General features: G+C 35.4%; 1 protein-coding gene across 6 annotated transcripts; it reads right to left on the bottom strand.

Annotated features, from left to right (window-relative positions):
* Nucleotides 1-17290: 17290 nt before the first annotated feature.
* Nucleotides 17291-63525, bottom strand: Zmat1 (zinc finger matrin-type 1). 6 transcript variants are annotated; one of them, XM_071606367.1, is made up of 8 exons: nucleotides 63246-63394; nucleotides 40353-40400; nucleotides 38888-38994; nucleotides 35026-35127; nucleotides 34640-34814; nucleotides 32311-32379; nucleotides 20903-21002; nucleotides 17291-19789 (listed from the first exon to the last, which is right to left on the bottom strand). In XM_071606367.1, exons 1-8 carry the CDS (start codon nucleotides 63307-63309, stop codon nucleotides 18469-18471), a joined length of 1986 nt encoding a protein of 661 aa, XP_071462468.1. In that variant the 5' UTR covers nucleotides 63310-63394; the 3' UTR covers nucleotides 17291-18468. The 6 variants fall into 6 exon arrangements, with proteins under 6 accessions (XP_071462468.1, XP_071462466.1, XP_071462467.1 ...); XM_071606365.1 differs by lacking the exon at nucleotides 40353-40400 and having other exon boundaries at nucleotides 63246-63525; XM_071606366.1 differs by lacking the exon at nucleotides 40353-40400 and having other exon boundaries at nucleotides 32311-32376; nucleotides 63246-63525.
* Between the last annotated feature and the right edge of the window lie 8564 nt (nucleotides 63526-72089).

Here is a 72089-nt window from a genome sequence, read left to right as displayed (position 1 = left end):
AAACCAGGGCCCAATCTCAGTCATAGGTATGGCTTCAGATTGAAAGAAGAGTAAAATAAATATGATGGAATAAAAATAAAAACATCTAAGGGATCCTTTAAAAGGATTTATTTTTAATATCTTTGTTCACTGCAAGGTCCAAGTCATCCTCTGGGACAAGATATTTTTGAAGAAAGTGAAGGGAAAGAGTTGAGAGATCAGCAGAGACAGAATCCCTGAATATCATCCCTGAGCACCTGAGTTCTGCCCACTTGACCTTCCTGAAAGCCTAGAAACCTATTTCTTTTTACATTTGTGTTTCCTATACTACATTTTGATAAGAGTGAAGAATTTTACAGTCCTTCTATAGTCCAGTCATTGTACTGAGGTAACTGTGCTGAGGAGTACAATAACCTCCTTTGGAATGAAAATGTAAAAATTCTGACTACATAATTCCAATGATAAATCTTTGCTATAGATACATGCTTTCAAGTTTACCAGGATATATGTATCAGAATAAACAGGTGGCACTGCATATAAGGGGGAGAAAGTAGTAAAAAGGCAAATGTATATCTGCTTGTGGCCTACTAGAATTCATTGTTTAACAAAAAGCCCTTAGAAGGAACAAGGTAGCTTAATATAGACTGAGGAGAAAACTATGCTGGATAATAAATAAACATGAAGTTTAAAACAGTATGTATGGTAGGAAAATGTTTATTTGTATAGTATATTTAAATGTTTTAGTATAAAATTTTAAAAAATTTAAAAAGGGAAACTTTTGTATAAAACAACAGATTTTAAATAATTTCCTGCTATTTCCAATTATTAATGCCCATGCTTCTCTGAGCCCATCCCATTCTTGTGCACACTGAGCACTCATTTCTGAGACCACTTGAGGTTCATCTCAGACTAGGTGGAGAAAGTCTGTACCATTTTCTGCAACTCCTTGGAGAGGGAAGACATGGAGCTGGATCAGGTTCCCTCAACTGTAAAACATGCTTATGAAATTTGGAGATTTTTTCATCTTGGAAAAATTATTATACTATAAAATATAGATATTCTTCCATTTAACTATTTTATTTTCCCATTTAACTATTTTAAATGTACAGAGCCATAGAACCATTTCTGAAAATTTATTTGTAAGAAATATTTCCAGGTTTTTTCTGTTACAAGGACTATATAGTTGTGTGAGATTTTCTAAACACTCTTTGGGACAGAGAGAGAGGTGAGAGAATCAACAAACCTAACAGGAGAGTAGCTAAAATATTGGGTCATGATTTTGAACCAGCACATTGGAATAGCCCTGTTGAATAATACTAGTTTCCTTCCTAACACACATTCATATTATTCTTCTGTTCTCTCAATCTATGCCAGTCGAACTGGCCTCTGTGAGGCTTCTTGAATATGTCAGTCACCAGACAAACTGTGCCTCTGACTCTTTGTTTATGCTATTCACTCTATTTAGATTACTATTTCTTTTGACATTTTCTAGGCTCTCTCCCCTATCTCCATGAGATATTTGCTTAATTGTTTTGTTTTTATGATTTGAATCTTTAATGTCCTCAAAAAGTTCATATGTTAGGCAATTTTCAGTAGTAAAATGATTAGATTATGAGAGCTATAGCTTCATCAGTGGATTAATCAATTTTATGGATTAATAATTTGAATGGATTGTGAGTGATAACCATAGGCAGGTAGGACATGGCTAGAGGAAGTAGGCACTGGGGGTTTGGCTTGGATTATATCTTGTCTCTGACTCACTTCTCTCCTTCTCACTAGCTTCCCAGCTGGCATGAACCATGGCAGCTTTCCTCTTCCATGCCCTTTCACTACAATGTTCTACCTTGACTCAGGTCAGAGCAATAGAGTCAGTTGTCCATGGACAAGAGACCTCTGAAACCATGAGCCCAAATAAACTTTTCCTCCTCTAAGTTTTTTGTCAGGTATTTTGGTCACAGAGATGAAACACAAATGCCAACTTATCGATTAGGACTTCCCTATTCGTAACTGAACCCTGAGACACACTCTATCCTCCTTCTTTATTTTTACCTAGCATCTAACATTCTATAATTTACTAGATAATGTACTTGTTTATATTCTCTCTCTCTGCATCATGAAAACAGGGATTCTTGTCTGTTTTGTTATTTGCTGTGTCCTCAATGCCAACAATGGTATCTGCCACATGGAAGGTGCTCAAGAAATAGCTGTTGAATGAATGAATTAATACCTTCATGTGTAAGACATGACTGTAAGTAGATGTCATGTTTTCATTTCTAAGGACTCTCAGGAACTTTGGAGACCTGTTATGTGCCAGTCATTGTGTTTGCGGCCTAACAGATATTACCTTATGTCTGATTCTGATAAAAAGTTTTCCTTTCATAACTTCTTGCTGCTCTGGATAATTTAGCAAAAAATTTCTCAGCAAACATATACCAATGTGAGATCCCATTGTGCTGAATATTTGCTCCCTTTTAAGTGGAGTTACAACTCCAGAATATACATGGATAGGGACATGATTTTTCAGTCCCCTCCTAGGAACTCAGTAGTGATGTGGATGGAACCACAGTTATCACTAAATGAAACATCTCACACAAGTGATCTTCAGGAATAAAGAGCAAGCAGTATATTTGTGAGAGTTGTCTAATGAAAAGGTTGAGAAAGTGCTGGTGCTGCTGTTGCTTTTTTATTTTGATTAGCTTATTTTTGGCAATTATGATATCACAGCATATCTCTTAAAAATAAAATAATAAGCATTACTCAATAAACTATAGAATGTGGAAATGTCTATAGGTGAGTTTTCAACATGTACACATTATATTTAAAATGTCTTAAATGTGGGAAATTATAGCCCAAACTAATAATTTAGATTATATTAATTGAATTTATTTAAACTGAAAGGGAAAACAATCTAACAGCTACTAAAACCAGTAGTATTAAGTGAACTTCCAGACTTCCGAATATACAAGGAGATTTCAAAGAATCTCATTCCCTTCCTGCATCTATTTTTTCCCAACTTTTACTTCTAAGGTTTTTGTCTATCTATTACTGATCTTGATTATTGTGCTTTGCTCCAGGCTACTGGAGCTAATCTCTTTACCTATAAATGTTCTATTAGTTTGCCAGGGCTTCCATTAAAAGTGCTATAGGACAGGTTCCTGTAATTCCAATAACTCAGGAGATGGAGGCAGGAGGATTGGAAGTTTGAGGCCAGCCTCAGCAATTTAGCAAGATAAAAAATAAAAAGGGGGCCTGGGGTTTTGGCTCAGTGGTAGAGCACTTGCCTAGCATGTGTGAGGCACTGGGTTTGATCCTCAGCATGGCATAAAAAGTAAACAAATAAAATAAAGGTACTGTGTCCATTTACAACTAAAAATATTTTAATAGAATAAAATAAATAAAAAGGGCTGGTAATGCAGCTCAGTGGTAGAATACCCCTGCATTTAATCCCCAGTATCACCAAGAAAAAAAAATTGAGTTACAGAAAAGGGTGTATAAATAACAAAGATTTATTTTGGCATGCTTGGATTCTCTTGAAGCCTCTCTTCTTGCAAATAGATGACTGCCTTCTTTCTGTTTTCTCACATGTTCTTTCCTATGTGTGTACACATGTACATATAATGTTTCTTTGTGTCCTAATTTCTTCTTACAAGGACAACAGTCATATTTGTCTAGGAGCCATTTTAACATCTTCATTTTAACTCAATCACCTCTATAAAGACTTTATTTCCAAATGCAGTCCCATTCTGAGGAACTGGGCATTCAAACTTCAACACATGAATATGGAGGAGAAACATTTTAACTCATAATATTCTGCTTTTTGGACCTGCAAAATTCATGTACTTCTTTTAATTTTTTTGTTAAATGAACAGAATGCCTTTATTTGTTTATTTTTATGTGGTGCTGAGAATTGAACCCAGTGCCTTGCACATGCTAGGCAAGTGCTCTGCCATTGAGCTACAGCCCCAACCCTTATGTACTACTTACATGCAAAATGCATTCATCCTCATCTCAATATCCCCAAAGTCTTAACTTATTTTAGCATCAACTCTAAGTCATAAAGCTAAGTATCTAAAAGAGTGAAAGAGACTTGGGGTATTGAGATAGGTGGGTTCTCAGGGAGAAAGGAAAAGATGTCCTTACTAGATGGAGACCGAGATCTATGAGTATGACCAGCCATGCTCATCTATTTAGTTAGGTGAATAAAACCTCCAACATATGCTTATACCATATCAAATTTAAAAACCTATACAATGTGACCACAACTGATTTATGGCTAGAATGCTTAACCAAGGAGAAACATTCTGAACCCTAAATATCAAATGATTTACATGGGATTTGATTTTCACAAAAGGTTGCCTGGGAACCTGCACATTTCTTCCCAGGAAAATCATATATGTAGTCATAAAGCTCAACTCTGGCTGTGTCACTTGTCTTCTCTGAGAGAAGAGGGGCATCTGCACCCTGCTTTGGGGATGTGTATAGTGTTGCTATGCTGTCCTTTAATAAATATTTGCTTTTGCCTTACTGAAATTCCTTTCAGCAGCATAAGTCAAAAATATACCCAGTCCAAGTTGAAGTCCCGCTTCCCCCTCAGAGGGACTTCCTCAGACCTTCTTTCAAATGACAGGGTTATCATTTATCCTAAGGCAAAATTCCTTTCCAACTCTGAACATGTGGAGCCAGACAAGTTGTTTGTTTCCAAAATACAATGGTGGGACTAACATAAGATTGATATTTCCATTCCAAACTAGAAAAATTGGAAAGAAAGGGACCACAGTTTCCAAACAAGTCTAAAACATAGCAAGGCAAGTTCCATTAAAGTTTAATTCTCAAGACAATCCTCTTTGGCTTGATACTCTGTCTTCTGGGCTCACAGTAGTGGTAGCCTCACTTTTTTTGTCTCACTGTGGTAGCAGCCTTGCATCCAGACCCTAGGCATGTTAGCCTGGCCTACCTCTGCTTTCTGAAACCAAGAACAGCCATTCCTACCTTCATGGCCATTTCTTACCTTTTCTTGAAAGATATCAACAGCAAGATAGTTCTACTATCCCATCCTGTAGAGTCTTAAAAGTCTGATAGTTTTCCTTCATCTTGCTACATGTCATTTCAATAGAAGTTGAAAGTATTTCTGCTGGTATAACCCCATCTCTATTCCTGGATTTTGTTCAGATGACTGATCAGACACATGAGTCACACCTTTAATCTCTTTATGGTGTAATTGCCCAGCCACACACTTGGGGCTTTCTCCAGAACATGTTTGTCACTTTTTATAATATAAATAGACTGGAAATCTTCAAGTTCTGGTCTATTTTTGCTTAATAATTCTTTCTCAAGTTTCTCTCTCTCCTTTCACTATAAAGCAACAGAGAAACCAGGCTGCATCTTCAGCAATGTTACCTAGAAATATCTTTTGCTAATATCCAAATTTGAAACGTAAATGTTCTAATTTCTATAAAACACTAGAGCTCAATTTGGTCAAGTTCTTTGTCACTTTACAACAAGGGTTGCCTTTTCTCCAGTTTCCTATTATATTTTCCTCTTTCCTAAGCACTCCCAAAATTTACCTTTAAATACCAGCAAATCACATACAAAAAACATTAAAAAGATAGTGCATCATGATCAAGTGGGGTTAATCCCAGGGATGCAAGGTAGGTTCAACATACAGAAATCACTAAATGTAATTTATATCATCAATAGACTTAAAAGACAATAATCCCATGATTATCTCAATAGATGCAGAAAAAGAATTTGATAAAACACAGCATCAATTCATATTCAAAACATGAGAAAAACTAGGGAGAGTAGGAACATACTTCAATATTGTAAAAGCTTTATATATTAAACCCAAGGCCAACATCATTCTAAATGGAGAAAAATTGAAAGGATTCCATCTAAAAATTGGAACAAGACAAGAGATGCCCTCTTTTACCACTTCAAATAGAAGAATAGAATTAGAAGAAAAAAATAAAGGGATATGAATAGGAAAAGAAGAACTCAAATTTTTCCCTACTTGCCAATCACATGACTCTATATTTAGAAGACTCAAAAACCTCCACTGGAAAACTTCTAGAACTCACAAATTAATTCAGTAAAGTAGCAGGACATAAAATTAGCACCCATAAATCAATTCTGTTCCTATTCATCAGTGATAAATCAACTGAAAGAGAAATTAGGAAAACTGTCTCATTGACTATAGCCTCAAAAAATATTTGGGAATCAATCTAACAAAAGAGGTGAAATATCTCTACAATGAAAACTACAGAACTCTGAAGAAAGAAATTGAAGAAGACCTTAGAAAATGGAAAGATCACCCGTGTTCTTAGATAGGCAGAATTAATATTGTTAAAATGGCCATACTACCAAAAGCACTCTACAGATTTAATGCAATGTCTATTAAAATTCCAATGATATTCTTCATAAGAAATAGAAAAGGCAGTCATGACATTCATTTTGAAAAATAGGGCCCCAGAATATCCAAAGCAATCCTAAGCAATAAAATGAAGCAGGAGGCATCACAATACCAGACTTTATACTATAGAGTTACAGTAACAACAACAACAAAAAAAAAAACCCGTGATAGTATTGGCACCAAAACAGACATGAAAACCAATGGTATAGAACAGAAGGAACAGAGACAAGCCCACATAAATACAGTTATCTCATACTAGACAACGGTGCCATAAACATACATTGGAGAAAAGATAGCCTCTTCAATAAATGGTGCTGTGGAAACTGGAAATCCATATATAACAAAATGAAATTAGACCCCTATCTCTCACCCTGCACAAAACTCAACTCAAAGTGGGTCAAGGACCTAGGCATTAGACCAGAGAACCTGTGTCTACTAGAAGAAAAAATAGGACCAACTCTCCATTAGGTCAGCTTACGAACCTCATTCCTCAACCAGACTCTTAAAGCTCAAGAAATAAAATCAAGAATCAAGAAATAAAATCAAGAATTGGGATAGTAACAAACTTAATAACTTATTCACAGCACAGGAAACTATCAAGAATGTGAAGAGAGAACATACAGATGGAAGAAAATCTTTGCCTCCTATACCTCAGATAGAGCATTAATCTCCAGGATATATAAAGAACTCATAAAAGTTAACACACACACACAAAAAAAAACAACAAATAACTCAATCAATGAATGAGGAAAGGAACTGAACAGACACTTCACAGAAGAAGAAATACAATTGGTCAACAAATATATGAAAAAATGTTCAACAACACTAGCAATTAGAGAAATGCAAATTAAAACTACACTGATTTCATCTGACTCCAGTCAGAATGGCAATTATCAAAAATACAGGTAACTTTAAATGTTGTTGAGGGTATGGGGAAAAGAGTACACTCCTATATTTCTATTGAGACTGCAACCACTCTGGAAAGCAGTATGGAACTTTCTCAGAAAACATGGAATGGAAGCACCATTTGACCCAGTTATCCCACTCTTGGCATATACCCCACAGTCTTAAAATCAGCATACTATAGTGATACAGCCACATCGATATTTAAAGCAGCTCAATTCATAAGAGCTAAGCTATGGAACTGACCTAGTTGTCCTTCAGCAGATGAATGGATAAAGAAAATGTGGTACATATACACAAATGAATGTTACTAAGTGATAAAAAAAGAATGAAATTATGGCATTTACTAGTAAATGTATGAAAATGCAGACTACCATGCTAAGTGAAATAAGTCAATCCAAAAAAAAGGCTAAATATTCTCTCTGATATGCAGATGCTTACTCATAAAAAGGGGGTGGGGAGGGGAAGTTCACTGGATTGTACAGGGCTGAGTTTGGGGAAGGGCAGGAGCTGGGAATGGGAAAGACAGTGGAATGAATCAGACATAACTTTTCTATGCTCATATATGAATACATGACTAGAGGAACTCCACTTCATGTACAACCACAAAAATGGGAAGTTATAGTCCATGTATATATATTTCAAAGTTTTTCTACCATGTATAACTAAAAAGAATAAAAAATTTTAAAATCACCAAATTTACCTTTAATATTCATATTTATACCAACAGTCTCTCTTTAAGGTAATCTAGACTTTTTCTAACATGCACTGCAAAATCTTTCCAGTTCCTCATTACCCAGTTCCAAAATCATTTCCTTGTTTTTAAGCATTTTATAGTAGCACTGTACTTTCTGATACCAAAATTCATGTTAGTCTGGGTTCTCCAGAGGAAGAGAATTAACAGTATATAGATGAATGAATGAATAGACAGACAGTTACTAAGGAATTAGCCTATGAGATTATAGGAGGCTTCTTAGTAGGACTAAAGGCTACAGACATAGAGAAGAGTTGCCCTTCAAGTGTAAAGACAACTTGTTAACAGAATCCCTTCTTGCCCTGGGAGGTCAGTCTTTGTTCCAGTGAGTCCTTCAACTGATTGGATGAAGCCCACTCATATTATGTAGAGTGATATGCTTCAATTTAAATGTTAACACCCCCCCCCAAAAAAAAAAAAACCAAACCTTTTATAGAAACATCCAGAATAATATTTGATCAAATATCTGGAAACTTTAGCTTAGCTAAGTTGACACATAATATTAATCACCACAAACACTTTTGGCCAATATTACCTGGGAAGTTGCCTCAGCTGTGGGAAATCTCTAAGAAAATAGAAACAAAGGGAAGCCCTGAGATAATCCTTCACAGAGTTGCCAGAGGAGTTGAAACACACAACTATATTTATTTGAGAGAAAGGTCTGTACTGTTCACTCTGGCTCTTCACCACCTGCACTAGGAATCTTCATGGCTGCTGATGATCTGGGGAATGATGATGGTAAAAGAGTTATTTAAAAATGCCATAAAACTTTCTTCCAACAGCACTGCATTTTCTTTCTTCATTGAAACTTAAATTTTGACTACATTCAAGAGTTCTGTGAGTCTGACAGATTTTTGTTAGCTTATTACTTGCTTTTATAGAGAGACAGGGTCCTGAAACTCACCACTTGACTTCTTAGTGACACCACTGCCCTAAATTAAACAATTTTTGTAGATCCCTAAATGTATCGTGAGTCCTGGGTACTGTGCCTACTGTACTTAATGGATTGACTCACCATGGACCAACTTCAGGAGTTAGAAAAATGGGGATTGCATTCTCAGCCCAGCCTCCACCTCTATGATCTTAAGCCATACACCTAACTATTCTGAGACTCACTTTCCTTTTTTTCACTTGGTTCTCAGAATTAAGATTTCAAAGAGATACATTGTGAAAGTGCCTAACCCAATACAGGTTTTCAAAAATCTAGTTCCAACTCCCTCCCCTTACGTTCAAATGTTTTTTGAATATTCTATTTCCTCTCTTTTAGGAAATCATTTGCTGCTTTTCCCACAAGGGAAATTGGTAGCTGGGAATAACTGAATAAATTATTCCTTGAAAAATGTTTGGTGGCTCACAAAGGATACTCATTAATTCACAGGATTTAAATCTCAATGGAATGGAAAGTCACATTTCTTCTAGGAGAAGTACACTTTGAAAAGAAGGACTAGTCTTTTCAAATGCTTTTAATGAAGGAGGAGCTCTAGTAGATGCCTCATCTAGATAAAACCTTTTTCATCAAAGGATATGATGTTTAACAAGTTAGACCACTTAGAGATGAATATGTATATATTAACTATCTGTAGGTAGGAAATTGTGAGATTTGAGAAAAAGAAATTTTGCTTGGCTCCTCTGTGAACCAGGGATAATGAAGGTGACATGTGAAAACAAATTACAAAATTGAACTTAACCAGTAAGCCAATATAATTATTAATATACAGATCAACCATTATATAACCTTAGCTATTAGTAAAAATAAATGCTATGCACAAAGCATTAGCCCCAAAACTGTATTAACACAAGAAATTTGTCTTATGTTTATTCTCTCAGCCTTTTAGAGAGTAGACTCCTATCAAATTATTTTCAGCACAAATAATGAAAACATAAAATTTTAAATTCTCTGGTCCAATGCTACATATAATTTTGGAGAAATTTGTGTATTTGTTTATATCAGGTTTTGTTAAACAAAACTTCAAGGCACCTTAAAAAGAAAGGCTTGATAAAACTGTAGATAAAGAAAAATAAGGTAGAAAGAACTAAGACTGAAGTGGAGTGACAAATGAGGGTGAATTTGGTATCAAACAACACAAATAATGCTCCACACACACTCCCATGCAATCTACCTGAATAATCTTCCAGCCTTTGAACACTCCATTATTCAGTAACCCTTGGGATAACCTATTTTATATTTGGCTGTTATTACTGGAAAGGGATTTTTCTTAGGGTTACCATCATGTAATTTAGCAACTGAATTTTGGTCAATTTAGTCATGTTTCCCTCAATACTACTCTACTTAGCATTCTAATTAAATTACATTTATTGAGAGTTCAATATGTCAGAAAATGTATTGGCATATTATATTATTTAGTCCTTAAATAACCTTACTAAGTGAAATTTTTTACAAAGTCTTCCTGTCACAAATCAGAAAAAGGTTTAAGGTAGCTAAATGACTTGCTTTCAGTGACCATAAAACAAATGAGTGTGAGTGATTATTTGAACCCAGTCTTCTGAATCTGAATCCATTGCCTGAACCATTTACATGTTAGGATCCTGTTTTCTCTCCCCCTTTTGGCACTATGAGTTGTGTTGGTACATGGTAGTTTACTTCTAGTTACTGAATAAGATATGTTACATAGAAGTGAATTCAAGGAACATTTCAGTATCACCTACTGATTTTATTTGATGTAAGATGCAGAAATATATACGGCCAGGATTTTATCTTTTTCTGGGATGGAAATAAACTGCCCCACCCAACCTCTTCAGGGATCTATGAGCTCTGCAAAAGAGAAACATTATGTGGAGAATATACAGTCAAATGAATGCTTACTTTCTTAGTTACTTTATACAGCATTTCAGGATACAGAAGAGCTTGATGACTCTCACTTCTGCCTATACCTATTTCTATATTTTTAGATACACTATTTATGAAAATCACCTAAGTACTGCACACTCCCTTCTTCTCCATCTCTTTGGGGTTACCTTGCACCTATGCTTTCTTTTTTCTAACAAATATCTTTTACATTTGTGTCTAGCTGGTGAGGTGAGATTGATGTACAGCTAATATTTTGAAAAGAAGTACACAATTAGATTTCCTGTCTATACTTCTATCTTCCATGTGCCAATTAAAGATAAATAAAAAAAATTTTGAAAGATTTTATGAAATCTTCCTCCAGAACCTTGTCATAATATACTTAAGAAATATATGAACTACTCATTAAAAACAGGGAGGAAAAAAATGCACCAAACATCTGGTGAGGTTGTACCCATATGGTATATTCTAGAATAACAGGTATGTGGGGAATCCTTTTTGACTTTTCCATAATATGACTGATCCTTGCTATTCCCAAACATCTTTTTACTAAGTGCTTATCTTAAATTGAGGTACAGGGTGAAGCTTTACTGATCCCAAGTGTTATAGGTCAATTATTACATTGTTTTTAATCCTCTTTGGTCTCAAATGGCCTAAGAAACTTAACATTTGTAATGAAAAATTATTTGGTTTTATTCCAATCTGAAGCCTCTTTCCATTAATCTCAGCATGATCTCAGTTTGACTTTCTTTGTATCAGTGTTTCTGATATTAGCCCATCTAAATAGGGCTTTGCTTTCCCACTTTCCTCTCAGTTCAAATATTCATCAGGAGTCTATGACCTAGTCTAGCATTTCAGTTTTGTCAAAGAATCCTACAGTTTTTCTCCCTCTGTGTCTCACTCCCAGTTCTCTCTGATACTACCCTATTACCTAATATCACACTTAGATTACTGTGCAGATCCTATGTTGTGTCTCCTTCCCTGCCTAGCCTCCAGCTTCACACTAAATGTGTTTTATGAGCACATTAGACTCATAAAAGACCATCAGAGATAATCCAGTCCAACTTTTTATTTTTTGTTTAGAAATATTTCATGATTCCTGTTATATTCTATTTGTGCTATTATGACAGAATGTCTGAGACTTGACTGGGTAATTTATAAAAAACAGAAGTTTATTTGTCACTGTTATAGAGGTTGCAAAGTCCAAAATCAACATGCTGGCATATTTTTGTTGTTTGTTAAGGGCCTTGTCTCCACTGCCAGGATGGTGACTTGAATACTTATTCTCAGGGGTGGGAGAGGGGTGGTAAAAACCATTCCTCATATGGCATAAGCACTGATAAGAATGAAGCCACATCCACAAGTCCTTTGTATAGTGACATTAATCCACTTGTGTGGGCAGGACTCTCATGATCTAAGCACCTCCTACTATGTCCTACCTTGCAATATTGATGCATTGAGAATTAAGTTTCCAGCATGTGAATTATGGAGAATATAAATACATTCAAACCATAGCAACTCCTGCTTTGTAACAGAACAAGGCTACTAGTACTGTTTATCAAAGTCCTCCATGCCCCATTTCTGGAGAGCCCACCCTTACTCTTTCCTGACTTGCCCTTCTCCTGGAGCTCCTCCTAGAAACCTCTAGCTCTCTTACATTCTGGCCACAAATTGTCTAATCTTAGAGACCAGTTCCACCAAACCTCTTCCTAGTTCTTTCTTTCTGTTAGAATACATACAGTCTCTCTTTTTCCCCTTATAAGACTAGTATTTCTCAGGCTGGGTTAAACTGTGGTTTGATCATAGTAACTGGTCTGATGGACAGTAGGAGTGATGGGTATAAATGCTTGGGGAAGGGCCTTATTGTCTTTCAAGGCAATATTATCTTCAAGCAAGAAAAGAATGCTAGCCATTAATTGTTAGAAATGTGTTAAGTGGCCACATTTATCAAAACTAATTAAATATAATGACACCCAGTTAATTTTGGATTTTATATAAACAATTTTAAGTGTATTTTATCTCAAATATTCCACGGAACACATTTATACTAAAATTAGCTCATTATATGAAATTCAAATTTAACAATTAAATTTGTCATCCCGTATTTTATCTGGCAATTCTAGAGTTCAGAGGGTCCAGGGGAAGGTGTGATGAAGATGAAGAGATGAAAATCCCTTTATATGCTACCAAGGATGCCTTCAGTTTAGATATATTTTTGCTGCTGTGAACAAAAGATCTGACAAGAACAATTTTAAGGAGGAAAAGTTTATTTTGGGGCTCACTGCTTTGGAAGTCTGAATCCACAGACAGTGAATTCCATTTCTCAGTGCCTGAGGTGAGGCAGGATATCACGGCAGAAGTGTGTGGCAGAGGAAAGCTGTTGGGGACATGGCACCAGGAAGCAGAGAGAGAGCTCTCCTCACAACCACAAAATATAAACCCCAAAGGCATTCCCTTAATGACCCACCTCCTTCAGCCACACCCTACCCACTTTCAGTTACCACTCAATTAATCCCTATCAAGGAATTAACACACTGATTTGGTTAAGTTCTCATAGCCCAATCATCTGGCCTCTAAACCTTCTTGCATTCTCACACATGGGATTTTGGGGTATACCAGGTATCTAAACCATAACACCTTTTAACTTTCATATTTTTCCTTAAATTGATGATTCTCTCAGCCTTCATTTTCTTTCTCCAATGCAACAATGACTCTGAAATTTAGCAGTTTTCATATAATTGCTATGTCCCCTGATCCTCTCAACTGCTTGAGATATTACACATGCATGTATATTCCTGTCCAATAGCATCATTGGTGAAAATTTTAAAACTATACTGCCATAGCATGACAGAAAGCACCTACCATCGGTATTTTACCTCCTACAAATGAGAGAATCCATATTGCCTGCTCCAAAGCGCCCCTTTTTGGTGTCTATTTCCTAAGACCATTTCTGGTTCCTCTTGACCTAGGTAAGGTTCTGGGAAGAAATTATTATGAGGCAGGGATTTGATGAAGGCAATTTAAAGGGGTATCACAAAAGAAAAATATTTGTAAGGCAGTGATAGAAGGATAAATGGAACTACAAACAGTCACGACAAATACCTCTGCTCATCCCATAAGGAACTCTGTAACTAGAATAGCCTTTTGCAGGTGTCTCAGACTGAAGCAGGAGGCCTGGTCTTAGGAAGGGCAGTTTCCTTAGACAAGGACTATTCCCTAGAAACTGGAGAAATGAATGCCTCTCACCTGAAAAAGGTGTGACAGGTAGAGGATGGTTTGGGTCAGCACAATACAGCATCCAATACAACATATTTAATTTAGATCTCCATTGGCTCTTTTACCTATTACTTCTATCAATCTTTTATATAATTAAAAATTGTCTTCACTTTGCTCTTATCTTCCTTACCATTTTTATCAGTGTTTCTCCTACCTTCCAAGTCTTTCATTTATGGATTTTTTTTTGTAATTGTTTCCTTCCATCAGTTTTTGTTTCACACCCTTCAGTTGACTGTTTCTGGATTATTTTTCTGATTCATTCTGTTTCAAAGGTTTAAATGTTTTCTTCCATTTAGCCCACTTAAAAAATTACTAGGTCAGATGTTCCAACTGCTTTTTGTCTGCATTTTCTGGTGTTCACATTTAACAGGTCTTGAAGTCTAATATGTTACTCTCATGTTTATATATTTATTTTGGTGCCATAATGCTTTCTGAGATCTGCTTTCTCTAGATTCTTCTCCTACCCTCTAACATATGAATTTTACATTTTTCCTTACAATCTTTCTGCTCTGTTCAATTTGATTTCAGAAACTGGAAGTTTCCTTTTTTCACATGGATTTACCCTGGAGGAAAATGTATGCTGAATGGTTCTGAGATCCTCAAGGAGTTAGTTCACCACAGTTCTCTTTTGATGATCCTGTGCAGTTTTCTTCACTTACCTGTAATTCAGAAACTGTAATGACTTCTAATGTTTTAGTTGCTCTCAAACATATTTTCCTCTTTTGGTCATATAATTAAGAGGGATTGTTTGGTTTAATGCAAAGAAGAGATGCTCAAAAATGTTTGTTTTTGCTTGAGCAACTGAATGAAGATTTTTACATAAATGGGTAAACTAGAAAATGAATGATTAATAATGACAGAGGCAGGCACTCTATTTTGGCTATATTAAGTTTGAGGTGCCTTCTAGCTACATGGATATATTAAAGAGATACAACTTTGAACTGGGAAGTTTATTTAGAACAGTTTCCTTTGTGAAGCCTTTCCTGAATGCCATCTTCCCCTTCATCATCATTCCTGTTGTAGCCTTTATCCAATTCATATCACAATTACCTATTTATTGGTCCATTTCCTCTTGTGGACTGTGTGGGCTTTTTGCGAAACAGGACATATGTTCATTTCTTCCTCAGGTCCCTTTCTGGCACAATACTGATAGTCAGCTATTATTTTCTCAATGCATGTATATAACAGGACAGCCAATTATATATTTTTTTCTAAAACTCCCATTTTTGAAAAATATTTTTCAAATTAAGCCTATGTTTGCTCATTTCTACTATCCGTTCAGGGCACATCTCTGAAGTTAGGTACTATTAGTTTACTTGTTCTGAATACTGTCTTTAACATATTTGCCTCAGATCATATGTGAATTTATGTCTAGATATTGGTCTTTCAAACCAAACATGTAATACATCCCCAAACATTGCTTTCATATGTAATATATTAAATTATTTTTCCTCAAATAAGTCTTTATATTGTCTTCCATACCCCGTGCAGGATTTTTAAAAAACTTTTACTACTAAATTTAATCTTAACAGAGTCAGCAGTCAACTCCAGAAGTGGAGATCACTTTATATCTTCTCTCTCTGTGTTGGTGTATCTTGACTTAGATATATTCTTACCTCCAGATGCTTAGAGGCAGAAGATGGGAGCAGAGCAAATATGCAAAACTTGGGTTCCAAGTGCTTGTCACCAGCTTCAACCATAAAATTAAATTTTCTGGTTAACAAATAATTTACTTTTGCCAAAAAAGTTTATCCTAAAATCTTTGAAAACCACTTTTCTTGGGCAAGCCTAAGTTACTGCCTTAAGATTGTAATCAAAACCACACCCTATTTGCTCCAATAGCCACACTACCCAATTTAAATGTTTTTTTTTTTAATTTACATGATTCATCTTCTATAAAGTTATGTATGGCTAATTTTAATGGAACATTGTATCTATACATTTTGAGAATAATACAGTAATTTGGTATCTTAGTGAATATTCTTGATATATAATGTTGAATTCCCCCAACAGATTTAAACAGAAAAAGACTTCTGCATAAGAATTTATCAACTGTAAAAGTGTTAATGATTCAATTGATCTTATCTTGCATTTTCTGTACGGAAAAAAAACTTTGTACTTTTGTATTTGTGTGTGTGTGCTCAGAAAAAAAAAATGCCAATTTTGTGGCTGACAATTTAGTCTACTTGTTCTATCTTGGCTCTTCTTCCTCTCCTTTCACTAGTATACCAAATATGGTTTAAAAGGGGGGATGATACTATAGCATAAAATAATCTTATATTAACAGTCTCATGAAAGAAAAAAATGATTTGGGGACCATCTAACTTTTTGGGACTATTTATTTAACTAGGTATAAGCCCAACCAATAATATCATGCTTTAGCACATATCTACCATTTTATTTAAATTTCAAATATAAAAACCAACTATGAAATGGCTTGCCTAAATGCAGATATATCACCATTAAAATTTACTTACTTGTTGAATAGGTTTAGCACGTGAAGGGACTACTATAGCCTATTTTTCCTATTCCTGGTGACTCCATGTTGGATTCTGATGGCATTCTCAAGATCACGCTGCAACTTGATGGTACAACTGGAATCCAACCCTGGGATTTGGATTCCCAGGCCATTATACTTTCTATTATACCACAGTGATGCTCAAATGCTTACAGGAGTTGCTGATGATAAAAAAAAGGAGCACCAGAATAAAAAATCATCAAAATCAAACAATTTAAAGGTAATAAACCCTCATGGGCCCCTATCACTTAAAATTTTTCCTTCTTCAGTTTCAAGTATTTAGCTGGTCATATTTTTCTAAGATAATACTAAGCTCAAGATAAAGTACCAGCTTCTACTAGACAAGCTGTAAAAGCACTGAAATTATTATAGCTTTATAGTGTGATCTTCCCAGAAGTATTAAGTGCAAACTATTTAGTTACTGCCCTTTCACTCCAAGACCAATCATCTATGGATGGAAAATGATCATTTAAATAAAACAATGTATAGAAATCAGAACACTTTAATATAAACACTTCCAGAATATAGAGTGATTTTTGTATCAGCACTTTGAGAACTTTTTTTAAAAGTATATATCTTCTAAGTTTGTTATAGACTATTTAATTTTTCACTTTCAGAACTAGAAAATACAAAAATACACTGCAAATTAGATTTAACAAAGAAAAAAATCAGTGTAAATTGTTTCATACATTTTCTTTTGAGAAAACTAAGAAACATAAACAAACACATCGATAATAAAATACCACCAACACTAACACAAACCCCAAAAGGAATGGATTCAGCAATGCCTTGACTCCCACAGGGCTGACCATGCTTAGTTTCCAAGAACAAATAGGATCAGGTGAGTTCAGGGTGGTATGGCTGTACACTGCAACTCTTGATAATTCTCTCATTAAAAAATAAATTATCTCTCATGGGTAAAAAAATCCACTATCACAGCAATCTGATGGACAAAGTAGAAACAACCCCATTTAGGGAAATTACATTTTATGCAAGATACATTTAATAATCTTTCTTTCTTTTTTTCTTCTTTTTTAAAAAATTGAGGAAAAGTAATTTTAGGAAAAGGCATAGTGAATACTTTCAGTTCACTTGGCTTTTATAGAGATTACATTAACTGTCCATGTGAAAAATCAAATAATTATTTAATAAATCCAAACTTTTCAACCTATTTCTTCAACCCTAAGGGAATAAAACTAGGAAGTTTTGAAATTAGAGGATAGACTCATCCTAAAGCACTGACTCTTCTGTCTTCTTTTATAAGTTTCCTTTTCTCTTATGTTCTTCTTGTGTTCTTATGTTCTTGTTTCTCAGAGGTTAGGTTTGGGTTTTTTGGTTCTTTTTTCAATTAAATTTCAAGTTTTACAAAAAGAAAGAAAAGGAAGGAAGGAAGGAAGGAAGGAAGGAAGGAAAGAAAAGAGAAAACCAGTTTCCCTTAACTGACAATGGCTGTATCTACCTCTCCTTTTCATCTGATGCTCTTGTGTTTATCTAATTTCATCTTCTTGATGTTTTCTTCAATTCATCCTTGAGGAAACACCAACTAAAAGTTTAAAATCCCAAAGCAGATTCATCCCGAAATACTGACTCTTCTGTTTTTCTTTCATAGGTTTGATTTTCTCTGCTGTTCTTCTTTCTAAAACTGACTTAGGCTTTTCGTGTGTTTCTTCTTTCAATTCATTTTTAATTTTTGCACACAAAACAACGAAGCTTTCCTGCACCAACAATGACCATATCAAACTCTCCTTTTTTTCATTGGATTCTCCTGTCTTTATCTAAACCCATAATGTTTTCTTCAAATCATCCTTTGGTAAACTAAAAGTTTAAAATCCAAGAATTGACTCATCCCAAAGCATTTCCTCTTCTGTCCTTTCTTCAACAGATTTTCTTTTCTCTTTCCTGTGCTTACGTTCTTCTTTTTCAGAGGATATATCACGGCTTTTTTTTTTTTTTCGATGCTTAAGTTTTCCTGAACTGACCCTGACTTTATCCTCTTCTCGTTTACTTTGTTGGATGCTCTTGTCTTCGCCTAAATCCATATCCTCATGACTCTTTTTCTTTTTATGCTTGGACTGCTCCTTCTCTTGCCTTTCTTCACCTTCCTCAAGGTGTCGTCTTCTCTTCTGGTGTCGCCGTTTATGAGCTGCTTGATGGTCACTGGTGTTGTTTTCTGAGGAAAGGTGCTTATAAATTTCACATTCTACACTATATGGACCAGAGTTATTTTCTTGCTGACTAAGGCTCAGAGGTACTGGTTTTTCTGAGAAATAGTCTCTGGGAAGTTGACAGTACTTTACAGAGTCTAGTCTCTGTTTGCTGTCATAAGCTGGTAAGCAATGAGGTAACTGGTTTTCTACTGTTTGTGAACCTTTGTATGGTCCTGTATAGGTCTGGAAAGTCTCAAATGGGAGTCTTTGCTCAAACATTCTGTATCTTGTTCTGCTATCAACCATTTCTCTGTGCCTATGAGTTTCCACAGAGCTATCAACTATCTTTCTGAAACAAGTCTTTGGCTCTAATCCTCTGGCTTTCTGCACTTTGATGTAATCATCAAGTTCATCTTGGAAAGAGTCATATGTTCTCTTTGAATGAGCTGGTAACCAATGAGGTAACTGGCCTTCCACTGGTGAACTACTGTATGATTGGTGGTAAGTATGGGAAGTCTCAAAAGAAAATCTTTGCTCACACATTCTTTGTCTGGGTCCAGAATCAACCATTTCTCTATACCCTCGGTTCACAGAGTTTTCTCTCATCTTTCTAAAACAAGTGTTTGGATCTAGTCCTCTAGCTTTTTGCACTTTGATGTAATCTTCAAGTTCATCTTTGAAAGAGTCATGTGTCTTCTTTGAATGAGCTGGTAAGCAATGCGGTAACTGGTTTTCCACTGCTTGTGAATTATTGTATGGTCCTGGGTATGTCTGAAAAGTCTCAAATGGAAGTCTTTCTTCATACATTTTAGGTCTGGGTCTGGAATCAACCATTTCTCTATACCCAAGGCTTTCCAAATAATTCTCTTCCATCTTTCTGAAACAAGTCCTATACTCTAGTTCTCTCGTTTTCTGCATTTTGATATAATCTGCACATTCAACTTGGCAAGAATTTTGTGTATTTGAATTCTTTACTAGATTGATAACAAGGGATTCTCTGCAAAAAGGACAGAAAGTTCTTGTTACAAGAATATTTTATTCTGAATATTTTCTTTGCTCTCAAAATAAAAAAAATCCAAATAAAATTTTAAAATCAACCTCAGGTTAAAAGCTATAAAGAATTACTTTTCATGGTAAAAAGATACAGTGGGAATAATCAGATATCTCCCAGGAATCTCACAATTTTTGTTTTTAAGAAAACTTTCTCTGGCTGGGATTAAAGGGAGGAGCATATATATCAGATGCTGATGTACTAAAAACCTAAGACATGTTTGGATGTGTGAGTAAGGGCCATTAATATTTAATGCTCTAATAAATGGTATGAACTGAATGTTAGAATGATATGTGTTTTGATTAACCAGTTCCTTGGATAGATCTACAAATGTGGCAAGTATTCTGGAACCCTGAATTTCTTTTTAACATGTCTAAATGTAGGTTAATTTTGGCAAGTCAGACAATTTAGGTCCTAAATATTCATCTATAATAAAGTAAGAGAAATGTTATATTTGATTTTTTAAAAATAAGCCAATTATATAACAATTAAATATCCCTCTGTTGTATTACCTAAATTACCCACTCCTCAATTGTACATTCAATTAAAATCTCCTTAAAATAACTGTTAACTAAGCATTTATTGAGCTCCACCTATGTTCAAGTCAGGTATATTATATTTCATTTTTAACAATCTTATATAAGAGTTCTTCACAATTATACACTTTATAAAAGATGGATCTGGTATTCTGATCCAGGTCTGTCTAACAGCAAAACCTTTGTTCTTAACCACTACACCTCACTGAATGTTGACTGGATCATTGAAACCGTGGAACTAAGCCAAGCTTCTAGAAATGCTTTGAATTTGTATGGTTAGCCTGAGAATGATTCCTTAGCATCTCTCTAAAAAATATAATGCTCTCTGGTCAGGAGGGATATCAAAGAGCCAGCTCTTCCAGCACACTATCATGACACAAGAACACCTTTGGGGACACTAGTGTACAATGTTACTAATACTGTTAACCATATCCAGTTCAACTCATAAGGAAATGAATGCCCAGAGAAGTTTTGTAAAATATATGTTTGGTGTCAGGAACATTTTATCAAAAAAACAACTTACTTAATTTGATGTTCACTCCCTTGCATGTGGGACCGGAACATATCTAAAGATGTAAAGGTTATACTACAAATATGGCAAATGTAGGTTCTCATATTAAATGCTGAAAAAAATAGAAAGTTCAAGTTAAGAAGGTTAGTGTGGATACACTTAGAATCATTTGATATTAGGACTGGAGAAGAATTTATTAGAGATGATCTACTTGAAATTTCCCAATTAGGACTGGGCCCAGAATGGCAAAATGACTTAGTCAAAGTCACAGAGCCATTTAGTAGTAGTGAGCCTTTGTGCCCATGTTTCTTAATTTAATCCCCAGAATTCTTTGCACTATACCACACTGTTTCTGTAGCCTTGATTTATTCCCTAAAAATCTGGTATCTGCTTGCTTACTGTTGCTACATGATGGTGTGGCAGGCACCTCAAATTTAGTGTGCTTGCACAACTTTTGACTCTTTGTCCCTTGACAAACCTCTTTTTGTTTGCCACTAATTCTTTTCCACCCAACCAAAGTCTGAAATGTCCCAAAAGATTAAAGACAAACAAAAGCAAATTTTTACACTCTTACCTGAAATCACTGTAGTGCATTAGCTACCAAAAGTAATTTCCACATATTTTAGAAAGGAGAGAGGTTCAGTGAGCCCCACTCATAGGATTAAAGCTGAAAGCAAAATTCTAAAACAAAACTGCTAGTTACCATTTTAAAAGAGTCAAAAACTATAAAATAGGAAATGTCCAACAACTACCTTAATAGTTTGCTTCTTGGATAGAAGTGGAGGAAAAAATTATTTTCATTGTCTTACTCTCACCATCCTTCTACTTTATCTTTGGTCAGAAGAAGCAAATTAATCAATTTCCTAAGTCAAATATAAAAACAATCCCACACTAGGAAATGAGGCAATAAATTGGTGCTGTAGAGATATTAAGGACAACTAAGGTCACCCTCTTGTATATCAAACAATAAGCTAATCATGGAAAGGAAGCTAAAATAATCATTATGAAGTGTATCTGTTTTGTCTGAGTGAAGATTATTCACAGAAATAAAAGACTACTGTCAAGTGGAAAGAAAGATGCTGACTTTGAAGACATGAGACTCTGTTCACTATTAAGATATACTCAGTGTGATACCAGAAGAGCTCAGCAGGTCATGTAAAAATTTGAATGAATGATTCCCAAATTTGTCCTCCTATCCCTGTATTCTGATTTCATGCTCACCATGTCACTCTCTGTTTATAATTTTTCCCATATTTTTTGATACCAAGAAAAGTACAATCTAGATGACAAACATAAAAACTGGGCATTGGGGTCATATAAATGTGTGTGTGTGTGTGTGTGTATATATATATATATATATATATATATATATATATATACACACACACATATATATCCTGGGGTTATATATATATCCTTATGGTATATATATCCTCCTACCATAAATCAATAGCAGAATGACAATATATCAACTTAAACTATAATGTTTACTAAACTTCTCTGATAAGAATCACCTGGGGTATCATCCTGCAGAACATGATTCACTCTTTTAGGGGCAGGGACAGGGAATTTGTTTTTTAATGAATATCATTAGTTATTATTATCTGATATTTCATGAGAAATATACCAAGGGAATATTTTCCTGTTCCTTGGTTAATTTCAACCCCTTTCAAGTTTGTGATTAGTGGCTCCCTGATTTGATAATGATCAACTGAAGATTCTGGACTTCCTGAAAAACATGGGACTAAAATGAATCTTTACAAAAACCTTTTATAGGAAATTACTACTACTATCCTTATTTTAAGGTTCAGATTTATATGGCCAATACTATGCATTTTTTAAGGCACTCAAGTTATGCAAGGAATCCTGGCTTCCTCTAGATAAGTTGTCCTCAATGCTGGCTATATTAAAATTGTTTGGGGGAAATATTCATGATACAGCTCCACGTAAGATCAATTAAAGTAAGCTTCCTTACTTTGTGAAAGCTTTTCAGATGATTGTACTTTCAGCTATTGTTGAGCACCTTCCCTAGATTGAGCCAATGATCTTTATTGTGATTAAAAACTCAGATTATATATCAGAGCATTTGTGCACTTATTTAGTGCTTATAATTATAAAATACACAGTATGTAGTTTTATCTTTAATTCCTCCTTTGTTTCTCCACAATTACGACATAGTCTAATAGAGACAACAAAGGACTTCAGAAGAGCTGCCGATCATATATCCAGAGGCAGTTCTAGTACTGTGGTGTGATTACTATTACTTTAGCTCTTGGCTTTTTCACAGAATGATGTTTTTTTCTTCTTCTCATCTGTAGACATCTCAGAAAATAATGTATAAAAACTGTGTAAACAGGGCTGGGATTGTGGCTCAGCAGTAGAGCACTTGCCTAGCATGTGCAAGGCCCTGAATTGGATCCTCAGTACCACATAAAAATAAATAAATAAAATAAAGGCATTGTTCCCATCTACAACTAAAAAATAAATGTTAAAAAAATGTGTAAACACTTTCTGTGAAGACAGGAAACCTATTCATTGATCTAAAGATCAGAACTCCTGGTCTAATCCTATAATAAAACTTCATTATTTCTTACACTCTCCATTATCTTAGAAACTACTCCTTCGCCCCATTCAGATTTGCTGTACTTGCCCCTGCTAGGATCCTTTGTTTCTGAGTTTATCCAGAAACTGAGGCTTCTTTGCATCTTGGAATTTTCAGAATCTTCGACAACTCAGTACTTGGATGTCCAATCTTCTCCTAATCACAGACCTATCTCAGAACTCCTTGAATAAAGGTCTTTATTTTTAAAACATGAATTGGGTAGGGTATGTCTTTATAATCTAACATTGTAGTTTCCAATTTGGCTTCACGTTGGAACCACTCAATGAATTTTAAAAAACAAAACAAAACACAATGTGTAGGATCCAGGGATGGTAATTTAATTGACCAGTGGAATGATATGAGCATTGGGATATCTAAAAGCCTCTCAAATAATTCTAATGTGTAGTCAAGGATGAGAACCTCTGGTCTAATATATTAAATGGCGGGGGCAGCAATTGAAAGTTACATGAAAGTAAAAAAATAAAAAGCAGCTTAATTTGGAACTTATGAAGAAAAACAAAAAACATCCAAATTATTTGTCTTAGAATTATGATAGAAAACAAAACTTTTTAAAAAAATTAATATTTAAACCTATTCTGTGATGGGATATACGTACACACACATACATACACATATCTATATATACACAGAGGAATCTATTCTCTCTCTCTACACACATACTCATACACACATGCACACGCACACTTACACATTATTTCACTTCACCTTTGTTCAATCCTATGAAGTTACATTATTTTTACTTTTTACCCAACAAATTTGAGGTGCAAATGCACAAGTGGCTTCAAACACATCTCTAAATCTATGTTTATCCCTCTACATGTTACTGCCTAAAATAAGCAATTACCAAATATAAATTGAGAAAAACTCATTACCATATAAAGCACTAAGAAGTATATTGCAGAATAAAATATAACCCCTTGTCTCAAGGAGAGTGAGTCAGTTGTGGGGCTATAATTTATGCAATTGCCAATGAACAATAGACTATAATATAAAAAGTATAATAGCAAGAGCTATAGCAGTAAGGGAAGTTGTGATGGATCACAGAGTACAGGAAGGATTTGAATTGTAAGGAAAGCTTACCAGGGGATGAAACAACATCAAAGATGGAAGAGACAGAAATGAGCATGATGTGTGGAATTTGAACAATCTGTTCAACAAAAAGTGAGTATCTATGTGGCACCAAGCATCATGCTACATGTTAGAAGTACGAAATGAATTAAACAAGACCAATGTGAGAAACAGATAAATGAACAAAGGATTTCAATCTCAGATAAAAGTAAGAAAAGTATGTTTGAGAGGTATGGGAGCACAGTGAAGCATAGGCATTTAGCACAGTATAAGGGTCTAAAGATACTTCTCAAAAGAGAAATATGAATGGTCAACAAATGTATGAAAAATGTTCAACATCTCTAGCAATTAGAGAAATGCAAATTAAAACTACAGAGATTTCATCTCACTCCAGTCATGATGGCAACTGTCAAGAAAGACAATTAAAAATAAATGTTGGTGAGGAGGTGGGGAAAAGGGTACATTCATACATTGCTAGTGGGACTGCAATTTTGTGCAACCATTCTGAAAAGCAGTATAGAGATTCCTAAAAAAAAAAAAAAAAAAAAAAGGAATGGAACCACCATTTGACCAACCTATCCCACTCCTCAGTATATATCCAAAGGATTTAAAATCAGCATATTACAATGATGCAGCCACATCAATGTTTATAGCTTAATTCACAATAGGTAAGCTATGGAGCCAACCTAGGTACCCTTAAACAGAAGAATGGATAAAGAAAGTGTGGTATATATACACAATGAAATATTTATTACTCAGCCATCGAGAAGAATGCTTTTATTACATTTGCCATTAAATGGATGGATCTGGAGACTATCTTCTGAATGAAATAAGTCAGTCCCATAAAGCCAAAGGTTGAATGTTTTCTCTGATATGTGGAAGCTAACCCACAATAAGGCAGAGGGAGAAGAGAAATTCAGTAGATTAGACAAAGGGGAATGAAGAGAAGAGAAGGAAAAGGAAAGACAGTGGAATGAATCTGACATAATTTTCCTATCTGCAGATATGAATACACCACAGTAAATCACACCATAATGTATATACACAAGAATGACATCATAATTAGAATAAGATATATTCCATGCTTATATAATTATATCAAATGGATTTTACTATCATGTATAACTAAAAAGAACCAATAAAAATTTTCAGATGAAAGGATCTTTTAAATTTTCAATTGTATTAATTTCTAGTTTTATTGCATAGTGGTCAGATTTGTCTGTTTTATTTTTGCTTTCTGGAATTTACAGACTATATTTACAGCATATATGAGAATCTAGCTATTCTCTCAAGCCAGGTGTTAGTGAGATCTGCAAAATATATAGCACAGTAGTACTCTGTTCACTAAATTTTTGTTTGTTTTAGAAAATGTAGTTTTTTTTCCTTAAAATGTTATTTATGTTAATATGCCATGGGCTTATTTTGTTATTTTAGAGAAAATAATAATTATTAAAAAATAAAAATTTCAGTTTTAATTTCCCAAACAGTGAATATCAATGGAAGTGATCTACACAAGTAGACACTCTTTGTAGTTCTTTATAATTTTTGAGTTATAAGAGGGTAGGTCCTGAGGCAAAAATTTTGAGAATTGATACATTGTAGAATTGTTTTACTTTGTTATCCATTCTAAAAGTCTTTTTCTTCTAATAATTGAATTAAACTCCTTACTCTTACTGACAATCCAAAAAAATAATAATAAAAATTTGTGGGAAAACTTGCAAAAAATGGGTTACCAGGAAAGACAATGACTTACCTAAACTTGGAAGGATGAAAAATAGTTAACTTGATGGAAAGAGTTGCTAAGAGCCTTATAGATACAGGAAATAGGAAAAAACACTGATAGGTTTTAAGGGATTTTTTAAAAATTGGAATTGTTTTGAGTAAAATACCAGGGGACAAGTTGAGCAAGGCATAAGGGGTCAGATCAAAGACCTAAAACTTTTTTTCTGTATGTTAAGAAAACTTGAAGTGTTTTAAGTAGTAAATGACATGGTTGTTCAACTATGTGTTTTTGAAGAATGTCTCTTTTGGCTACAATATAGAATATAATTTTAAGAGGAGCAAGCCTCGGGCCTGGGATTGTGGCTCAGAGGTAGAGTGCTCGCCTAGCATGCGCGAGGCACTGGGTTTGATCCTCAGCACCACATAAATATAAAATAAAGACATTGTGTCCACCTATAACTAAAAAATAAATATTTTTTAAAAAGAGGAGCAAGCCTATATGTAAGGAGACCACATATATGAAGTGAATATAATTAACAGGGCAAGAGAAAATGAAGACATGGACTAAAAGGTTCTAAGTAGAAATAGAGAGAAACAGGCAAGTTGGTGAAATATTTAGTATCAAAATTGGTAAAACTTAGTGACTAGGTGAAGTGAGGGGTAAGGGAGAGAGAGGAATCTAGAGGAGGATAAAATAATTCCCAGAATCCTACTTTGGTAATTGAGTGGGTGGTGATCCCACTAACTGAAACTGGAACTTCAGAAGGAAGTGTTGTTTTACAGAATAGAAGCGTAAGTAATGATGAGTATAAGTTTGAATACTTAAGGATATATGAAATATTCTTGAAACATTCATGTAAAGTTATCCAATAGGCAGTTATAGATAAGAGTCTGAACAGACAGAAAAAAGTCCAGAGAGATTTTGGAGATGTCAGGACATGGGGATAGTTAAAATAATCAGAATGGGTGAAATCTCCTTAAGATAATGTATAGGTGTGCATAGGAATAGCAACATAATGATAAAAACCCTGGAGAGTGTCACTCTTTAAACCAAGAGAGTAGAGAATGAGGAGCCTATGCAAAGTATAAAATGTAAAGGATGGGGTTATAATGATGAACAGAGAAAACAATGTTTTAGGAAGCTAAGTAAAGACGTCCACTGCATTTAGAAATTTGGAGGTCACTATGACCCAGTGAGGAGTAGTTTCACTGGAGTGATATGATAGAGTGGTAGCATGAAGGCTGGGTGAATATGGACCAACAATGGCAGTGAATTGAGGAGTGAGTGAATAACAAATTAAGACAGTAAGGGTAGAATAAGTTTTTAAAAAACAGAAACTTGGCTAAGAGGAGACAAGAAGAGTGCAGTAGTTAAAAGGGAACTCAGGGTTATAAGAGGAGCATCTGCAGGGGGTACTTAGGGTTAGAGGAGGAAGAGGATCTGGGAAGGGCAAGATACTTAGTAATCCACATCTGATGGACAATTCCTTGTTGATGAAATTAAGAAAGAAGCTTGTCTAAGAAGTATGATGAGGGGGAGCGTAGAGCAAGGGAAGAGAGTCTTGGAGAGTGATACAGTTTTAAAATGATTGTTAAGGGTCATGGCATTTGCAGATAAATGGATGGAATTAGAGAAGATAATGCTAAGTGAAGTTAGCCAACCCCCCCAAAAAATGCAGAAATGTTTTCTTTGATATAAGGGGGCTGATTCATAGTGGGATAGGGAGTGGGAGCATGGGAGGAATAGAGGAACTCAACAGGGCAGAGGGGTTGGAGGGGAAGGGAGGGACCATGGGATTATTAATGATGGTGAAATGTGAGGATCATTATTATCCAAAGTACATGTATGAAGACACGAATTGGTTTGAGTATTCTACGTATACAACCAGAGATATGAAAAATTGAGCTCTCTCTATATAATAAGAATTGTAAAGAACGGGGTTATACTATTTTTTATTTATATATAGCAGCATTCCGCTGTTATATATAAATAAAAATAATTAAACATGATTGCTAAGGAGAAAAGTGAAGGAAAAGAAAAAGGTTAAGTAGGACTAAAGACCCAAAGTGGTTAGATACCAAGACTCTGAAGAGGTACTCAATCTCTAAACCTATATAATTTTCTCAGCATTACTCAGTAGCCTGTATGCTGAAATAGAAAAGGTGGAGAACAGAATTGATCCAGGCTTAACATTTCATTACTAGAATGTAAGAGGTACAAGCAAGCCATTCCAAAAGGTTTTTACAGCATTAAGGTGCAATATGATGGTAGAGGAAATACAATGAAGGACTACAGAAAGGAGAACCAGTTCTAATATTTTATAATACTTGAGGATGGACAGCATGTAAGTAGTCAAAGATGCCCTCAAAGATTCAAGTATAGATGGCTAATAAATAATGGTCCTACTGGCAAAGACAGAAATCTTGGGAAATTCAAGTTAGTTTTAGAGAATATTATTGATTCACTTTTAAATATGTTGAATTGCATGTGAAGGCAAGACATTAAGTGCAATAATAGAGCTAGAAATTAGTAAGATAAACAAAACAAATACAATAAATAAAAATACATACATACTTTAGTTCCATATCGTTATGGTAGCCATTCCTGTGCTAATAAGGCCTGGGCTGGATGAAGGACATAAAGAAAGCAGTGAGAATGATGAAGGAAAAAAAAACGAGAAAAGAGATTAGATATGGAAGAAACACATATAAGTAACAGCAGATGGAGAGGAAGGTTGAAACATAAAGGAGAAAGCTGGTAAAGAGTGAAAGAGTTAAGGTGGCATATGTCAAATAGTTTTTTTCTTACTGTCTGCTTATTTGTATTATGGGCTTCTACTGCCACAGTTCTTTGAAATACTCATTAGTTAATTTAATTTCTCTAGCAATTTTTAAATTCTCAAATGTTTACTGCTCTTCAGGCAATAGGCAAGAAAGGACAAATCTATTCTTTGAGTTCTAGCTTCAGAAACTAGTGTAAAATGACTTCAATGACTGGATTAAATTAAATTGATGATCATTCTCCTCCCTCCTCATCATATGAAAATTTAACCAAAATTCTTTATCCCTCATTATAATAACCTTGAAACTTCAGAGTACTAAAATGATTTCCCCTTTAATAGTGACAAAAGTGCAAACACTACTCATAGTTGACTCAGTTAAAATTTACTCTATGCCACTAAACTATAAGCCACTTATCTCCGATACTTTCAGCTCAGAGATAGGAAAAATATCTTAACAATAGGAAGTCTGTCATTTCTCTAAACATATTTTACCTTCAGAAGCCCTATCACTTCTATTTCTACACTTGCTTAAATCAACATTTAAAAGCATAAATACCCAGGAGTGATGGTGCACACCTGTAATCCCAGCAGCTCAGGATGATGAGGCAGGAGGATCACAAGTTCAAAGCCAGTCTCAGCAACTTACTGAGGCCCTAAGAAACTTAGTGAGACCCTGTCTTATAATAAAAATAAAAAGGACTGGGGATGTGGCTAAGTGTTTAAGCACCCATGGGTTCAATCCTTGGTACCAAAATAATAAAAAAGAAATAAAATAAGATCATAGATAAAACCACATATATATGGAACTTTGGGGGATATGTTGAATCACTTTAAGTAGGATAAAATAGTACAAACATGGAGTAAGCACTTGATAAATATTAATTAACAGTTCACTGATTTATATATTATACCAATCTCTATTGAGGTAGGACTAATCTTTGTGCCAGTTTTTATTTCTAGTACTGGAATTATAAAAGAGTTAGATGACGCCCCTTCCTTCAAAGATCTCACATTGTAATGGGAGATAAAAACACATGGAGAGATACTTGGAAATGCAAGTTAAGAAAGCATAGAAAATTAGCCTTGAAGGAAGTAAAATGGCTTCCAGGTAGCAGCTGCATTTTAAACAATGAATAGGAGTTAGCCAGAGGAGGGTTATGGGAATTATTTCAGGCAATATGACATCATGAACAAAAGTATAGAGACAAGAAACAAGACAATGGTTTCTGGAAACCACAAATGGTTCACAGGAAATAACCTGCATAGATCATGGCAGGGAGCAGTAAAGAGTGAGCCTGGAGAAGAAAGGCAGGAATAAGAAGGTGCATAGCTATGAAGCTTAGTATTTATTCTTAGAAGATGGTGAGACAATGGAGGGTTTTTTAAGAAGGGGAACAACAAGAAAATATTTGCATTTTAACTAAAACACTTCAGTGGTTTAATTGAGGGTATGTTTGGGCAGAAAAAAACTGGAGAGAGGGGGAGTAGTTAGGAGGTTATGGAAGGATAATGCTTTTCAAAATTTACTGGGTGCAAATCACCTAGGGATCTTGTTAAAATGCCGATTCTGACTAAGTAGGTCTGCAGTGGGGCCTAAGATTATGTTTTCTAATAAGCTTCCGGGTGATGCCAATGGTGTTGATCAACAACCCACAATCTGAGTAGTACAACTTTAGGAAAGATGTTAGGGACCTAAGAATTTAGGGGAAGAATATGGCTGGAGATAAAGACATAAAACAGTGATAGCTTGGTGCCTGATTAGATATAGAAAATGAAGAAAGTAGCATTGGGGAGTTCACAGGTTTCTACTTTGGATGAATACATTTGAAATGGCTTTGAGGTATCCAGGTAAAACAGCAGCTGCCATTTGAATATGTATGTCTAAAGTTTGACATAAGGTCATAAGCCTACAGATGAGAGATGAAACCAGAGGAATAGATTTGAATTGTGTTTTCTAGAGTAAGGTCAAGAATGGAATTATGGGGATACATCTAGGTATTGAACAACCACAAAGAAAGAGCCCATATAGAGAACAGGTAAGAAACAGAAACACATTAGAAGAACCAAAGCATAAGGAATTACATATGACAAAGAATAGAGCTTCAAGAAGATAGGAGTAATGAGCATTTCCACATGAAATAGCAAAGTCTAGTAAAGAAAGAATTGAAAAATAACAGCAAGTTGAGGGGAAAAAATGAGTGGAAGAGAAAGTATGAAAGGGGAATAAAATACACTAGTAGTGAGAAGGTGCCTGTGGGGGAAAATGAAAAAAAAAAAAAAACATGGTTAGAAGAGCAAGTGGATCACTCCAGTCAGGATCAGTCTATATTGTGCCTGAATTCTTGCCAGACTTTCTTAGTTCCAAGTCCTTAATTCATCATCTCTCCTTCCCACTTCTGTCAACTGAAATCACAGAAGTCTATGACGATCTTATAAACCATAATGCTTCACACTTCTAGTTACCAAAAATATGTAGACAAATAACATATATATATATATATATATACATATATATATATACACACAAATAACATATATATGTGAGTATAAATATGTATGTGTATGTATGTTTGTATCTATTTATCCTCATGCAATAAAGTGTTATTAACCCAACTAGTTTACATACTTGGTTCTTCAGGGAAAACGATATATTCTCATTTGTATTCCCAAGAATGGCCAGCCTAGCACACAAGAGACACTTAAGCCATATTTAATGAATGAACACTATCATCACAATACAAATTTAAAGTACTTTTTATGAACCTAAGATAGCATACAACCATGTGAATACCTATATTTACTTCTGAATTAATAAGGGTCACCTAAACCATCCTGTGTTTCATTTTCTAGAATACAAACAGATCAAAGTAGATGGACTTCAAAGTCCTTAATTATCTAAAATTCCATGATTCCATGAATACCCTCAGTCCCTCACTCAATAAGAATAAAATGTTATATAAATAAACTAGTATGTTTTATGAAACATGAACTTCCCATGAAAGAGTTTTAGGATAATGTTCCTGTTTATCATTTGCATTTGATTTTATTGGAAGAGGTTTCTCTCTTATCTTGTCTACAAATGTCTTCCTAGCTTCATTTCTTTTGTGTTTTTTCCCAACATAATGTTGTTGGGCCATTATTGGACTATTAAAGGAAGCAGGACAGATTATTCAAATCCAAAGCACTGCTGGAAGTGGAAGGCATAGTCTTGTCTTTAGTCCCACCTGGAGGAGGCTTGGCAGCAAAAGGCTTCAGGAAGGTTGACTCTGTGTAAGTACGAACAGGCATACCTGCTGAAATAGTTATAATGAAAAGAGATCAGTATGTGTTCATATACTAGAGCTGCATTCATAAAGTATTACAGACATTTAGAATTCTTTAAAAACCCAGCATCTTTGGACTTTTTCAGCACAGGGATGCTGGATATAAGAACTCAAGTCAAAAAGAACTTCCTTCTGTGAGAATGGAAATTTGAACACTCATTTATCACCAGGTTTGGGAGGGAAGGAATTTTCCATATCAGGCATTGCCTAAATTTTTTTTTTTTTTTGAGGAGGAGAAAGGAAACATATATTTCATAAGATTTTCTAGGTCTGTCTTCTTTTTTCAACCAGCTTTTGTTAGAAAGTTCCTGATTCTTAGTCTCCTGAGATTAGTGTGTGTTGGGTCCTGGGTGAAACACTTTTCATGCATTATTTTATTTAATGCACATAACTCTACAAAACAGATATTATTATCCTTGTTTTCCAAATATGCTGGAGCCAAAAAAGTCCAATTAACTTTCCCAATGTCACACAATTTTGTAGTCTGCTATGTATTATTAGTGAATATTATTTGAGCCCATACTTTGTGCTGAGGGCTGTGTGCAGTGTGAGGCATTGCCTAAATTTTATTGGTTCATTTGAGGAACCAATAAAAGTATGACAATTGTCTTAGTGTAAAACAAATGGTACCAACCTCTAAGTTGATGTCTTTTTTAAGTACCATAGCAAATGCATCTATTCTGCCTAGGCTTAATTTTAACTTTTTTTTCCTTTTTTAAAATTTTTTATCTTAGTTGTTGATGATCTTTATTTTATTTATTTATACATGGGGCTGAGAATCGAACCCAGTGTCTCACATATACCAGGCAAGTGCACTACCACTGAGCCACAGTCCCAGCCCCTGCCTAGACTTATAATGTTTGCATCAGAATAAAATTGATGCAGTTAAGACCATGAAACTATACCTGTTTCTACAATTCCAGTTATTTCATTGCTATTTCACTTTCTCTCCTTGAGGCCAAGACAATGGATATTGGTGTCCGAAGATATGGTTGTTATAAAATACTTTCTATTTTAAGGCACACTAATTCTGTCCTTCATTAGATTGGCAGTCAGAAAAAAAACATACAACAATTAAAAGACTAGAATAACTTTAAAAACAAATTCTGGTTTCATTTGTTAAGAAAATAGTAAGTTTTAATACTGCTTCTTGTAGCATTGACTTTGCTGGGTGATGCCTATAAGATGACTTAGGAATTAATGTAGATGAATTTTCCATGCCAGGTATACCTTAGTACTACAAGGTTGAAGCTACTTAGAATGTGAAAAAATATTTATTTCAGAGGATTAATCATCATCTTTTTTGTTTTGCACACAAGTTTTTCAAAATAGAAGTTGGGTTTCCCAGAGTGTGCTCTGCCTTTTTAGATAATTTTGGGTCAGATCTCTCTGCACTGGTGGCCCAACATCACCAGAAGAAGGGAAAAAAACAATATTTTATAATTTTCTGTATCTTTTAAATTTAACATAACAAAATTACTCAGCAACTACTGATTGATAATGCTAGTGGTACTTTTTCTTTATATTCATAGGAAGAAATAAATGGAAAGCCAGGGTAAAAGGAAAGTCAATAACTTTTTTGGCCTGCAGTTATAGCCAGGAAAGGCTGCATCTGTGATTATATTATGGTGAAGACATTGTTCTGAACACACATTTAAGACATCATTTTGGCAAGTACTATAGCAATAAAGAAGATGCCAAGGGGCAGAAATAAGAAAGTGTTAAAGAGCTTGTGACTTGATTATAAACTGATAGAGCTCTAGCTAATTGTTAATATTTACAGCAGTATAGCAAGTCACTTGCTTTATTTGGATTTAGCAAACTGAAAGTGAGATGTCATAACACCTTTTACATTCAGCTAGCAATTATAATCTCCACTGACAAGGACACAGAAAGAGATTAACTGAGTAGAAGAAAAATAATTAAATTGTTTAAACTGAAGTGAAAGTCTGCCTTATAAAAAATGGATGGCAGGTTTGAGGGAAAAGATGTCTGGATCTTTTATTAAAGAAAAAGAGGTGAGTAGGGGCTGGGGATGTGGCTCAAGCGGTAGCACGCTCGCCTGGCATGCGGGCGGTCCGGGTTCGATCCTCAGCACCACATACAAACAAAGATGTTGTGTCTGCCAAAAACTAAAAAAAATAAATATTAAAAATTCTCTCTCTCTCTCTCTCTCTCTCTCTCTCTCTCTCTCTCTCTAAAAAACAAAAAGAGGTGAGTAGAACCTTACCCATTTCTGGTTGAAATCCTGATGGAGATACATGATAATGTTCCTCCGTTAGTTGCTTCAGTTTTTTAGCATGGACCTTCCCCACATAGTGAGATTGAGCAACAATTGGAGAGCTAAAAATCATGTTGCAGAGATCACAAAATTTGTTTCTGTCTACTACTCCACTCCTATGCACCTGAAATAAGCACAAGCATGTTAGAATGATTCAATAGCTCAAAGTTCAGAGTTATTTTTTTCAAATATTTTTAGCTGTAAATGGACCCAATATCTTTATTTTTTAATGTAGTGCTGAGAATTGAACCCAGTGCCTCACACATGCTAGGCAAGCACTCCACCACTGAGCCACAATCCCAGCCCACATTATGACATTAACATAGACCACTCACCTTAAGGTTCCCAACATGCATCTTCATTCTCTTACCAGGCATTTCATTTTGTTCCCCATGCATTTGAAAATAAAATCTAACATTTTGAGCATGTTTTTCACTCTGAAAAAAGATATAATATGACTTTGTTTATCCAATAACAAAGTCATCAATATTTTATATCTCTCTGAATTTAAAGACAGTACTCATGAGTTTTATTACATTTTAACTGTACTGCTTATGAAAAAAAAACTTCACAGGCTTTCAAATCTCTAAATCTCACTTAACATAAAAAAATAATGCTACAATTTAGAAGTCAATCATTTTTAGGTTCTCATTTTTGACAGACTTCTAGTTGCTACCCAATATCAAATGACTTCTTCCTTAGTTACAAACCCTCGTCAATGGTCCCAACAAAAGAATATATTTTTCAGCCTCCCTTTCTATAAGATGTAGCCATGTAACTAGATTCTGGCCAGTAATAATCTGAAGTGTTTGGTGAAACTTTTGGGACGTTTCCTTAAAATTTTCCTTAAAAGGATAAGCCCTTCTTCTATCCTACTTCCCCCATGCTTCTAGAATTATGTTGAAAAGGACAGAATTAACCTTGGACCACAGGTAACTGTGAGGACAAAAGCCAGTTCATCAGATCAGAAAGACATGAAATGCCTAGGTCACTCCTAATAGTACTGAGCTGTCATAGGATTCTAACACTGCCTACCTCTCAAAATATTTTATGTGAGGAATTAAACCTTTCTGGATTCAAGCCATATTAGAAACAATCTCTGAACAAATATATAACCTAATACGTAAGAAAAACCAAGATATTAGTGTAGGGAGAGCGTAAATGAACAATTTCTTAACACACTGCTTGAGGCAACATTTCTCTTTTTTTAATAGAGATAACCAAAACTTTAATTATGACTGAAACATAGATATGATAAAAAATAAAAGAAATAAGACACAACATATACACTTTTAACAGAGAAGTAAATTCTATATTGGGGGTTTTGGGGGGTTTTGTATTTTTTTCTTTGTTCTAATTAGTTATACATGACAACAGAATGCATTTCATTTCATTGTACACAAATGGAGCACAACTTTTCATTTCTCTGGCTGTACACGACGTAGAGTCACACCATTTCTGCAATCATATATGTACCTAGATTAATGGTAAACTATTCTCTTTACAGAATTTTAAATAGTCCATCATACAGAATAGGAAAGGAAAGGAAACAACAAGCCAGAAGCCTGTAACACTATCTAGTTTCAATAGATGTCTAGGTTTTGCTCTGTTTCTTTCAAAAGTCCTTTTTATGAGGTAAAATTTTATAGACACAGTCCTAAACCCTCATGCCCACAATCCTTTCCACCTCTCTTCCTCCCCACAGGCAAATCTGATATATAGCATTTCCTTTCCTGCATTTATTCTTTGACCACATTTACATGTGTATGTAAAGTTTACATACTGCTCTTTAAAAATTTACAAAAATTGAATCACTTAATATATATATATATATATATTTTTTTTTTTTCAAATTGCTTTTTGAAACTCAGTATTAAAGGGGCTGGGGTTGAGGCCCAGCAGTAGAGTGCTCGCCTAGCATGTGTGAGGCCCTGGGTTCAATTCTCAGCACCACATTAAAATAAAGATATTATGTCCAACAACAACTAAAAAAATAATTTTTAAAAAAAAACACTCAGTATTAAAGATTTATCCATATTGATACATATAGTTCTAGTTCATTCATGTTACATCTATATAATATTCTACTCCATATTCTACCCATCCAGTCCTCTATCAAGTGAATTTATTTTGCTTTTACAAACATTTCTGCAATAAACATATCTCCTAACATACATGTTTAAGAGTTTATTTTGAACAGATACCTTCAAATGGAATTCTTGGCTTCTAAAATATGTGAATTTTCAACCTTATGAGGTATTGTAACATTCTGAGGCAATTTATATCTCTCAAGGTAGTGTTTCTGTCTCCTGATATTCTGAAGTGTTAAGTATCATTAGATTTTATATTTTGCCAGTATTATGGTTTTTACATGGTAGTCCATATAAATTATCACTTTTATATGGTAACCCATATAAAGTATCACAATATCATTTTAACTGCATTTCCTGTTTGATCACTAATTCAGTATCTCTTCTATAGGCAGTTCATAACCCTTTCCCATTTTTATTTTGGGTTCTTATTCTAACTTAGTGGTAATCCTTTGTATATTCTAGACACTAATCCTTTGTTATTTATATGAGTTATAAACATCACCTAATGTGTGGCTTATATTTGACTTTATTGTGACATTTTTTGCAGATAATATAAATTTCTCTTACAGATACTGTGATTTAATTTATAAAGCTGTGACTTAAAGGTGAAATTGCTGTAGATATAGGGAAACAATCCAATATAATAAAACAGAAGAATATCCTCAAAACAGACCATTGGGTAGAAATTAGTATACAATGACGAGTCCACCACAAATCAGTGGGGGCAAGGATGGACTATACAACAGACAGTTCTGGGATATCATCTATTGTATCACCTGTATATCCATATGAAGAAATACTATCCACTTCTATGCACAAAAATCAATACCAGATGATTAAACACTTTGACATATGAAGAAGAACTTTTCAAAGTTTTAGAAGAAAGTGTATAGAATAGTTTCTTAAACATATAAGCATAGATATAAAAGGAGATATTAATAAATGCAACTTCAAAACTTTTGCTACCCACATTTTGTAGATTCAATAAACATGCTCAGAGAGGTGAAGTATCTTTCCCAGGGTTATACCACTATTCAATGGTGGAGCTATGACTTGAACCAAGCTCTTCATCCACAACCAACAAAATTTTCCTCTCAGTAATTATAATAATTTAATCCTAGTCAACATAAGGACTAAAATATAGTTTCCAGTAAGATTAGTAATGGACAAAAATAGAATAAGTATTTTAAAAAGTCATATGGGCATTACACTGTTTAAAGTAAAGATATCTATTACTTTTGGTAATCTAGATATCAGATATGAAAGAAATTTAACGGTTCATCAAATTATGTATAATGTAGAACAATATCCAATGAAAGCAAAGAACACTGAATATGAAATCAGAAGAAATCACTTTAGGCTTAATCATGTCAATGAATAGCTATGAAGAATAACCCTTGGCCAAGTTCAGTGGCACACATCAGTGACTCAGGAAGCTGAGGCAGGAGGATCACAAGTTCAACCTCTGCAACTTAGTGAGGCCCTAAGCAACTTAATGAGACTCTGTCTTTAAATAAAATTTTAAAAAGGTGTGGGGATGTGGCTCAGTGACTAAGCACCCCAGGGTTCAATCCCAATGCTAAAAAGAAAAAAAATCACCCTGGGTCTGTTTCCTAATGTATTAACTAAAAGAGTAAGAACATTAAACATTTTCTCTTCTAGCTGAAGAATTTATGTTTGAGTATCTAAAATCATGTGACCAAGTCAATAACTGGTTAATTTTGTTAGTGTAGTCATCTTGTTTTGTAAAAGGAAATCCCTGGAGTTCTACAGTTTCCCTTGATTTGCATTAATAGTTTCCTACACCACGTGGAATATTTACTATAAGGATGAATAGTATAGTTGCTTGATGGATATAAAGGAGGGAGAATGATGTGAAGTAAGTAAAATAGATATAGGGAAACAGTCTATGTTTAAATCTGGATTCCCCAAACTTAAGATAGTATATTACTGTCCCTCTCTGAACCAGTATTCTCCATCACAGGGAAATAATACCACCATTTCACAGGATTCTTGAAATCATCAAATAAGATTACTTATATGAAACTTACTTGCTATATTCAAAAACTTGCTTTCAACCCTATTACCGCTGTACTTAACCAACCTCATAATGCGAAATCCTTTGTGATTCGAACTGTAGCATCACTCCACATACTCGACAAAAGTTATCTGTAAAAAGTTCAGTCTTTCCCTGTTCATTCCAAGTGGCATCTATGAATAAAATAAAGGGAAGTAAGACAATGTATCACTTTAATGGATACATACAGGTACCAATTTCTTTCCTCAACTATATATTTCATATACCACTTGAAGTTTGACTGTTTATGAGGCTGCAGTAATACAGCTTTTTCTAAAACATTCAACTTAATATGCATATATTAAGAATGTCTCTAATGTCTAATATGAAAAGTTACATTCATTTAGTATGATAAGTCTAGTCAATGACATTTTAAAGGAATAGTCATGGGGCATCAGTAACTTCATGAGCTTCATAGAATGATTTGGGCAATCAATAATGAAAGACTGAGTTTTAAAACTTAGCCTGATATTTTGAGTTTTATAGTAGACAATCTTAGAAATTTGTTGTTTTATGTCTGTCACTTATCTCACGATATGACTCCAATGTTATCTAAAAATCACATGGAGAGGCCTGGTGATGTGGAGCAATGGTAAGTGCTTGCCTAGCATGTATGAGGCCCTGGGTTAGATCCACAGTACTGCAAAAAAAAAAAAAGAAAAGAAAAAGAAAATCACCTGGAACTACAAATCATCTTTGTCCACCATAGGCAAATATCTTCTATCACTGTACAAACACTAGGACAACCATTTGGCCAAACAAATTTCAATTAACCCCCAAAGATTGTGTTTGTGTGTGAGTATATACACTAAGATACAGAAATTGATGCTATAGTATTTTTCAATGTAATAAGTAACACAAGCCAAGTAATTTTGCATTTATACTTAGTGTCCACACTTTTATCTAAAGTCCTTAAGAGCTTCAATGTATTATACCAAAGTTTATTAGTTTATCTAAAGGGCATATATCACAAAATATCCAAATTTGTTTATTATTTGGGCATTTAATGTACAATTTGGTATCATATATACTTTCATGAAGAGATTCCATTGATGTATTAAGTTAAAATTTGTAGAACAAATACAATATGTCCAATCCCCAACACTAATAAAAATTAAATATGCACATATATTCATAGGAATGTATAGAATGATGTAAACTAAATTTAAAAGTAGTTAATTTTGGGAAGTTAAGCAAGAAAAGGAACAAGGGGAGATAAAATAATGTTTAACTCTCTGTACAACTATCTAAAGTTTTGCAAAAAGTATGTAGTATTTTCTAATTAAAATGATTAAGATGGCTGTCAGAAATATGGAAAAATAAGACCCTCTAGCGCTTGATCCCGCTACTCCCTGACTAAAACGATAAAGTGAACAACTATTCACACATGAAAATACTTTCAAGAGCTAAGGAAATCAGTTGAGAGATAATAGCTTCTGGGTGTAGTGCAGAAATACAATGAATTGAAGAGTACAGGAAAGACCAACATTACCTGCATCACCCCTCCCCAAATCCCAAGTGGTACAGCATGAGAGATACCCTGTGTATGAGGGAAGAAGAGGAAAGTTAGAACCAGACTTTGTCTTGAACCCCAACACTGGGTCTGCCACAGTGAAACCCAAAACTAAGCAGGTCTCCATAGTCCCAGATTCCAGGCTGGTGCTAAAAGGCTGAACTTGCAGGACTGTTCTGGTCCCAGTCCAGATTCTGCCACCCCAGTCTCCAAATCTATAAAATATTCAGTCTCCAGGTTGTTTCAATGCTGAGGTGAACTCTGGTCCTGGGCAGATATGGATATAGGCTCCAGGTTTGTACCTGTGGATTGAGCCTTCAGGCCTGACCCAGCGCCAGGCAGGATCCTCCAGCCCTTGCAGCCTCGCCCTTCAGGCTGGCCCCTCTATCCCCATGCTCTAACAAACCAAGATCCAGGCATATTCCACTAGATCCCAGTTCTGAACCATGTACTCAGAGACTCAGTTTCCAGGATCACCTGAGTATCCAGGACCCAGCCTATCCCACTGAAGACCCAGGACCTAGGGTAGTTATTTTGGATATAACTTCTAAGTGAGGCACCTGCATACCCAGCCTTCAGGCAAGCACCACAGCCACAGGCTTCAGGTTTGCCTCAGTGCTCTAAGAATCAGGATAGTACCTATGATCCTAAGTTCTAGATTAGTCCCTGTGGACTCAGGCTCTAGAGTGGCCCCAGCATCAGGCCAGTCTCAGGTTTCAGGATGGTTCTTGTGCCCCAGGTTCCAGAGGAACCATGGCCTTATGCCCACTCAAGTAGACTATGATGCCAGGCTAGACCCCTTGGATTGAGATTCAAAGATCACACTTAGAGACTCAGATGCCAGGTTTATTTAAATGGTTCCAGGTACTAAGCTTGCCCAAGAGCTAGGCCAGCCCATGCAGGTTCAGGTTATGGCCCACCCCAGCACCACTTCAACCTTTGTGAGCTCAGGCTTCAGGCTGGCCAGCAGAGGTACAAGATTTAGGCCTGCTTTTGTGGACCCAGGCCCCGGGCTCATCCCCAAAGTCCACACTAGTCTACCACACTGTATTTAGGCTTCAGGCCAATCCTGAGGACTCAGGTGACAGGCCTTCCCACCTGTTGACCTAGGCATTAGATAGACTGCTCAAAGCCTCCAGCAGCAAGCCTTCCTGAGGACTACATCAGATGGCCTGCTCAAAATCTCTGGACAGTCTTGACTCTTGAAGGCTTTCCCAGACAAAGATAGTATGCAATGAGTGGGATAAGTCCCTATTTCTTTATGTGCACAAACATCAATGTAAGGCAATGAGAAAAGAAAAAAAAAGAAGTATACACCACCAAAAGAACACAATAATTTCCCTATAGCTGACTCCTGCCTGATAAGAATTCAAAGTAATTGTCTTAAAGAAGCTCAGAAAACTCTAATACAGAGAAACAATTTAATGAAATCAAGAAAACAATGTGACAAAAATAATAAATTTAACAAATAGATTGATATTATTTTAAAAACCTGAAAAATACAATGAATGAAATGAAAAATCTAATCCATAGCATCAACAGAAGACTTTATCAGGTGAAAGAAACAATCTATTAATTCAAAGAAAGGTTATTTAAAAAATACAATCAGAGGAGAAAAAAAGAATGAAAAGAAACAAGAAGTTTATAGGATTTAGGAGATAGCATCAAAAAGCAAATGTTCAGGTTATGGATGTTCATGAAGGAAAAGAGAAAGACAAAGGAGTATAAAGCAAAGTGTGTGTGGGGGGGTTCAAGATGGTGGAATAGAGAAGATTGCTTTCCTGACTATGAAACCAAGAAAGCAAACAGGCAGCTTCTCAGTGAGGTGGGTAAACAACAACAACAAAAAGGAGAGCTTTACTGGAATTAAATACAAGACATTCAAACCAGATTGGGGATTTGGGAGGTTGGCTATAACAAAATAAGGAAGAAATCCACAGTACCCCACAGCCACAGCTGTGACTGGAGGCACCATCTGGGGCATGCCCTCCATGAGCAAAGTGGAAGGATAAGGGAATTAAAGAAACCCACATTTTTAGGAGGACTGAGGCATGTCCAGGTACACAGAGTTTAGAGATCAAAGAGACTGCCTGACTAAACCTAAAGGTGTGCTACACAATATCCTCATGCAGGAAGGAAACTGCATCTCTCCTGGCTGTGTGTGGACAGAGGAAAAAAAAAAAAACATTTGCAGCTGAAGAATTGAAGCTGGCAGCTGGGGAAGCCAATTCCTGACTAACCTAAATTTGGCCTGAAAAGCAGTCCTGGCAAACCCACATTGCACAACATAGAGTGTGCCTAAGTGACCAGGAGAAAATCAAATGTGGAGAGAGGTTTACACATGGGACAACAGGTCGTAGAAACCCACATGGCTCTCCTCCTACTCCTCCAACCAGGTTGCTTGCAGAACCAGCTGGGGAAAGAAACATCTGGCCAGGAATTCGAAAGAATGGGGGCGGGAGAGATTGAGTTTGGAGACTGTACCCAAGACCAGGAAACAGGTTTGCAGGTGATGTAGTAGACTAAGAATTGGCTCCTTGACTACATGAGTAGAACCCAGGAGAGATCCCTGGAATACAGTCTTTCAATGTGGATCAGCAAGTACTGGGCCCTGGAGGGAACTGATTTAATATCTCCAGACCAATTGGCATTTAGCAAAGAACCTGCATCCACCTAAGCCTAAACCCTGCCTACATGAGTTCCACCTACAGGATTACCTCCCTCTCTTCAGCAACCCCACCAAACAGTGCTGAGAAGGGAAACTGAGAATACTTTTAATTCCAACCAACACAATTCTTTAACTTTTCATTGAGGTTCTTTTTATTGCTTTCCTCTGTTTAATTGTGACCTTAATGGTTCATGGACATTTATACATATTCATATTTGTTTTTTCTCATTTCTAGCATTTTTGAAGCTAGTTATTTTTCATGGATCAGTATTTTGAGGATACAATGTTTGATTAGTATATTTCAGTTTTGTTTTGTATTTTTTAATTTTCATTTTTAAAAAATTTACATTATACACACACACACACACACACACACACACACTTCTCTTAAGTTTCCCTTGATTCTCTTTCTCTTCTGCTTATAGCCAATCTCTATTATTCTCTTTTTCATTCTTCCCTTAATTTTACTTCTATCTTCTCATCTCCTCTCTCATAATCATCACATCCTACATCACTTCTTTTTTGGGAGTGGGGTACCAGGGATTGAACTCATGGGCACTCAACCACTAAGCCACATCCCCAGGCCTATTTTGTATTTTTATTTAGAGACAGGGTCTCACTGATTTGCTTAGCACATCGCTTTGCCTGAGGCTGGTTTTTAATTCATGATCCTCCTGCCTTAGCTTCCTGAGCTGCTGGGATTACAGGGGTGCACACTGTGCCCAACCCTATATCACTTCTGTTCTTTCAGTCCACCATTTTAAATTGTAAACCCTTTTCAAACTTACTATTTTTACTGTGGGCAATAACTGATTATATCATTTCTGTTTATTGTGACAATTATCATTGTAAATGTCATAGCAGGAGCTATTTGTTTTAAAGCTGTATATTTGCATTGGTGGTTGTTATTATTTATCTCCCCATAAACAGTGAGGTACAGGAAAGCCTCAGGGACACTACAAGTCCACAGGATAGAAATTCTACTGCCTCAGATCCATACTGTTAGATGGGTATATACACAAACAACATGAAAAAGCAACTGAACAAATTGCCCCCAAACAAACCAAGATACTTCAATAACAGAATCCATCAATATCACTGTGAAGAAATATCATTGAAGGAATTTAGTATGTACAAAATTAAACTGATCTGTGAGGTAAAGGATGGTGTAAGGAGTGAAGGCAGAGAGAATATACATGAAGTGAAAAATCACTTCAATAAAAAAAAGATTCTGAAAAAAAATCAAGCAGAAATCCTGAAAATGAAGGGTTCAATAAACCAAATTAAAAATTTAACAGAAAGCATCACCAACAGACTAGACCATTTGAAAGACAGGCAATGAAGACAAAATACATAATCTTGAAAATAAAGATAACCATGGAGAAATGATGTTAAGAGATCATGAACAGAAATTATAAGAAATATGGAATAACCTGAAAAGACCAAATTTAAGATTTATCAGGATAGATGAAGGCTCAATATACAAACCAAAGGAATACACAATCTTTTCAATGAAATAATATCAGAAAATGTCCAAAATCTAAAGAATGAAATAGAAAATCAAATACAGGAGGCTTAAAGTCCCCCAAATGTACAAAATTACAACAGACCGACACCAACTCACGTTATTATGAAAATGCCTAACAAACAGAACAAGGATAGAATTTTAAAGGATTTCAGAGAAAAATAATAGGTTACATTTAGAGTGAAACCAATCTAGATCTCAATTCAATTCTCAACATAGACCCCCAAAGCTGAGAGGTCGTGGAATAATATATACCAAGCTCTAAAAGAAAAATGGATGCCTTCCAAGAATATTATACCCAGCAAAATTAAGCTTCAGAATTGATGATGAAATAAATAACTTCCATGATGAACAAAAGTTAAAAGAATTCACAATTAGAAAGCCTATACTACAAAACATACTCAATAAAATAGTTCATGAAAAATACATGTGAAAAGCAGAAAAGGGAGAACCTACACTGGAAGAATAGTCAATCAAAGGAGAAACTGACTCAAAGTCAAAACCAGAATTAAATCAAAATGTCAGGGAATAAAAATCATTTCTCAATAACATTGAAGATAAATGGCCTAAACTCATCAACTAACAGACACAAACTGACAGACTGGATTAAAAAACAAGATCCAACAATATGCTGTCTCCAAAAGACTCACCTCTTAGGCAAAGACATTCACAGACTGAAGGCGAAAGGATGGGGAAAAATATTATTCACATGGATCTTGTACACAGGCAGGGGTCTCTATCCTCATATGAGATAAAGTGGACTTCAAGCCAAAGTCAATAAGAAGGAACAAAGAAGAACATTTCATACTGCTTAAGGGAATTAAACAAAAACAAGGTATAACAAATATTTATGTCCCCAAAACGGAGCATATATGTGCATCAAAGAAACCCTTCTGAACTTCAAGAATCAAATAGACTACAACTCAATAATACTGGGTGACTTTAACACATCTCTCTCAACATTGGATACACCCTCCAAACAAACTAAATAATCTATAGAACTGAAAAATATAAATAATGTAGACTTAACAGACATATACAAAATGTTCCATCCATCAATGACTGAATTCACTTTCTTCTCAATAGTATGTGGATCATTCTCTAAAATAGACCATATCTTAAGCCACAAAGCATCTCTTAGCAAATACAAAAAAAATAGAGATAACACCTTTATTCTATCAGATCATAATGGAATTAAATTAGAAATCAATAACAAAAAATAGAAGCTACTCTAACACTTGGAGACTAGATAATATGCTATTGAATTACCAATGGATAGCAGAAGCAATCAGGGATAACAAAAAATACTTAGAGGTAAATAAGAATAGTGACATAAATCTCTGGAGCACTATGAAGGCAGTTTTAAGAGTAAAGTTCATCCCACAGAGGTCCTTCATTAAAAGGACAGAAAGTCACCCAATAAATAACCTAATATTACATTTCAAAGCCCTCAAAACAGAAGAATAAATCAACACCAAAAGCAGCAAAAGACAGGAAATAACTGAAATCAATGAAGCTGAAACAAACTTAAAAACAAGAATCACATGATTATCTCAGTAGATGCAGAAAAAGCATTTGAAAAAGTAGGGCATCAATTCATGCTCAGAATCCTAGAAAAACTAGGAATAGTAGCAACATACCTCAACATTGTAAAAGCTATATATGCTAAATCCATATCCAACATCATTCTAAATAGAGAATTGTAAGCATTGCTTCTAAAAACAGGAACAAGATAGGGATGCCCTATTTCACTATTTCTATTCAACATAGTCCTGGAAACTCCATCCAGAACAATTACAAGAAAGAAATTAAAGAGATATGAATAGAAAAAGAAGAACTCAAACTATCCCTACTTGCCAATGACATTATTCTATATTTAGAACACCCATAAAATCCCACCAGAAAACTGATAGAACTCATAAATAAATTCAGTAAAGTAGCAGGATTTTAAATTAATATCCACAAATCAATTTTGTTCTTATTCATCAGTGATGAATCAACTGAAAGAGAAATTAGGAAAACTATCCCATTGACTATAGCCTCAAAAAATATTTGGGAATCAAACTAACAAAAGAGGTAAAAGTTGTCTACAATGAAAACTACAGAACTCTAAAGAAAAGAAATTGAAGAAGACCTTAGAAAACGGAAAGACTGCCCATGTTCCTGGATAGGCAAAATTAATATTGTCAAAATGGCCATATTACCAAAAGCACACTACAGATTTAATGCAATGTCTATTAAAATTCCAATGATGTTCTTCGTAGAAATAGAAAAAGCAGTCATGAAATTCATTTTGAAAAATAGGAGCCCCAGAATAGCCAAAGCAATCCTGAGCAAGAAAAGTGAAACATGAGGCATCACAATACCAGACTTTAAATTATACTACAGACTTATAGTAACAAAAACGGCATGGTATTGACACCAAAACAGACATGAGGACCAATAGTACAGAATAGAAGGCCCAGAGACAAGCACACATAAATACAGTTGTCTCATATTAGACAAAGGCATCACAAACATTCTTTGGAGAAAAGATAACCTCTTTAACGGTGCTGAGGAAATTGGAAATCCATATGTAACAAAATGAAATTAGACCCCTGTCTTTTACCCTGCACAAAACTCAACTCAAAGTGGATCAAGGACCTAGGCATTAGACCAGAGTCCCTGCACCTATTAGAAGAAAAACTAGGCCCAACTCTCCGTTAAGTCAGCTTAGAAACCTAATCCCTCAACAAGACTCCTAAAGCACATGAATTAAAATCAAGAATCAATAAATGGGATGATAACAAACTAAAAAGCTGCTTCATAAGAAAGGGAACTATAAATAATGTGAAGAGAGAGCATACAGAGTGAAGAAAATCTTTGCTACCTGCACCTCAGATACATCATTAATCTCCAGGATATACAAAGAACTCATAAAACTTAGCACCAAAAAAGTCAAATAACCCAATCAATAAATGGACAAAGGAACTAAACAAACACTTCTCAAAAGAAGAAACATGAATGGTCAACAAATATATGAAAAAAAGTTCAACATCACTAGCAATTAGAGGAATGCAAATTAAAACTACATTGAGATTTCATCTCATTCCAGTCAGAATGGCAATTATTGTGAACAGAAGTAGCAATAAATGTTGGTGAGAATTGAGGGAAAAGGTACACTCATACATTTATGTTGAAACTGCAATTTGGTGCAACCACTCTGAAATGAAGTATGGAACTTCCTCAGAAAACTTGGAATGGAACCACCATTTGACCTAGTCCTCCCAATCCTCAGTATATACCCAAAGGACTTAAAATTAGCATACTATAGTGATGCGGCCACATCAACATTTGTAGCAGCTCAATTTATAATAGCTAAGCTATGGAACCAACCTAGGTGCCCTTCAATAGATGAATGGATAAAGAAATGTGGTATATATACACAATGTTATATTAGCCATAAAAAAGAATGAAAATATGGCTTTTGCTGCTAAGTGGATGGAACTGGAAACTATCATGCTAAGTGAAATAAGGTAATTCCCCCAAGAAACCAAAGTCTAAATGTTCTCTCTGATGTGTGGATGCTAACACATAATAAAAGGGGATGATGAAGAACAGAAATACTTTGGATTAGACAAAGGGGAATGAAGGGAAGGGATAGGGTATGGGAATAGGAAAGACAGTAGAATGAATCAGAAATCACTTTCCTATGTTCATATGTGAATACACAACCAGTGTAACTCCACATCATGTATAATCAAAAGAATGGGAAGTTATACTCCATGTATGTATATGTCAAATTACATTCTACTGTCATGTATAACAAAAAGGAACAAATAAATTTTTTTTTAAAAAACAAAGAACACTTTCCAAATTTGGATAAGTATAAATATCTAAATACTGGAAGAGCAAAGGTATCAAATCAGATTCAATTCAAATAAGAGTATCTCAAGACAAATTATAATGAAATTATCAAATATCAAGGACAAAGAGAGGATCTTGACAGCAGCAAGAGAAAAGAAGCAAATAACATACAAAGGAGTTTCAAAACAGCTAGCAGTGAAAGCTGATAATCTAGCTCAGTGGAACAGTGCTTGCCTAGAATGCTCACGTCCCTGTGCTGGAGTGTCAGCATAACAAAAAAATCCAGCAGTGGATTTCCTAGAAGAGACCCCAAAGACCAGGAATGTGGGATAATGTATGCAAGATAATGAAGTAAATAAACTACCAAAAATAACATACACACAAAAGCAGCCCTTCAGAAGTTAAAGATAAATAAAGACTTCCCCAGACAAACAGAAATAGGGAATAAATCTCCACCAGACTTGTCTTACATGAAATGCTAAAGGAAGTTCTTCCAGCTGAAAGGAAAAGATATTAATTTGTAACATGAAAATGTAGGAGTGTGTAAAACTTACTGGTAAAGTAAGTACACATATAAATTCAGAATACACTAGTACTGAAATGGTGGTGGGTAAATCACTTATATTGTTAATAATGAAGCTAAAAAATAAAACTTTTGAGAATAATAGTAGCTACAATAATTTGTTAAAGGATACACATATAAAAGAATATAAACTGTGACATCAAAAATATAAAATGTGGGCTGGGGATGTGGCTCAGTGGTACAGTGCTTGCCCTGCATGTATGAGGCACCAGGTTCAATTCTCAGCATCACATAAAAATAAATGAATAAAATAAAGGTCCATCAACATCTAAAAAAATATAAAATGTGGGAGGAGTAAAGAAGTGTGAAATGGTTTTAGATGATCAAAGTTGTTATTAGCTTTAAGTAGCCTGTTATATCTATGAGATGTTCTTGAAATCTTTATAGTAACCATAACGCAAAATTTATACTAGATACACAAAAGGTGAAATATAAGGAATCAAAGCATAACATCAGAGAAAATCAATCATAAAGGAATACTGTAAGAGAGGAAGAAGAGAAAGGAGACATAAAGCAATTAATAAAATGACATTATTAAATCTTAACATTTCAATAATTATCTTGAATATAAATAGATTAAATTTTCCAATCCAAAGAGAGTGGCTGAATGGATAAAAAAGCAAGACCCAAACACATGATGTCTATAAGACACTCACTTCACATGTTAAGAACACATGTAGAAAGTGAAAAGATGGAAAGTTTTTCTATGAAAATGAATACCAAAAATAGAAGGAATAACTACACTTACATAAAAACAATTAAAGATACTTACTTTAAAAGTTAAGTGAGGTATCTTTCACTAAGCTTAATTTTCAATACCTTTCTATGGACTGAATTTTAAAAATTAAAGTTACTTTAAAAATTACATGTTCAAGATTAGAATAACTGTAATTAGAAACATGTCATAAAAGAATTAATATTTACAAGTTTATCCCTATAATTTATCACATCACCTCTGAATTGATTTTGAGATTATCCTAAAATATATGATTTATCTGACTCTAACATCAGCAAAGTAAAAAGGTTATCCAAAATCTATTTCAGGACTTTCCTTATTTCAGTAATAACCGCTATATGCAATGTAAGCACAGTGTCATAATCTTAACTTCTCAATGTGGATTTTTCAGCAGAGACCTTATAGACCAGGAACATGGGAAAATGTATTCAAGATGATGCAGGAAATAACTACCAAAAATAACATACCCACAAAAGCAGCCCTTCATAAATTAAAGATAAATAAAGACTTCCCCAGACAAACAGAAACAAGGAATAAGAAGTTTATAAGTATCACTAATTATCCTGTGGTGGCATTATAACATTACAGAAAAAGTGTTTCTTTTTTTCTTTCTTTTTTCTTTGTTACCCGGAATTGAACCCAGGGACGCTTAACCACTGAGCCATATCCCCAAGCCTTTTTATTATATTTTATTTTCAGACATGGTCTCACCAAGTTTCTCAGGACCTAAAAGTTGCTGAGGATGAGGATGAGAATCACCTAAAACTTGTGATTCTCCTGCCTCAACATCCCTAGTGGCTGGCATTATAGGCATGGGGCATCACACCCTGCAGAAGCATTTCTTTCAGAAGTAGGGAACCACTAATTTATAGGTTCAAGAATTCCAAAAATTTTACACTGATTTCTCTCCTAGATCAACCTTTAATTCCAAGTTTCTCCACTACTGAGACAATCTGAAATTGACACTCAAGTTGGTAAACAAGAAGGCTGGATTTTTCCACCCAGTTTTTCATTACTGGTATTCCAGATCACTTCCATAAAGTCCAGGAAATTGCTGGTGTCCCTATAACTTTTCCTTTAGGATAATATTGCCTAGATTGCCTTTGACTCATTTCCTCAAACAAGGCCTGGGTCTTGATGAGGAATGATATAATATCCTCAGGCTCAAAATTCCAACCATTGTCCCTAGAAAATCACTAATTCATATCAATTATAACATAACATCCTTTCCTATTTACCTCTTAATGCCACTTAACACCACCTAGTTCGGGCCCTCAAGTGTCTTTGGATATAATTTAGCTTTACTGATATTTATTGTATTTAGATCCAAAGTATTATGGTAGGTGTTTTGAAAAGAGGTAGAAAAATGATTGAACATTGAAGGTTTTCTGTGAGTCAAACAAGGTGACAAATTATCTCTTTTGAATTTAAGACAAATGCATATGGTAAATGGTATTTTTGACATTCCAAAAGTTTGGAAATTGTGATTCAGTGAACCAAAACTAACCTGTCACATGTTATGTGATCAAGCTGGAATGTAAATTTTGTTTATATATATATATATATATATATATATATATATATATATATATATATATATCCATTTTACTTAATGGGAATGCAAACTAAGTAATTCCTAATCTCAAGTAATGTACAATTCAGTAAGGAAGATAATATGTGTATAGAAAGTGCTAAAATCTGAAAACCAAAATATTTTATATGCTATAAGGCATAAGAAAGTATAGTGTATTCTTGCTGAAAATTTTGGAGAAAACTTCATAGAAGAGAACAGAATTTGAACTAAGCATTAAAAGACATGCAAAATTTTAAAAAGTAGAATAATGGTATTTCAAGGAAGGTAAAAGAGTATGAAGAATAACACTGGAAAAAAAAAAAAAAAGAATAGCGTCAAATCATAATGAGATTCATTAGGGAATTTGGATTTAATTCTGTAAACAATAGACAAAAGGAGTGATTTAAAATTGGCATATCAATTAAGTGTCCATGGAAGACCTGAGGCTTGAACTAGAAGAGGGGCAGTGGGCATAGAAAGAAAAGAAAGTCATGTCTATCAAAACTCGAAGATATTAAAGACTGAGATAAGAACTTTCTGTGAATATTATAAGCCTTTACATCTATTACAAATAAACTTCAGTAATGTTGTTTCTGATGTAAGAGGTGGAGCTTTGGCATTACATCCAATGAATGTATCTACAACTGTTTGTCAGTGGCAAATTCTCTTTGTGGGAGAATTTTATATGAATGTGCTGATGTCCCGACTTCAGTGAATCAAAAATGAAAACATAAAATTATAAAAGATGATGCTGAAGTGATGATTCACACTTAAAATTGACTTGAAATACTTTCCCCAAATTTTATATAAATAGTAACTCTCTTAATTTAAATGATTAATTCTACTCTAATTTTCAGCAACAACTCTTTATGTAAAATTCTTCTCGGGGTTTCACATCAAATTCACATGTGAAGCTTTTCAAAATCATACATACTGAATTAAAATCAAAATTTCTGTGGGTGGTTCAATTTATCCACAAGTGACTATCATGATCAACATGATGGGAACCCTTCCTTATAGGACAGGCTCAGATTCTTACACACAATGATGGTCCAATATTTATTTGGTGAGTAAAATGAACTGTAAAAAGATCTTGTCATTTAGAATGTTACTTATCAGGCTAAACTATGTTTAGTCTAATCTGTAAAGGTTTTAGAAGAAAAAAAGGATGAATGAGTGAATGCCCAAATTCCTCGGCACTATTCAAATCTCTCCATGGTTGAAGCCCAAGAATCTGTGTTTAAGCAGGTTTCTGAGAAGCTGGTGTTTGGCTGTACTCTCTGAAAAAGCATAACTATTGACCTCATTCAGCTTTCCATCATCTTACCCTTGGCTGCCCGTCAGAATCACCAATTTAAACAGGCCAATTCCAAGGCTCCATCCCACATTAATTAATAAGAATCTAAGTGTTTCCCATTCATTGTTTATTTTAGTTTCCTGGGTGATTCAGTTGCATAGTGAGAGTTGAGAACTAATGCTATCTTTTAAGGATTTTCCAGACTTCTGTTGAACTGAAAGTTGTTTTCCTAGTGTAGGAGTTCTTAACTTTAGTGTATATCAGGATTTCCTGGAGAATTGTCATAAGAGATCACTGGATTCACACAACTAGAATTTTTTTTTATTCTGTAGTTCTGAGATTGAGCTCAAGAATTACATTTCTAAAAAGTTCCCTGGAAATACTGATGCTGTTGGTGTAGGGACCATCTAGAGCTTCCATGGGGCCTAGTTTCATTTCTTGAAGACATGGTGAGTATGACCCCTCTTCTAATATTCCTTCAGTCCTTTAAAAGAGCTATTGCTTTTTCTTCCTTTCCTTTGTCTTTACCCCTTTTGTGAGTTAATCCCAGTTAGTTCATATGGCATGATTTCTAGTCCTCTTATTAGTTTGCCTAAATCCTTGCCATTCATAACTAACACAATCTCTTTAATAGGGTCACAATAACAACAAACAAGTAAAATGGGATCATCTTCTTTTTTAAAGTTATGGTAAAAAAACAAAATTTATATGGCTCTTAGCAACTACTTGTGGGGGTCACATCAATTGACTCATGCTCAGCTAACTTTTGACTCAAATATCTGGTTCTACTTCACCTAGGGCTGATTAATCTGTGTTCCTGCAGGGCACAGTTACATAATCAGAAACATTTCTGGACCCCTAAACAGACCCAGTATATACTTTTTGTTTAATCAGCTTTTTTGTTGCTGTGACCAAAAGACCCAACAAGAAAAATTTAAGAGGAAAAGTTTATTTGGCTCACGGTTTAAGATGTCTCAGTCCATAGATGGCCAACTCCATTGCTTTGATTCCAAGGAGAAGCAGAATATCATGGTGGAAACATAGTGGAGTAAAGCAACTCAGAATATAGCCACCAGGAAGCAGAGAGAGCTCTGCTTACCAGGAACAAATATATAAATCAAAGGAATGCCCCTAGTAACCCACATCCTCCAGCCATAACCTACCTGCCTACAGTTACCATCCATTTAATCCATTGACGTGGATTAATACACCAATTAGATAATGGCTCTCATAATCCCATCATTTCGCCTCTAAACTTTCTTGCATTGTCTAACACATGAGCTTGGGGGGGGGGGGTGTGTGACACCCATTATCTAAACCATAACACATTAGTTCCATTTAAATTTCATCTTCTTAGATTCAGTTCATCATTCTAGTGTTTCAAGATCTTTCTGGATTCTGAATTTGTCATCTGGGGGATTGTGGGTGGTGAATTTCTATTGCGAAGTAATTTGAATACTGTTTCTTAGAGGTCACCCTGTACTGACAAATTCTTCTCAAGTTGCATGGCCCCTAAATTTTGACATGGATGTGATGATCTTCGCTTTCTAAAAGTGATATGTGAGATTTGGAGAGATTAAGTGGTTTTCCCAAAGTTACACATTTAGTGTCAGAGCCAGGATTCAAATATACGTTGACCCAAGGTTTCCTTGAGGTGGTTCTCAAGAAGGCCAAAGTCTTGAGTTGGACGCATTGCTCAATGGTAGAATTCTCGTCTAGCATGTATAAGACTCTAGAGTTCAATTCCCAGTTACAACAAAAAAGAGGTGGCAAAATCTGGAATGGGAAACTTCCTTTCTAGGCTCAGCATTCATGATATGCTAAATAATTGTTTCTTTAGACCCACCCTACCCGCTTCCTCCACTATTTGAGACATGACTTTTGAACTCCCAGAAATAAATGGCCAATAGCCAATTCTGAGAGTGGGAGAGGAAACTGGTGCTCATAGTACAGATGTTTCTCAGCCTGTCTCAGTGTGAAGGCCTAGAGGGGAGGATAATTTCAGGGAACAGATGTTGAATTAGAAGTCAGGTAAGCAGATGATGTTGGCTGTGAGGAAGATGGTGGGGAAAGAAATTATTATTTACTAAATACCCATGATGTGCCACAAATTAAAAGTAAGTGTTCTGGTAAAAAATGGGAGTAAGGCAAGGTGGTGCATGCCTGTAATCCCAGTGGCTCAGGAGGCTGAGGCAGGAGGATCACAAACTCAAAGCCAGCCTCAACAATTTAGTGAGACCCTGTCTATAAAAAAGAACTGGAACTTAGAAACTATTTCTGCTAGTAATGGGAACCAAAGCATAGCTGAAGAAATGAGGAAACCTGGGGGTTTGTGTCATCCTCTTTTCTTCTTTACAGTCTTTCCAAGATCTTTTCTTCCTTAACTGATTAGAATATTAAACAAATGTATTTATTGGTTAGTTGTTACATTCAGTTTTACACTGTTTCTTAATTCCATAAACAGAGTTGTAAAAAGCACCAGAGTAGCTTGGAGAAGTGGTGCACATCTGTAATTCCAGCAACATGGAGGCTGAGGCCAGAGGATCACAATTTCAAGGCCAGCCCCAGCAAATTAGTGAGACCCCCCCCCATCCAGGTCAAAATAAATAAATTTTTTAAAGAGCTGGGGATGTAGCTCAGTGGTAATGTGCCCCTGGGTTCAATCCCAAGTACAAAAAAAAAAAAAAACACCAGAGTAAGAGACTGCATTACTGTTGTCATCCTGCTATTTACTTACTGTATGACTAAGAACATATCACAACCTTTCAGATTTCTGTTGTACTTGACTTTATATTTTTTTTATGGTGATTGGTGGAAAAAAGTTTTCTTTTAGATAGGAATACATATAGAAGCAGAATTTTGGTGGAACACTTACAGAGAACATAAATATTTTAGCTGCATCCACATAATAAGACAATCAGAAACAAAAAAGATGACAACATTTTAAGAAGCCTTACTGTAAACATGGAACTTTAAGGGCCTAAAAAAAATCGATATTTCTCCCCTTACTCCTTCCTTCCCTTTAATTTCTTGTCTATGTCCAAACCCTAAAGCTGGCTCTCCCCAAAATATTTCTTTGCAAAAACACACACAACCTTTCTATCACCAATTATATTGTTTAAGTCATTATTACAAGTGTCAAAAAAGAATTTTTTTGCATGTAACATTCTTGTTATAGATTGGTATAAAGAGCTCATTTTTTTCTCTGCAAATAAATACACAAAATTCATAGCATGTTGGGTCTTGTAGCTTTCAATCCAAGTCAGTAAGAAGTTAGGAGATGTAGGGTAAAAAATATAGATTATACATTAGAATATCAAATGACAATATACTGAATGCTGCAAAGTATAAATTCATCTCTCATTTGCACTGAATAAATGTCATAGAACATGGTAAGGTAAATGCCCCCAGTCAATCTCTGGAATGTTATTTTAATATTTCTAGCATAGTGCTTCTGAACTGTTCTTCATTCCATGGTACTTAAATTTTTATGCTACTATGAACTTGGAAAAGATTAACAGATAGCAGAGCAAGATTTTATTCTCAGAATCAAAACTTACTTTAGTGAAACAGTATTGAGATCTTAATGATACAACAGAATGCTCTCAAATATGGACAGGGATGTACTGTCGTTGAAACACAGGAATTTCTAATGCTAACATCATTTCTTTACATTTTAACATACGTGTAATGAGAAATAGGAAATAACTGTCACAAAAACTAGAGTGGAAATGGGAAAAAATAAATCTGCAGTGGAATAAGGGCTTAAAATGATAGGATATGGAAAAGATAAAATAATGTTTAATGGATGGTCCCATTATGGTAAAGAGGGTAAAACTGCTTTGCTTTGTGCCTTGTGGTCATAATAAACTGTATTTCCTCAGGTTGTCAACTGTTAACAAATTAAGCATAACTTTTAAATATGTTATTTTCCAGAAGTTAGACATGTCAGAAAGTTGTACAGAGTGGAGAAACATAGTCATATAACAAAACTATTACCTACAGGTACAGAGTTTCAGTTTGGAACAATGGAAAAGTTCTGGAAATGAATCACTGTAAAGCCTACACTGCATTATGAATGTGCTTTTATGCCACTAAATGGCACACTTAAAATACTTAGGCAATTTTTTTGCAAAACTTTTTAAATATTGAGAAAATAAAAGATAAAAGCACCTTCTTCTTCTGGAATCAGTGCATGAAAACAAGTGCCCTAGAGTGAACCCATTACCGAGAAGAAAATGCAAGAGCAAGTGATAAACGTTTTTTGTTTGCTACCACAGTGTAAGTGAACCTCCTGAGAAATATTTATGAGGATTATTTGAATGAAAGAGTAATTTTGTGACAAATTATAAATGGAATCTGACAAGAGTGTTCATAATTCAATGTAATGTATTTTATTACATTTAAGTGTGGCTTTAGCCTTTGGTGGGAGAATGAATCAACCCCAATGTTCTATTAATAAAACTGTTGGTTTGGGGATGTGGCTCAGGGGCAGAGTATTTGTCTAGCATTCACAAGTCACTGGGTTTAACCCCCAGCACTGCAAAAATAAAAATAAAAGTGTTTATCTCTTTATTTCTTTACTACAGGAAATATTTACATGATCTGAAAAAAATAAAGCTTTCATAATAATTTGGAATGGGAGAGAACTATGACCTATTCACTGGGTAGTAAGAGAAAACAAGTTAAGCTTTTGAGTTGTTTAAATATATTCAAATCCCATCTGTACTTGTAACTATATAAACTTCAAGAAATTATTTAATTACTCTAAACTGATTTTTCATCTAAGAAGTACAGAAATGCATATGTAATTCCAAGGATTTGGCAAATATTAAATGAGATAAAAGTTTTTTTCATTCAACATGTACACACTTTAATAAAAGTATACTTTTTTACCAATCCAAACACTTTTGAGTTTTTACTTAATATTATGCATAAACATTTTAGTTCAGGTCAGGTTATCTGAAAGATCATCTAGTCTAAAATTTCTCATTCTTGATATTATTGTTACTTTGGGTCAGATGATTCTTTGTTGTGAGAGGCTGTCCTATGCATTGTAGGTATATCTGACAGCATCCCTGGCCTCTATCAATAAGATGTCAGTAGCATTCCCTAGTTGTAAAAAACAAAACCATATCCAGACATAATCAAATGTCCCCCGAGGGGCAAAACTGCCTCCAATTCAGGACGAATCCATCCTAATGTCCTCATTTCATAAATGAGGAAGCTAAGGCCCAGGGAGGTTACAGGAAATAAATGAATGGGGTGACTAAAATTTAAAAGATATAATTCTAGATTCAGTTGGATTTGGTTCAGAAAATAACTGTAGTAATCCAGGGAAAGACAATAGTAATATCAGAGAAATACTAATCAGTAAACCATAATTATGAATATGAACAGCTCACGTTCTATGGACTTGGGCATTACAGGATTACGATATAAAAATATTTGATTCAGCTTATACCACAATATATGCCTTTAATGAAATAAAATAAGATGGAGTCATTTGATAGAAAGTTAATTTTAGTGACTTTTGTTAGGTTGGGCCTAGTTTGAAGAGTTACACTATTATGAAAATGCAAAATATCACTATCTTCTGCTTCCAAAAATGCAACTGTGTGTTAAAACCAAATTATCATATTTGATACGTTCTCCTATCTAATACTACTAGATAACACCAGACAATTTAAAATGAAATAGATTTTTGTGACAAAAATATAACACTTATGGCTTGGATCAGAAAAGAAAAATGAATTTGGTCCACACTTGTTTGTGGAATTATAAATGTTACAGGATGTCTGAGGAAAGGAAACAGAAGATTACCATATTTATTCAGTTTGGGGAAATATAATTTTCTCTGTTTTATGAAATGTTCTTTGATTAGCCTGATAATCAGTTTAAATTTCTTAAAATTAGGTGATTCTACATATACCTGGCTGTATGAATAAAATGAATCTTACTTGCATTTCTTAAATAACAATTAGGTTTAGTTATACAAACATCAAATCTCTTCCTAAGGACAAATCATATATATATCTATGGCAAGAACTTGCTATTAGCTGTTTTAATTCATTGCTGAATGGGAATTTCATAGTCTAACTGATCTTGATGCAAAGAGATCCAGGATTGTAAAGAACTTCTTGTATATCCTGTTTAAAATAAAGTGACCAAAATGGAGCAAACCTCAAAAGTGTTGGCTGTAATACTATAAACATAGTCACAGAGAAGTTTGAGAAATATGCATTTTAATTGTGCAAAGAGTGCATGTGCTATATTCTCCATGATTACATCTTTAGAGATAATCTCTCTCAAACATTCTTGAATAAACAGGACTTTTTTGGTAAAAGCTGGCTTGACCTTTGAAATCTTTTGCATACCATCATAACCTCAGGAAAGAATGACCAGAGCACATCAATACTAAGATATAGAAGAATGAGGAATTGTGTTAATCTTGCCAAGGTGTTTTAAAGACCACACTCCTCTTAAGGAGTTTTCAGAAAGATTAATTGTGCTAGAAATTCAAATCTGTACTGGTCAACGTGATGAACACTCAAAGCTATAAAGCCATCTAATATCCTTAAATTTTCAGGTTATTAGGTTAGTGTCTGATTCATTAGTTTACCAAGTTTTGGCTAATTTACAGAAATTATCACAATCAGATAATGACATTTCCCATTGTACATTAATAATTACAAAATAAAAAGGAATTAACAAAATAATTGAAAAGTACTAGATATAATGTTATACATTTATGTCATTTTTATTTCAACTAAACCTTGACCTTTATAATCATAAACCTTTGTGGCTAGTGAATTCAGGGTTCATGCTTCTGAAGTCAGAAACTGAATTAGGTCCTGTGTAATCCATTAACTTACTTGATCCCATGACAGCTACTTTGCATCAGAAAGCCACCAAATACATGCCATTCATTCCAACAGGTTAATAAACGTGACTGGATCTGTAAGACTGGTTTTCAGATGGGAAAGAATCAAAGTTCTCACAGATATAATGAATATGGTAGGAAACTTGCTTAAGTTATTCTTTAAGCTTAGTAAATATTTTCATATATTGACACCAAAGAGAGAGGGCCAGAAACTAACAAATGTTCATTAACCTCTCTCCAGACATCCCCAACCTGTGAAATACAAAATAAAAAATTATTTCTAACAGTTTACTAATTATTCTTCACAAATATACTAGACTGAAAATATATTGTGCATTAGTATGCCTCTATTATATAAACCCCCATGATCAGAATGCAGATTTATAATAAACAATGGAACACAATTCATTCAGGAGCACAATTAGTCATTTAAAACTACATTTTTCCCACTTGTTTATTTTGTAGTTTTAATATTGAGAAATACTATTGAGCTCTTCGGTATAGCTGTGTCTTTTGTCTGTGTATCTTTAAGCACTAAGCCTAGTGCCTGGCACACATACACAGGTATTCATTAAGTGATTCCTGAATAAATGAAGGAAAGGTTAGTAACTAGGTTTTCTTACGGTAGACTTACTAACATATGACTTGAAACTATATTGAACAATATGAAAACAAAACACTTCTAGTGCTATGCAAAAGGATTAATAACTAAATAAAAAGCAAGAAGCTAAAACAACAACTATTTCATAATTTCCTTTTCTTGAAAGAAAATAGCAAATGAACAGGGAGTTTCATTTATTTTTTTGTTTTGGTTTTTACTATGAGTACAGATAACATCATTACTGGGTGAAAATTCATGTTTGAGCCATTGAACATTTTTTAAAGACTTCATTTAATGAAATATGTTCTACAAAATCTCATGACCGCCCCTTACCATGAATTCTGAGTGTATTGAGTGTATATGTTTGAATTTTTTCATATGTCTGTTCACACCCCATTTTTTACAGTTTCTGATATTCCTTGACAATTTCTGATTTCCATTTACATTTGTCCATTGCCAACCCAGGAGAGACAAGATCCATGAATCTTAGCAGGAGATGAAAATTTATCAAGCCTCAGGCACAGTGGCAAATGCCTATAATTCCAGTGACTCAGGAGGCTAAGGCAGGAGGATCTCAAGTTTGAGGCCAGCCTCAGCAACTTAGTGAGACCCTGTCTCTCCCTGTGCAAAAATTAAAAGGACTGGGAATATAGCTCAGTTGTACCGTGGGTTCAATCCCTAGTATCAAAAAAACAAAAAAAAAAAAGGAAAGAAAATAAAAGAAAAAATGTATCAGCAAAGGCTTTTTCAAATCACATTTAATGATCTTATCAGGAGGTGACTTGTAATAAGCGGAATCCTGACAATCCTTTGGTGTCTTTTAGAGCTGTATCCTAACTAGACTTCAAAAAACCAAATGGGCAAATGATACTGGCACACAACCAAGTAACATTTTTCTCTTTTCTCCTTTATCCACTGTAACTGTCAGCAATTATGACTTTTGAAACTATCTACTTTCATAACAACCTCACAAAGCCACTGAGGCCTAACAGTGTTTTGGGCAGTGTGATATATCAAATATTCACCATTTGTGAAGTGAAAAGGTGAGAAAATTTTAATTTGGACTAAAGAGTTAATGATGGATATTTAGCTAAAAAGAAATGATAAATGATTTTTAGGTAACAATTATACTTGGTTTTTCATACCCTAATAAATTGTATGAACCCTAATTCAACACGGAATTCATTACTCAGTGAATGTCAGATGATGATTATTGGTCAAGGTTTCTTATATTTTGTAAGTTACTGTCCCTATACACAACCATGCAAATGACCCACGAAGGAATGCAGAACTCCAAAATCATGGTTCATGCTTTTAGATATGAAATTTAACTCAAGAGTTTGGACAGTCCAATTCCCCCATTTCAGAAATGACAAAACCCAAATCCAGGAAGCTTAGAACCTGTTCAGGGACACCAAGTCTAGTGGATTAGTTAGCAGCACTGGACTTCTAAGCCAGAGTTCTCTTCATACAGATAAGGTGTTGCTGCTACTTTATGAACTTACATCTCTTAAAGCCTTTAATGTTTGCATATATTCAAAGATAGTACAATCAAACCAGTTAGAGAGCCTGGCAAAAGCCTCTTTTTCCCCCCATGAAATGATGACCTTAACCTTAACTGTGAACAGGTATGAGAGCCAAATTGAGTGGTGATTTTGATGCCTATAACACTGCTCTCACCTTCCTGCTGGTTACAGCACAGTTTGGTATAAAACTTAAAAATCTAGGAGTTTCATCCTAGGACAATGACATAAATCCAAGCTGATTGAAGATTCTACCATCTTTCAAAGGTTACTTTTGCTAAGAGAGTTGATAAATAAAACACCATCATATTACAGTGTATTTCTAATATCCATATTTAGTAAGTGGCATTTTTGTAATGTGCCTATAACAATTATTGTGAGGGATTTGTTTTTATTGATTTGCCATTCCACCAAAGTGAAAGGTATGAAAGATTATGGAATGTCACACACAAATATGTATCATTTACAAATGTGAAGAGCAAATTTTTATGTGGTAATTTTAATGGGGTGTCCTTTTACAATAAAAAGGAACTTAAATTATTTTATTCAATTTTGACATCCATAATCTTTCACTTTGGAGGTAAGTTAGCAAGATAAAGTAACAAAGCACACAGTGGAAATTACAAAATTTACAATGGCAAGATTCTCTGAGATCTTCTACAATGATATGGGTCTCCACCATCTAAGAACATTTCCAAAACTGCTTTAAAACACATTTCAAAGGTACGTTTTATAAGTCTGATATTAGTAGACTGTTTACAAGTATATCGTACTTCATGTGAACTAAAGTCCATTTATATTGAAATAGTCAAGAAATACATTTTTGTTAGGAGTAGTATGTGTTGATAAGTAATACAGCACTGATTCAAACTCAAAGCACCTTTAAGATGGGCCTGTAAACCTTGCTTTACTAGTATACAACCTCAAATAGCCATAGAAAACTCTCCAGTGGTCTCTGAAATCTCTACTTCTGCCAAACTCTCTGCCTCTCTTTCTCCAGTAGTCTTCTGCACCATATGCTGGATCCTAAAATACAACCGATCCTACTTGAAAGCCCAAGAATACAAGCTAACCTCCTGGAAATCCTAACCCCGTCTCTCTGTAAATAGCCTACTGCTAGTTTCTACACTTCAGGACATTGAATTTCATGGGGGAGGGGGGGGGTCTCCCTCATTTCTTTTCTTTCCTCTTTGATTTCTGTGCCCTTCCTCCATCAGCCTCCCCTTTCGTTTCCCTGACCCTCAAGGACCACAGCACTTCTACCTTGCCTCTTCTTTTCCCAAATCACACCTCCGTTCTACATCACACTAAAGCGTCTGGCTGGGAGAGAAATAATGTGTTATATACATATTTTTTCCCTTCTAACTCCTGCCTTGTGAGTACCTGCAGTTCCTTTGCCTGAGGACCCCAGTCCTTTGCGGGGAAGGGGAAGAGGTAGGGAAGCCCCTCGGCTTCAGTCCATCTTGCACACTCAGGGCTAATACAGCGGGGCGGGGCGGGGCGAGTTTGGCCTTTACTGCGCCACAGCAGGTGGGGGGTGGGGCGGAGGCGAACCGCGCCCAGTCCGATTTCGGACAAGCTGAAGAGAGGCAGAGAAGGAGATGGGGCCGCCCCCGCACCCCGGGACGGGAACTCACCTTCTCTGAGGCAAGGGCGGGTGTCTACTTTAAAACTACTGCCCCCCCTCCCCGCCGCCGCCATAGTGGAGCCGCCAAAGCCGCCGCCGTCGCCACAGCCATCGGCGAGCGGGCAGACAGGGGTGGAGGTGGCGGAGGAGGCAGGCACAATCACTGCCACCGCCGCCGCCGCCGCCGCCGCCGCGCAGGCGACGTAGGAGGAGGAGGCGGCAGAGACGGTAGCTTCCTGAGGGGAAGACTCCGCGGCCAGCAGGATGACTGTGCTCGGCGCCGCCGCCATCGCACAGCGAGGCGCGTACAATTGCACTTGCGCCCCGCTCATGTTAGGCTTCTTTAGCTCCGCCTTCCTCTTAGCTCCTCCCCCTCGCCCCTCTTTTTCTCGCTTGAACTGGAGCCTCGTTCTGGCTCCTTCTGTCCGCCAATGGGAATGCTGTACACCCACAGGACGCCGCCCCTCCCACCTCCTCCTGCTTGGCGTCACCAGCCTCCCTTTGGAGGGAAAGTGATGATAGCCAAGGGTAAAGGTCAAAAAGCGCGGGGTGTAAAAGCACGTGGACCTCACACAGTGAGGCCTTTTGGAGCATCTATCTAAAACCAATTTAATAATAATAAAAAGTAAGTCTGGAAATGTATTGATCCCACCTCCAAATTATCTCTAAAGTACATTTTATTCTGTTTTACATCCCTTAGTAAAAAGATTAGAAATAAGAATCTTTGGTCACTACATTTTCCCCATGGCCTCTTAAAGGACTGTTTATCTGTACATCTACCCATCTAAATTACAGTGAAGTTCCGTCCATCTGGTACCCAAAGAACTGGGATATTACTGATTTTTTTTTCTTTCAAATTCCCTTACTCCCCAATCCTGATTCATGCTTATTATTTCCTTGCTCTTTTAACATTTTTTCACATAGATGTTTGTCTAACTAATATTTCTTAGTTTTGATTGGTTTCAAATTTCACAAATATTTATATCTTTTTCTAGGTAGCATTCTGGAACTGTTCCTTTTTTGTGGGGGTGGGGGAGCCAGGGATTGAACTCAGGGGCATTCGGCCTCTAAGCTACGTCCCCAATCCTATTTTGTATTTTATTTAGAGACCGGGTCTAATTGAATTGCTTAGCACCTCGCTGTTGCTGAGGCTGGCTTTGAACTCGTGATCCTCCTGTCTCAGCCTCTGTAGCCGCTACAATTACAGGTGTGTGCCACCCTGCTCCCCTGCCTGGCTTGAAACTGTTTCTTTAACTCAGCATTTTGATTCAAAGAAGCACACATGTTGTCACTTGGAGTTGTAGTTATTCACTCTCAGTGTTTTACATCCCATCCATTGCCTTGTTGATAAACATACCTCCTGGTACATGTATGAAAAAGTATGCTCTCCTTTCCAGGCTCACTTTCATTACTGTATTTAAGTACTTACGATGTCTTGTCAGAACTATGGTATCCTATCCCACTAATCTCCTTACCTGTGGTCTCAGTGCCTCCAACCTGTTTCAATATTGCTATCGTTCATCACCAGCTCTCCATCGCCTATGGGATAAAATTAAAGGGCACATATTTGCATTTACTAATCCCCCCTCGCCTTCTGATCTCACTTCTTTTCACTCCCCCAACCCCTCCCCTCTTTTAGTTTATGATTCAGCAATACTAAATCTTACAGATTCCTGTGGAGTCCATGTTATTTCATGAGGCAGTGTTATTATATATGTTCTTCCTTCTTCCTAATATACCCTTCTGCCCACATAAACTCAGAAAACAAGATAATAAATCACCTCCTCCTGGTAACCTCTTTTGTCTTTTCTTAAGAGTTAATCCCCATCTTGTGTACTTACACCTATACCTATTGCATATTTTTATTGTAATTAATCATATTTTCTGCCTCCCCTCTTGATAGCCTGGAGCCATTTTGAGACTAAAGATATTCTGTTTTATTTTTTACTCCAAATGCTCCAGCCCAGTAAAGTCCTAAGACAAAAGCATTGACAGCCCCCCTCCAGGTCCCTAAGCCCCACAGATACTTGTGTTTTTCCTTGCACAATTGTTTACTCTTTCTCAAAGCTTAAAAGGGAGGTTTCAAGCAAAAATTACTTTAAAACATTTGAATATTTGTCAGTTGTGGCTCTGCATTCCTGAATGGCAACAATTAGCTGAAGCTGAAAAACAAATTCAAAGGCTCAGTGTGCTGGGCTTATAAAAATGTATCTTTATGGGATTTTGTTGTTGTTGTTCAGATTTACCCAAGAATACTGGAGTAAGTAAGTGGTTTATCACTGGCATTCTGTAAATTAGGGTATCTTCTGGTCATTGAAGAAATTATTAGATAGGCCAGGCAAAAGAAATATTCTGCTGAAATAGCCAGTAGGACAAGGTAAACATAAAAATGGGGTGTGATTTTATCCCTTCCAATATGAGGGAGGAAATCCCTCAAACACATTGCCCCTCTAAATATGAATCACAGTTCACTTGTGTAAGAAATATTCACTCAGAATGGGGGAGTGTGAATCAGTCAACATTCAGTCAGCAAAAAAAGAAATTGCATTAGGTATTTCAAACAGAAAAGAAAATTAATGTAGGAATCCAGTTCTTAAAGGAATAAGAAAGGTTAGAGGAGTAAAACATTTGTGTAAATATCTATGATATTTTTCTATAGAATGGAGACTTTAAAAGCCAGTTTACCTGGAATTCAGCAGGTAAAGAATATGAATTTGGGGTGGGGGGAGTCTTAGCATCCTTCTGTGACTTTCTTTTGAGGATCTGTGATATTAACAGAAATATTCAGCAGTTCTCTGACCTGTGTAGCAATAATGATTATAGTAGTCAACAAATATCTATTAAATTATAGAATAACTTCTTTCTCCTGAGACCCCATGGAAAATTCTGTGTCTGCCATTCAATCAAATAGTAAAAATACGAGAAAGGGTAATACATTAAATGAAAGAAAATGATTTTTCTCCCCATTCTTCAACTCCATTTGGTCACATGCTATTTCTATCTGCTAGGCCAGTACTTTCAAGCACAATCATTTAAGCTTGCAGAAAAAAAAAAGGCGGTGGCACCTTTAAATAACTGAAAATTGGCCTCTAAAGTTGCTTTTTGTGTCAGACAAGGTCTGCCAGAGAAACTTCCAAGGTCATCTAGAAGTGAACAATATGTCTTTAAATTTGCCCAGCTAACCTGCCCCACATTTCGGTGACCAAGAAGTGAATTTTGCTTGCTATAATATTAAATTCTGTGCTCATTGGTGGTCCTATCTGTCATTTTCTGAACATGCAATGTAGGAAGAGGCATGATGTCAAACAGCAAGCTCAAGAATGTGCCTTCTGGCTGCTGTTGTGGCTCATTGGTAGAACACTTGCCTAGCATGTGTGAGGCACTGGGTTCAATTCTCAGCACCACATATAAATAAATAAATAATAAAGGTCCATTGGCAACTGAAAAAAATTTACAAAAAGAATGTGCCTGATGAGTCTATTGTACATGAATATATGAGTTTCTTAAAAACAAACAAACAAAAACCCTTGCTTTGTTTGCCTGGGGAAACACTGCTTTTTTAAAAGTGGTCTCCTTTCTTCCTTCAAGTAATAAACCTACCTTCACACTTTAATTTCCTTGGTTATAGTCAATTAGCTTTGTATTCCCCAAGGGGTGAACCCACTGCCTTCTTACACTATAACATGAAAATGTCACCAGATTTCAGTCATATACTATGATAATCCTACACACTTTTCTTTCTCTCTCTTATACTTATCATTTTTCTCAGTAACTATAATGTTATTAAATGAATGCTAAAGTAATTTCTTTCACAAGAAAGGCATAGAATGTTGTAAAGAATAATAATTGTAAATGCCTATTATGGGCCAGACATTTCCCATAATTTCCCGTTCATCTCACAATGTTGATGTTCTATTGAGCTCATTTGCTGAGAGCCATAGCCAAGTAGGAATGATGCATGGCATTTTGGGTTGAAAGGTGACTCTGCTCAGGGATTAGGGTGGCTCCAGGTTTAGGGTGGATCCTGCTGGGATTAGGGCGTATCCTGCTGCCTCAGGAGCCCGCTCCTTTGGAGTTCCCGTTGAGTTCTCGCGGGGTTCTGAGAGAATTGGTGCGTGGAGCCGAGTGGAGGCAGGGTGTTCACGGGAAGTGTGGGCAGAGTGTCGGTGAGAGTTCGGGAATAAAGAGTTGCTGTTTGAATCTACAAGGCTTTGTGGTGGCTCGGTTATTTTGTGCCCAGCCAGACTGCGGCACTCATTAATCCATTTAAAGAACGAAAAACTCAGTCTCATGAGTGCAACTGTTCTATGGTTTTTAACTTAGTGATTGAAAATGGTCTGTCTATACCATTGAGCCAAAGTGAATAGACTGTATTGATTTAAATGAATTTTAACTACCAACCCCTCAAATCATAGAAAGAATATAGGAGTGAGGGTGGGAAAGGGAATTTAGATCTAAGGTGGAAGGGAAGGTCAAAGGTGCTAAAACAGGAGCATATTTTTGCATAAAGGAGAAATCAGTGAAAAAACAAAAACTATATTTACAGTGCAGTGTAACATGCCTCATTTGAAATGATATGGGGACATTTAAAAGCCCACTATTACCTAACATAATGCATTTAAAAATATCAGAAAATGAAAGAAATAATTAAAACATAATTTTGTGGCATATAACTAGTAATTGACATAAAAAATGAACCTAAGCAGAACAGAGAGTTCTGCTGTTATGACTTACCTCCTAAAAGTGCCACCTCTTAATACTATCACATTGGCAATTAAGTTTCAATACATGAGTTTGGGGAGACATTCAGATCATAGCAGTGTGTATAAGGTGACTCAGTTTTGAACTAAAACTTTTACACATATGAACAGATAGAATATTTCAATTATATATATTATATATTTATATATAAATTATATATATTTATATATAGTTCAAATATTCTGTGTATATGAAAAATATATATGAAAATACTAAGAGTAGACAGCTTATGGTGGATCACAGTTAAGATCAAAATACAAGATAATTAATCCATATTCACATTTTTAAAAGATAATACTAGATAAAATTATTATACTATAGTATGTGTCTGGTTAGAGATTGATGTCATAGAAATGAATCTTTACTGATTAAAGTTTGTCAAATATATATTTTTAATTAAAATGAGTTTATCCAGAGTTTTTATAAGAATTTGCCCGGGGGCTGGGGATGTGGCTCAAGCGGTAGCGCACTTGCCTGGTGTGCGTGTGGCCCGGGTTCGATCCTCAGCACCACATACAAAGACGCTGTGTCTGCCGAAAACTAAAAAATAAATATTAAAATTCTCTCTCTCTTTCTGTCTCTCTCTCTTTTTTTAAAAAAAAAAAAAAGAATTTGCCTGTTTATTCCTGAATTATTTCTCTCATATTATGAACCTTCCTGGATTCTCCTTCTTGTTCTGTTCCATACTCTCATCACACAGATTGCCCCCTGCCCCTCCTTCACACACACCTCAACCACCTAGAGATAATCTCAAGGGAACATTCTTCAGTAATTTAGCATCCAAATCTATGCTAAAATCATGCTTTAGGCTTCCCGTGCCACGTAAAAATCTAAAAATTTCCAGAAAATTCTATTGGTTAAATTCAACTATAGAGAAGGGTTTTTCCCCTTTAACCTAAGTTTGTATTTTAAGATTTGTTAAAGGAAAAATATGTTATACATTAGTCACTTAATGGTCACACTGGACTATATGCAGTCAGGGAGCAATTTCATCATTCCATGTCTTTTGTTTCATATGCTTTCATGTCCTCTGGCTTTTATGCTTTATGTTATTCATCTTCTTTACATCATTGTGCAGCTTTTGCTTTAAGAGACATCAGCTATCCTCACAGGTGATTAGTCTAGAGTTATATTTTCACTGGAGACTATTCTCTGCATTTAAATAACAAATAATTTAAATAAAAGCAATTGCACACCCATACTGTGGATTTGAAGATCTTTTTTAATTGAGGATTGAACCTAAACCTAGTTAAAAGTATCTTCTAGATGTAAAGAATACCAGAATAAATCACTGTAGTAATCTTTTTGTTATTGCTAAAAGGTATATTCCTTGCATGGGCATTCCGAAAGGATTCAGCACAACTACACAAAGTAAGATTTCATTGTTACAGAAATTATTTGAAAATTTAGCTTGATGATATCTATTGTGTGGGGGGATGTGCACACACATGAAGGTACTAAATAAACTAGATCCACATCTTTGAACTCTCTTTGATACAGTTATTCACTGTAAGTCTTTTCTTCAGGAGATTGTCTTTTAAAATGACTCCATTCTATAAGTGTTTGAATGAGGGTCTGAGTATTTTTACAGATTCTGGTATTCCAAAATCACTCAAAAGTAGTAACATAGGAAATGTAACTAATTATAATAAGACTTGCATTTGCTGGGCAACAAACATGATGAGAAAGTAACCTCTCTTAGATGCTAGAGACTGATGTTTGTGACTATGGGACACACATCTGTTGACTCTCAATTCAGTACTCAATACCACAGGCCTACCCCACTAAATATTTTGTCCTGTCAGTCTCTAGTGATAGCACAGACATGAGGTCCCTAAAAGGAAAGACTTTTCAACTTTATAGCAAGTTTGTATAGTAATGGTTCTCACAATCTTTCCACAAAGGGATCTATGGCCATTTATTAGCTAACTGTACAAAGGAAAGAAAGATGCACAGACATCTTTAGACCTTTGGACACAGACTTCTAGTTGACATTGATATCTGAAGACCTAAGACATCTTCATGGCACTGGAAGAGGGAGCAGATGAGTCATCCAGCTTTGATTTTCTGTCATTCTAATGAGTTCATGAACTAACCTGCTTGTCATTTCTCTAATCTTCAAATATACAAAGTCTTGCAGAGGGTGACAGAAATCTGTGACACCCTTTAAAACTTCAAGGATGTAGGGGTAGTGATGTCCACCATTTTCTCATTTAATTCATCCTTTAGACTATTAAAAGTCCAGAGAGATTATGGAGGAGGAGAATAAACCACCAAAAAAATTATTATCCTGAAGGATGTATTAACACTCTCATTCTGTTGTAACAAAGTCTGAAGAAATGCAGACCATGTGGACATTCTGTAGAACATTATTTTGATACACTATATAGATAACAACATTTAATTAAATCAATTTAGGTAGAATTTGTAGGAACACTTGAGTGCTTAGTAAACCACATGTGCTCCAGAGATTGAGAGAGAAAACTATCCCAGTTTTATGTCAGTGAAGATTGTAAAGGTCCAGTCGTCTTCTGCATATTTGGAAAACCACATTAAAACACATAACACATTATAGGATTTTGTGGTATCCACTATAAGTAGGAAACATCACACCTGATAGACCTTTTCAGATTGTGGAGCAATTTATTCCAATTTGGGAATATTGCTCTCATTCATTGACTAAGTGGCATGCAAAGCTACCAACTTTGAATAGGGCCAAAAGCAGTAAAATACTCTGTACTGGGTGCAAATTGTGGTACTAGCAGCCCTGCTACTTAGGGCATATGACCCAACAGATCTTATGACATTAGAGGAAATGCAGGGAGGACAGATTCCATATGGAATTGATGGCAGCTCTCAACAGGAGATTTACAACATAATGATTGATGTTCTAGAGCATTCCGCAGTGAAGAATTAGACAACATTTTAAATTTCCCACCATAAACCAGATACCATCAGACCGACAAAATTAAAAGCTTGCATGACATTAAAATCAAGGGGAGATCAGTAGAGGAAAGGGACCAAGGGATGGGAGGTGTGGTAGGAGGGGGAAGTACTAGGAGCAATATGGCCCAAATTGTATTGTCATATTTTGTTTTGTATGCATGTATAAATATGTAACAACAAATCCCATCAGTATGTACAACTATAATGCACTAATACAAAATGTGGGGACAAAATCTTGAGTGAATGGGCCCAGTAAAAATTCATTGTAAATTGAAAGTGGTACAGCTGAGATTGGGCATTGTCATGTCCAGAAAGTATAATGAAACTACTGGAGGAGTGGGTCTCAGACTCCCAAATCATCAACACTTGGAGCAAAGCCTCAGGTCTCAGCTCACATTATGGTCATAGGAGATGCCTATGATAAGCAAATGGAGATGGGAAAGGACGAAGCCTGATTCCTAGATTGATTGACTCAGTATTACGGTGCAAACTGAAGAGGAATGCTGCAGTATTAAGCCTCATTCAAAGACAGCCCTGAATGATATCCACTTTAAGGGTCCAACTTTCCAATGTGAATAACTGTAGGCAGAGCATCTGATGAATGTATTCAAAGAGAAATGGCTGAAGGCAAAAATAAATATGAATTCAAGGCAGTGGAAAATGACTTGTCAAGTTGGTCAGTGTCCTGGAGGAAGAAGTGCTGGAATATAAGGTACCAGAATGCATGGAGAGGAAGCAGGTGGATGGATTAATGAAAGTAGGTAATAAATGAGAATCTTTGTATTATGTTTTAACACCCACTAGACAGCATTCACCACAGAAGAGATATTAAACAGTTGAGACACAATAAGCCAGCCAGTTCCTACTGACAGTCTACTAAAGTGCCCAAAATATGGGCACCCAAATAGAGTAACCATTAATAGCAAGGATGGGGGTTATGCATGTGAACAATACCATAGGTTTCTTGAATGTATTTCTCTATCTAGAAATCTCAGTGTTATATTCTGGGTTTCTTTCATTCCTTCTTTTTGTATTATCATTTACTCCTCCTAGAATGAAATGAAATTTTTTTCTCCTAAATTATAGTATACAATAAAATCAGAAGTTAGGAAAATACATAAAAGAAAATGGAAAATTACTTTTTTTA

Source organism: Marmota flaviventris, chromosome X (genome assembly GCF_047511675.1).
Source record: "Marmota flaviventris isolate mMarFla1 chromosome X, mMarFla1.hap1, whole genome shotgun sequence".
NCBI classification, from domain to species: domain Eukaryota; kingdom Metazoa; phylum Chordata; class Mammalia; order Rodentia; family Sciuridae; genus Marmota; species Marmota flaviventris.
Note: the sequence above shows the minus strand (reverse complement) of the source record. Positions and strands in the feature narration are given on the sequence as shown.

What these genes read in the sequence shown, in the direction of transcription:
- Zmat1 (XM_071606365.1), bottom strand. Translation starts at nt 63,525, where the DNA reads ATGGCGGCGGCGCCGAGCACAGTCATCCTGCTGGCCGCGGAGTCTTCC. An exon ending in AAAGGATTTCGCATTATGAG is followed by an intron (nt 35,128 to 38,887) that starts GTTGGTTAAGTA and finishes ATCTTTTTTCAG; the next exon opens with AGTGAAAAACATGCTCAAAA. An exon ending in GGGAGTGAACATCAAATTAA is followed by an intron (nt 19,790 to 20,902) that starts GTAAGTTGTTTT and finishes TCCTTTTTGCAG; the next exon opens with AGAATCCCTTGTTATCAATC.